At 38.8% G+C, this 72,089-nt stretch overlaps 2 protein-coding genes across 2 annotated transcripts; both read left to right on the forward strand.

Annotated features, from left to right (window-relative positions):
* The first annotated feature begins 11,934 nt into the window (after positions 1-11,934).
* RAPGEF3 (Rap guanine nucleotide exchange factor 3) lies at positions 11,935-42,627 on the forward strand. Its single transcript, XM_053455917.1, has 27 exons — positions 11,935-12,954; positions 27,388-27,441; positions 29,452-29,558; positions 29,970-30,091; positions 30,464-30,638; positions 30,784-30,868; positions 31,257-31,317; positions 31,611-31,687; positions 31,857-32,003; positions 32,176-32,291; positions 32,763-32,851; positions 33,078-33,156; positions 33,831-33,981; positions 34,329-34,411; positions 34,863-34,902; positions 36,107-36,188; positions 36,575-36,721; positions 37,146-37,243; positions 38,066-38,191; positions 38,722-38,903; positions 39,458-39,548; positions 40,392-40,442; positions 40,730-40,817; positions 41,154-41,218; positions 41,329-41,383; positions 41,691-41,762; positions 42,462-42,627. The coding sequence occupies exons 1-27, from the start codon at positions 12,850-12,852 to the stop codon at positions 42,581-42,583; spliced, it is 2,670 nt and encodes an 889-aa protein (XP_053311892.1). The 5' UTR covers positions 11,935-12,849; the 3' UTR covers positions 42,584-42,627.
* A 3,448-nt stretch (positions 42,628-46,075) lies between these two features.
* On the forward strand, positions 46,076-53,859 carry LOC128475254 (baculoviral IAP repeat-containing protein 5.1-like). Its single transcript, XM_053457727.1, has 5 exons — positions 46,076-46,114; positions 51,838-51,966; positions 52,095-52,204; positions 52,729-52,846; positions 53,737-53,859. The coding sequence occupies exons 1-5, from the start codon at positions 46,106-46,108 to the stop codon at positions 53,857-53,859; spliced, it is 489 nt and encodes a 162-aa protein (XP_053313702.1). The 5' UTR covers positions 46,076-46,105.
* The last annotated feature ends 18,230 nt before the right edge of the window (positions 53,860-72,089 follow it).

Here is a 72,089-nt window from a genome sequence, read left to right on the forward strand (position 1 = left end):
TTTAGTTCTAGCTGATATCTCCTAATATTTCGTATATCCTAAGAATTACACTTTTGCTTTCATGGCACAGCTAGCCTCTGCAACCGGCTGAGAGCTGTTTAGGTAAATGAGTAAGGTGTTTAAAAGAAGAATATTATATTCTGCTTCGGGGGTTCCATTTATAAACCCCTTTTTCTGTTCTTTAATACAGCTCATTATAATGTTAAGCGCCGTAGAACACATCAATACACTTATACCAAGCAACCATTCTGAGTTTCTACAAAAAACATCAGCGGAGTAAATGGGGGACAGTTATTCGGAGACCAAATGGGGACGGTTCTTCCTAATGGGTATGATAGCAATTATATAATACTTGTGTCATTAAAAGGACAATGTCCAAGGCAGCTTCCTGCATTCTAACCCCTTAAGGATTGATGGTGGTGAAGCTCTACCCCTTCCACGAGGGCTTTTTAGAGTCAGTGGTTAGAGGCTGGTCTACATCTTTTGAGATGCAGCGAATGTCCCTCCTGACCCACCTGCTTTGCTGATTCCATTGTTGGTTGTGTTAATATCAATTTCAAGTGCGTTTGTTTCTGGGTTTTTTTTTTGTCTTTTTAGTGTTGTCACAGCAGTGGTTGCTTTACCAGCCTGGTCCAGGCAATTCAGTAAAAGAAGATTGAAGAATCTGGATAGGCCTGACAGGCTATCTGGTGAAGCAGGGTATAGCAGGTGAAGCAGGGTATAGCAGGTGAAGCAGGGTATATTAACGTGCCAATATGACATTGACTGTCATGTCGTTAACTGCATTTCTTGGTTATGTTGGTGCTGGAGAGTTGTTAACTTTACTAAGACTGTGAACAGTGTACCTCCATTAAGTTGTCCATGTTATTTATTGCGGTTAGGTAGTTGGGTTTTTTCCCTACAGAAGGTTTAGGTTGTTATCATATTACGACAATGGGGACTATGTCAGTCATGCGTATCAGTCTTGGGTATGCTCTGAAGTAGAGCCCTGCGTGGGACTGCTTTCTTAATCCCACCCGCTCCCGCTGAATTTCTGACCATTACCAGCCGCTCCCGCAACGTGTGTTCCACCCCCGCCCACTCCTGCAACATATGTGTCCAATCCCGCCCGCTCCCTCAAACATCATTCACAAATATTAATTCACTCATTCCTATACTCATTCATTCCTTCATTCACAGATACTAATCATTGACAGATACTCATTCATTCCCTCAATCACGCATACTCGTTCATACACCCTCCCCCACCCCTTACCTGAACTGCAGATTTCCAGCGCACTCCCGCAAGGCTGCCTTCGCGTTTCTCGCACACAGGGTCTCTTATCTTGTCCTGCCGGAACGGAGCAGAGTCATGTGACGTGACGTAAATTCACGGGACTCCGCTGGGTTCCTGGGCGGAAAAAGAGAAGAGACGCTGTTTGCGAGCAAAGCGAAGGCAGCCTTGTGGGAGTGCGCGGGATTACTGGGACACGCAGGTACATTGTCTGACCACCCGCTACCGCCCGCAACACCCGAAAAACCACACGTTTTTTAAATGTAGTCCTTTACTCTGTAGTATGTACCCCATAAACAAATAGCCCATGTAAATGAAGAAACAATGTGCAAAAGGCCTATATCCTTCATGTTTCCCTTCTGTGTCTCAACTGTTTGTTTTACAGATGTGTGTTCAAATTACTGGCTAACATAATACATGAAATCAGCATTTCAGAGAGGCATTTCATTACATACTTAATCTTGAACAATATTAGTAAAGTATTTGTTGGTATGCATTTTAACAGTGTTTATACAAAGATAATCCTTAGTTAGAGTCTTGGCAAATGCCTGTGGGCTCCTTCATTTTGTCTATAAATCCTATAGCTATTGTACGCTTATTGGACAGGGCTCTACAGGGAACAAAGCAGTTAAAGAAATTTAGATGGGTAAAAAAATAAATTAAAGGCTAGAGGAAAAAGTTCTCCCTCCTGAAGTAGTCCCTTTATTCTACTGCAAGATAATCCAGTATTGTCGCATTTCACATTTGCTTCAAACAAGCATTTACTCTGTACAGAAAAAGCCCAGCAGTGCGTGACCGATTAAAGACTGCAGTGAACTGCCAATCCCTTGCAGTATTATCATCTTACACCGCTTAACTGAAATAAACCATATTCCTTTTTTTTTGTATACTGTTAAACCTAATATGGCTGCAGCATCCTTTAGTCAGATATAAAAAGCTTGAAATTATTTGAATTAAAGGCACTAAAACAAAATGGATAGCTACACCCAACCACATTATGGCTAGACCACTTGTGTGAGGAAGTTTCCATGCCTTTTTGCCCATATCTCATCTATAATGCACAGTATATGGGACCTGATGGGCATTCTAAATGTGAATTTTTGCAAAAACGTCTCTCCTTCCCTTATATGTTTTGCGCTATATATTTAATGCTGGTACACAAAAACAACATCTACAATTGTTACCTGGCCAGCGGTTCAGAGGCTTCCACGAGCTGTATGCATTTCACCACTTAACAGTCCTGCTCTGTGATGGTATGTTGTCTCCTGCTTCATGGCTGGGCTGTTGTTATCCCTAGATGCTTCCACTTATGGTGTACTGGGGCAGATCTAGCAGGGCAGAAATTTCACAAATATACTTGTGGCATCCAATGACAGTGCCATGTTTAAAGTACGACCCACTGTACTGCCAATGTTTGCCTAGGTAGATGGCTGCCTATGTGGTTGACTTTATAAACCTGTTAACAATGGGTGTGGCTGAAACAGCTAAACTCAATAATTAGCAGAGGTGTCTACATACTTTGCTCGTGTAGTATAGCTTTGGGCAGTTCACAGTTACGCGTATCAGTGTTCTTTTTGGCTCTTTATAAATGCTTGAGATGAACCAGTCTCATTGCTTCTGCATCATATTAACACGTTTTCCGTATTCTGAGTGTGAGTACTAGATACTAAAATATTATGTCCTTTAAGAGTAACATGCATGCTTTAAACAAAATTACCCTGACCCACTTACCTTACCAAAAGATAATGCTCTTGTGATCTTATAGAGATTGTTAGATATTATATAGATAGTATATTTATAATATGCATTTTCAAAAGATAATACAGCATTCATATACCATAAAAGCTATGCAGCTTCTTTTGTAACCTATTTAGCGCTACTAACTATTTTATGTTAACCAAGAAATGTATCTATACATTTAACTCCAACTTTGCACAAACTCTTTATCTCAGTCACTTAATTCTCTTTCAGTACTTTTTTTTTAGTCTTCCCCACATATTCTTTTTCTATTTTATCCAGAATATATTTCTCCTCCTTACTGTCTCCACCTTCATCTCAATCATGAATTCATGTTTATTTCAGAGACATTGTTTAAGTGAATAAAATAAACATCTTCCCCCTTAATCTTAAAAACTGTTTTCTGACTATTAGCTACGGAATAATATGTACCTTTTACAATGTTTACAATTTCTGTTCTTTGTGGTCTGTCTTCTTGTTGTAATCAATGTTTTGTCACATTAATGTACAAAAGTTTTTTTTTTCTTCACAAAGTACCCACCTTTTAGAGGTTGGTTTCTGTGATGGGTAGAGAAGCAAGGGAGCTGCAAATCACATGCACAAGGCCTCCATCGCGGCGCTACGCCCGGTACTGGGGGGTGAGAAAGAGCAGGGAGGCCAGGCCTCCCAGCTTAGCTGCAGGGTTGTGCTAAAGCGGGCACCGCAGGTGCACGGCACACAATCGCGCTGTAACTAGCCACTAGAGGCACTTGCGTAATGAGGCCCCAACAGGCCCCAACACTAGCTCCACCAACCTCCTCCTCTCGGCATACTGCAAGATTGATGCTTCCTCAGGCCCAACATACTGAGTCGGAGAGCAGGGATATGGCATGATTTTCCAGCACTCAGACATAGTATGTGAGGACCTTGAGAGAGCAAAAGAGCTGGCACCAGCCTACCCCCTACTGAGCCAACGAAGATAGGTTGTGTGTTACTGTAAATACGTATGTTAGTATGTGTGTAAGTAAGGGTGTTAGTGTAACTATGTTGTATTGTATGTATCTTGGTACATATGTGTGCACTGAGTAGAAAGGCAGTGGCAGCTTGCACAGAGAGTGTGAGCTGCATAGAAGACAGGACTCAGCAAGGTAAGAGATTGAAGAGGGTAGTGTGTGTATGTGTATGTGTACTGTTCTTCTGCACAGTGTGTAAATATTTTTATATTATTAACACTATACATAAAAACAAACACACTGATTTACTCTCTCTATATTTATATATAGTGTTAGTTAATGTGTATATATATTTATATACAGTTTGTATAGTGTGTTAGTGTATGTTGTTGGATAATGTGTGCATGTATATAATAGTGTGGTGTTAGCATGTTTGAGTGTATGTGTTACTGTATGATACTAGTGTGAGTGTATGTATCATTATGTTGTGTTACAATGTGTGTGTGTTGGTGTATTGTGTTAGCATGCCTGTGTATGAGTGCATACATAGTGTATTACATACATAGGGTGTTTGTGAGCATGTGCGTGGCTGTTCCTGTATGGTATTAGAGTATGTTAGTGCATGGTGTTAGCATGAGTGCATGTTTGTTAGTATTTGGTGTTAGCATGTGTGTGGGTGTCAGCATATATTATTATCTTGAATGTGTGTCAGCGTATAGGAGTATCAGAGGTAAGCCTGGGCTTTTTGGCACCTAGGAGAGAGAGGAAGAGAAAGAATGTGTGCGTAAGGTAATAGAGCGAGAAGGTCTTAGAGGGAGACTGCATGTTAATTACATGGGGCCCTGAAGAAATATTGGACCCAGATGCCACTAATCTCAGGCTTGGCTCTGCTTATGAGAGCATTGTAAGGCAGAGTGATGGTGGGACATTGGGATGGGCATGTGGAGGGCTACTGGGAGCGACATTAAACTGCTACTGGGCTCCAAGATTTCTGATAGTAGCCCTGCTCCTGCCAACCCTTTAGAGAATAGACCTTAATGCTTTCCTTATTATTGCCCTCATATTTATGTAGTATATGGACCAATTTACATAAGCAGGGTTTCCTACAGTACCCTTAAAAAACAAAGTGATATGCAGACACAATAACATATTTTTGTTAGTTTGCCTCAACTAAACTGAAACTGCATTAATTGGGGTCTGAGGACAAAACGTTTAAATTGTAATATATTCCGAATACTGGGCATTTGACTTTGTTGTACTCTGGAAATCCAGGACTACTAGTCCAGCGACATTCCACATTATCTTAATTACATATCTGTACCATGGTATCCAATTAAAACTCCAGGCATTAATATTTATTATCGTTGCTAAATAAATGAGAATGCTCAGTTGTTTGCTAGGGTTGAATCTGAGGGTTGGATCACGAGAAGGTCAGCCTCTAGTCTAATTCAAAAAAAGCAGATTGTTTAAGCCAAGTAATAAATAACTTTCATTATGTCATATGGCTTAGCAAGAATTTCCTTTTAGGTAAATTTGTCAGTTATTCCTATTTCTGGTCAATACGAGAGTTCAGCAGGGAAATTGCAGTTTGCAGTATCAAAAATGTAATATTAAACTGATTTGTGAACAAAATGCTACATTATCTATTATATGGTTTTCTTAAACTAGGCATTTATGAATAACTCAACTTGTCCGTGTTTTCCCAGGTGAAGTGTTTACTGCTTATTAGATTGTGCCGTAAATCTATTGAAATTATGAAAATTGCACAACACTGAAAGAACTTTTCATGTCTGCCCCCACAACCACATTTCTCCTCTCCTCCCCCCCTGTAGAAACCCTCAATAGAGGTATAGTCAACAGCACACAGTAGCAGAGCCATCAACTATATATAAGCGGCAGGAAGTAGTTGTATGTAAGAACTCAAACCTGTCAGTCCAAGTTTGTTGAGTCCTATCTCATTTTACTTTCCAAAGAGCTGAATCAGTGGGACTGCACAGCATTTTAACCCAAATGAGACTCTCAAGGAATTTGAAGCCTTCTCTGGACACCATTAATGAGGCACCTGTATGGCAGCAGGGGCTGCTCACCCCTAAGGTTTGTCAGAATCTGTAAATATACACAGCAGAAAATATACAGAAGGAGGAGCACACAACCTAAAAACCATAAAAGGCATACACATTTAGATTAACTGCTTTGTATATCTTACCATGTACTGTACAGTCCAATAGCCAGGGTAGTTTTCTGCCTATCCAACACGCTTCCACCACATCTGCTGGGACACTGTTCCATTTATCTACCACTCTCTCAGTAAAGTACAACTTCTTTACATTATATCTAAGCCTCTGATCCTCTGGTTTAAGGCTATGTCTTGTTTTTCTAACATTTTTACTCCTTTCAAATATGCTTTCCTCATGTACTTTGTTAAATCCCTTTAAGTATTTACACGTTTCTATTACAGCTCCCCGAGTGCATTCTTTTACATTTATCATCGTTAAACTGCAGCTGCCACACTCTCGACCATTCTTCCAATTTGCCATTTGGTTTCTTCCACTCATAAGGTCTACCCTGTTGCAGACCTTTTATGATCTGCAAAAATATATACCCTACCATGAAGACATTCTTAATTTCACTAATAAAAATATTAAGAAGTACAGGTTCTTCCTCTGAATACACACTATTAACTACAACCTTCTGCCTCCTGTCACTCAACCATTGCCTTATCCAGTCAACTATTTCGACATCCAAACCCAAAGACCGCAATGGTTTTTCTTATGGGGACGGTGCGCAATGCCTTACTGAAATTTATATAAACTTAGTTTGACAGATTCCTATCAGGAACACCATTTACATCTAGATATTTAACAATTATATCCTTTAGCATAGTTAGAATTGAAATGTCTATATAGTTTGCTTTGTTTGCGATGTTAGTTGACTTTTTATGCTGTCCTGGGCCTGAAATAAAGAGGTCACATTTAGTTCAAGGCACAGCATATGTCATCTACTGGTTTTGTTTACTCAAATATCTCATTGGTCGGTTTCAGGAAATATAACAACAACTTCTACAGTAGTGACTCTTAAGTAGTTCTCTAACTGTGAAATGTGACCTATGGCTCAATGCTTTTTTTGTATGCCATTATTTTTCTTTTTAAGCCTAAGTTATCCTGCGTCAGGTGGTGGTAAGGAGAAAAAAAAATATCGGCAGAATGAAGCTCTGCATTAAAGGATATGCTCCAGTTAACACCAGATAAATAATTCAAGGCACTAATGGGCAGTGTACTCAGTGCTGCCTTGCTGCTCAAAATCTTTTTTCTATATATGTTTCTGGGCATGTGCCAGCCTTTAATCACATAGATTTAAAAAACCTTGTGGTGACAGAGGGCCCAGTGGACTAACTAAGGTTCGTTCTACAAGCGAAAGAAGGGAGAGAGGTAGTTTGTGTATATATGTGTGAATATCTGGTGTTAGAATGAATGAAGGTAAGCGCCAAAGAAATACTTCACCCAGGGGCCACTCCTGGAGCAGGGGGATTTGTGATTCACAAACCAAGATTTGGCAAAGACTGTGCAATGTTAATATGGTCATTAAACCGTATTAATATATAGATGAAGGAACGGAGATGAAAGGCCACAGTGTCTGTTGTTAGCTTAAAATGATAGGTGAATGTCCCTGACAGACCATGTGTAGAAGAATGCAGTCTGTTCTGTGTGAATATGCATTTTTCCAAAATAAAAAAACCCTGACACACAAAAATGCAGCCCTGCTAGTAAAGTTGCCATCCTACTCCATGATCTGTCTATTCTTGCCACTGATTGGCTACTTGAAGCAGCCAATCAGTGGCAGGAAAATACTTCAATTGAAATCAATGACAGCACTTTCCACACATACACACATGGATGATTTGCTGAGCAAGTGCAGGAGCTGACTACCACATGCTTGAAAATCTGTTCGACAAACATATTCAGCACAACATTTAGCTGGGGGTGGGGAAAGGGGAGCATTCCATGGATTTAGAAAAGGGAAAACACAGCTATCATAGGCATTAAAGTGCATAAAATGTATGAAGTGTTAAGCTGGTTAACTAATAAAATCTTGATGATTAGATGGGCTCCCTGAGAGTATGAACACAGACGTAATATTCCCTGGGGGGCAGACGCAGTGCTTTCCACTCATGAGAGACCTAGCCAACAGTGACTCAACCACCTGCACTTAGTTACTGTACATGTGCTAGTGCATCCAACGCTGATGCTAGACCTCAGGGATCCACTCCAATGCTGATCATCTTGACCTGAAACAATGAAAAAAGCAGGGAGGTAAGAAAATAAACCCTTCATCCAAAGATGTTTGAATATAGCAAAGCCCTCCCTTAAAAGCCCTCACATTACTATGTCTCTGATGTCTCCTGCCCCAACCGATCAGGGACTCTGTGTGTTAAGGAACCCCCATGTAGTCAAGCAGTGCCAATAACTGGGCTGTTAGACACCCTACACAGACAAACTCTTACTACTCTGATACAGTAACTCAGCCAGTAAATTCATTAAGATGTAGTGGGACATCACCTTTCGTGTTCATGCTAATTTGTAGTCTTTGTTTAAAAAAATTGTTTGTTTGATTTTTATTTTAATATGGTGCAAACATTCTGCATTTCCTTGACACATAAGTTGGAGAACCACTATATCTTACCACATAATATCTCTCTTCCAATCACCCTTATTTCTTTTTACAACATGCCAATTTCCAAACTATCAGTTTTCTAGTAATTACTGGCATTTATCTTTTTTTTTGCAACCTAAAAACATATAACATTATAATCCAAAATTGGATGTGCCTTGGGCACATCCACTACAAAATTCCACCTAGCCACTCCATAAACATGTTTTTATTCAGTCACCTGCAGTTAATTTGTATTGAAGTGAATTAAACTAACTGAACTTAAGTTAAACTTCAACCTCTGCTTTGGCTAAATATCATTCTTTCCAAACTTTGTCAAATGTTTGTATTGAATTGTTAAGACAACCATTAGGTATTCCATCTTTCTAATTTCTTTAATAATATTGATTATTTTTTTCTTTTTGAAGGACTAACAATATACATATTTAGTCTAAGGATCACCAGTTTTGTGGCTAATACGATATATATACCAATCATTTAATGCATCTCTGTGGGACATGTTCAATCCAAGTGTGCTGTAGTACCACCCCTGAATCTAAGAGTAAATATAAGTGAGTTATTTTGGATATTAATGCACACACCTTGTTCCAGTGAAGTCAAATATTAGTACATGATCAGAGTATACGAGAAATGGTGCAGAGATCCTCTCAAACATAAATTTATGTAATATAACTAGGGTATAAAAAATATACAGAAAGGGGAGCGCAGAACCTAAAAAGCATAACAGACATACACATTCAGATTATTGGGTTGTTGCTAGAATAACAATGGCCAATAAATACACAAAACAAAGCAAGAATTCAGCCCATACCCAGCAAACAACATTACCTAAGGATTCCGTCAAAATCTAATTTTTCATGGCTATATTACTTACCAAGGAGCTGAATCAGTGGGACTGCGCTGCATTTTAACCCAGATGAGACTCTCAAGCAATTTGAAGCCTTCTCTGGAGACCATTAATGAGGCACCTATGTGGAAGGAGGGGCTGATCAACCCTAAGGTTTGGTCAGAATCTGCAAATATACAGCAAAAAATACATAGAAAGAGGAGCACACAACCTAAAAAGCAGAAAAGGGATACATATTTAGATTAACTGGAGTAAAATACCACCAGAATACATTTTTATTGGCAATTTCTAGATTGTGCTAGGTTATATATGGCTTCTTTCCAATCTTCCTCTGAATATGTTCTCCCAAATTATTTCCCCAATGCAACCATGTATGATAATTTCTTATTTTGTTGTGTGAAAGAAATTGTAGCAGCGTGATATTGCTTTGAACACCTGAGGGACTTGCAAACATTTCTCCTTTACTACTGTCAAGTATATGGCCCCGGCAGTCTGGTCTCCCTAACCTTAACCCAATGCTCTGTATACCTTATGGTGCACTGATACAGAGGTTGCAGATTTAGTAGGATCCATGTACCATCGTATACACCAGGGCTGTTCTTTTGCTGTCTGCACGCCAAGGGCACACTGCAACCACTTTTTTTTATCCCCCCTCATCTATGTACAAAGATAGGCAAAGTGTCCATACAAAGACACCAGTGTCTGTGGCAAAGTTTATGAAGCTCCATAGAACATCAATAAATTGTCCACCACAGACCCCAGTAAATGTCCGCCATGAGCAATGTTGGTGCCTAACCCTGTCCACATATCATTGTATGTGCTACATCACTCCTGACACTCATGATGCACAGTGTATGAGCCCAAGGAATTAGAAGCCCAGTGTCTAGTTGTAACTCCGCTATGCAGTTTTCTACCTGAAAATGGGCAAATGGGTCAAATGTCTTTATCTGCCAAAATGTAGATGTTTCTATGTATGGATCAAAATTCACCTTTTGTAAGAGTTGGCTATGGATAAACTCTGATGGATAAACATCACAGCTGGTTGAAAACTTGTGAAGTTGTGCAAAGTAAAACACCTATTATGTTGACAAGTGGCACCACGCCCTCTTATCAGTTTCCATAAATTTGCAGCAGGGAGAAGTCAGACAACAAGATTAGGCACGCTAAGAGAAGCAGAAAGCAGCAAAGACTCTTAATATTCGGATCCCGGTAGAAGAATTGGAGAAATTGCTTACTGAGAGAGAAAAAGTTGATAGCAGAGTTATAATGACACACTGGGATTCTAAGTCAGAACACAATAGTGTAAGGATCCAAACACCAGGAGATGCTTCATTAGATTGATAACTGGAGCTACATTTTAGCCGTTGCAACAGAACATGATTCAATGGCTACTCTAATATAAGGGTAGCTTTTCTTCACTGTTACTCGAAGAGTCATGTCATTCTAAATTCTGAAAACATGAACATCTGAGATGAACAGTTTTACATATTGAATGAACAGTATAATAATCTCCTCTACATTATTGTTGGACATCTTGTGCTCCTACAAAACAGGGACACGAAGGAAAGAAAGAAGGACACTTCCATCAGCGTTACTAAAAAAACAAGCAAATTAGCAATTGGGTAATATCCAACAATTTTACTATTTATATTTACTTTACGTAGTATCATATCCTAAAAGTGAAAGTAGAATCGAAAAAAAAAACAAAACATAAATGAACCAAGTGAAATTACATATGTCTCTTTCCGTTTCAGTACCAATAGCATGAGATTTTTGTGTTAATTTACTGGGATAATAAAATGATATCATTAGTTCAGGGTAGTGGAGTCTGTACCTGTTCAACACCTGGAAGTTATTTATAACACCAAAGCATGACTGAGCGTGATGGCAAAGTTTGTGCAAGTCCTATCCAATTTTTCATGGCCATATTGCTTGGTGTATATGTGATGGAGGTGTCAGGATTACAGAATTACAACCACTGTTCGATTTTAAAGGGCTCTATATCTGTGTCTAGGATTAGCGGACAAATTAGGGCAGATTTACAGATTTTATCCAACTAATTTTCACAGTAATACTGAGACATGCAAATCTAGGATTGAGAGCGCAAAATAAGTTATAACCAACTAGCCCATTTTATCTGAGTCTGACTGCCTCATTATTCAGTACCTGAGGTATGACTGCACTTTGTTTAATATACTAATGACAGGTTCACCTTACAGGTCCAGCTGATCCTTTCTAGCTGGAGGAACCTTCCAGTGTTGGCCCTTCACATTGAATAAAGAAGTGAGAGTTCAAACCACAATTCTTGTGCACTTAGTGAATAAACCCCCTCTATCTCCCCTCTATGTATGTATGGGAATCTGGATTTGTTATAGTGAATTGTGTATTCTCTCTCTGTCTCTTTGTTCTCTTTGTAATTTCCAGTACATCCCTCCCCTGTGTTACTCCTTTGGGAGTGTACATTTCTCCACAAGGACTCCAGGTCACCTGCCAAGTGTTTGTGTAGCTGGAGCAGAAAGGCAGTGTCTCTGCATGCCTGTGCGTCCTCCCCAGCTTCTCATGTATTAGGCAGCTCTTATCCACCTCCTTCCCACAGTGTACTCGGCGCTACTAAGGCAAGAACCTTCTGTCTACTGTTACCTGTAAAACTTTACCTGGATGCTTTGTAAAAAAAACACCTGCTGGTTCCTGACAGCCCATCAAGGTGAGGCTTAAGCTCACACCAGCACCTGTCTTAAGGGGACCCATCAGCCTTTTGTCTACTGACCCGACTGTCTGCATTGTTGTGGTATGTAAACGTTTCAATCAGCGGTGTGCCATAGAAGATCATTGAAAAGTGAAAAAAGGATTAAAATGAGAGTGGACGGGATGTTTTGGGATGCAAAGAGCAAGAACATTCCGTTTGTTGTGGGACTTAATGGTAAATCTTCCAGGACCAGTCTGATCAATGCAGAGTTAACAAAGAAAAACTTGTCAAGCTGATTGTGACATTTGACTACTATTTGCTGCTCCCTCCCAGGAGACAGAGCTGTGCTTAGCGATAAGCAGGACATTGTGCAGAGCAGAAGGAAAGAGAGAGAAAGTGCAGCGTTCTGGATCGGAGCTCAAGAGGGTAGACTGGCAGCACCTCCTTTTTGCTGGTGACTCTCAGCTCCAGACCACAACAGAATGAGAATGCCAGGGACCCTGCAAATCACAACTTCATCTCATCAAACCAGTAGGACGTCTCATCAGAGACAGCACAGCTGCTGAACACTTCGATCACAAGCAAATACTCCCAGGTTCACCGACATGACTGCAATTCGTGGTGTTTTTTGTTATTTTAATGAATTTGAATAGACTAGTTAAGAATCAGAGCAGTTAGATTCCAGGAGACAAGGAAACTGAGCTGGATGAGGCACATGAACAAGATGCACTTCTTCAGGACCTACTCTTATGAGATCCAGGTGGAACAAAGATCTGAGGACCTCCCCAGCAGCATCCAAGGGATCAGATGGGTATTTATACTTTCTTAATTGCTTTTGGATTTTTGGTTATACTTAGGATGAATCAAGTTTTATTGTAGTGATTTATATGTTTTTTTTTATTATTATTCAGCTACTTATTCCTCCTTGAATCAACAGGGTTAAAGTGCTTTCATCCGTTTGATATATTTTTGCACTTCCATCTTAAAAAAGAAATAGAAAAGCGAGCTGGACTGTTTTAATTATGCTTATTTATTTTCCCCATAGAAAAAGAAACACTGTATATGATATTGTTACCATACTTATGGTCAAAGTAACTTTTCAATGTAATTCTATTTGTTCCTGTTTAGCATAATATTTTGAAAATAGGAATTAGACTGTTCCCTCTGGTTATGGTGACCTTTTTTTGAAGGTGCATGTCCACCTGCACATAAAATGTTAAGTTCAGTAGAGGCAGTGGAACTGCAGCCAATGTTCTAATTTAAGAAAGAAAAAAACAAACAATCATTTTCTTGTGTTAGGTAACAGGAGCATAGGTATGACTAATAATCCTTGCGGTATCACTTTCACAAACGTCTGCCTTCCAATATGAGACTGTTTTCTGGCTGGGCTAACATAGTTAGTCTACTTAGAAAGAGATAAATGTTTTCAACCTACACATGGTACCCAAAAGGTTAAATTGTAGGCTAAGAATGTGGACTTGTCGCATTTACCTGTGGGGTGTAGTCCTGAACCCGAGCTTCCCGGAGTCAACTTACATCACATTTACATTCTTCTCACCATTATATTCATAGCATGCAATGTTGATGATTTACCTTTTGGCTTAAAAAGAGTTAACAAAATGACCAATAGCCACTAGACGGCTGGCACCTTCTAGCCCAAGGTCGTATACAGGAAAGCACCCCCTTTACCGACCTAGTACAACACACAATCACACATACATACTAACACACACTCACGCTAATGACAAAGCTTGCAAGGAGTGTAAGTTGTGTTACATGGCCTTCTGTGGGCAAATGGTCCAGCTCTATTTGGAGAATTAGACTTAGGAACTAGGTTGACACCATCAGTCAAATTTTCCAGGACAAACATCATTTTCACATATTGCTGATCAGTACATGTAAAATGCTGCCCTGCAGTATGTGGGAAGTGTAACTAAGTAATTGGTTCCCGTCGTGGGCTCACACATCCCACATACTGCAACTTAAATGTGCTGGTCGGTAATATGGCAAAATGCTGCGTGGACTGGAAAAAGTGGCTGATATGGTCACCCTAGTTCAAACACGTGAAAGCGATAAGGGACAGCTGGAAGAATGGACTTAGAAGAAATGTAGTGAATTGGGGGTAAAAGTGGATCTGGCACTTTTCCCAAATGCTTAAATTTTACATTTTAATCTACGCCATATTTACCATGGGCACTGATCTAGGCCTAACCTAGGGCAGAACTCCAAGCCGTCCTCACTGCACAGTGCTGAGATATGATGTCACATCCTAGGACATGAGCTTATGTTTTTCTAATATGTGTACATAAGGATGTGTCATATAATTTTAGATGCGGATGCTGCAACGTACAAGGAACAAGGAATAAATACAGGGGATAATACCGAGTGGCAATAAATATTGTGCAGAATATATACCTTAGTGAACAACAAACTGACTCATTACTGCTAGTTTGATTTTTTTGCATTAGAAAGAATGAGAAGCATTGGAAATCGTGTTTCTGTGTGTTGCGAAAGACTTCCTGGGAACACTGTCTTTGTATCCATCCAGTTATTAGCTTTTCTAAGAATCTCTGCTCAGGTTATTTATAGATGTTTTGGCAGATAAATGGATGGGGAGATGGCTACATTGTGTAAGTACCTGTGTATAGGAAGGGATATTGGCTTCCATTCTAGTACATTTTGGCACTTATCAACTTTAAAGGCAAACAACACGTACGGATCATTAAAGGAGTAAAGATACTTTAGAGCAAAGACCCCCCCCACCACCATAACTGGCCGAAAGCCACACAGGGCATATGCCCAGTTGGCTATTGTACCAGTTCATTGTTTTCAAAGGGGCAGAAAGCTCCTTGGTCGAGTGTAAAAGTCAAATATAAATTTCTTCTCTGACAATTTTGTTTAGCACAGAAAACAAAATATATAGACATTTTGCAGGAAAGATACACATAAGCGAAATAACTCAGAGTCATTATAATGCACAGAAAATATTATTTTCACTATAATGACAGTTTATACGTTTAATCGATCTCAGCATCTGAATGGCAAATACCCTGAGATACAGACAGTAAATGTTCTGATGTAATGGCAAGCCAGCACTGATTTTCTTTCACGGTAGCCTACGTTAAGTACTATTAACTGGTATCAGACGACTGTTTATTATCCATTAATAATTGTTAAGAGCCTAATGGTGTCAGGAGAGGATGGAGTTAAGAGCGTCACAATGGAAGGTGCTTGCTGAGTGGAAATATTTGTTGAAGGTACTGCTGACGTTCATAAAGAAAATAAACCGTGGCCTTTAGAGCCTAGACAGGTAAAGACTGATTGGAAAATACAACACACTTGTCTTCCTGGAAAGTGTACCTAGTCATCCATGAAAAGTCTACATCTCAGCTTTCATCTCCTGCATCATTTCAGGGGCAAAAGGAGGCTCACATGCCCACTCAATCTCTTCCTCTGCTGGGGCTTCTGAAGTTTCTTATCAGTTTCTCAGCTTGCGCCGTGAAGGCTACTTCTGGCAGAACAGAGTTCTATTTCTCTATCTGCTTAACGTCAGAAACTGAAATGTGGAAGGGAGCAGTTCCTGTCATGAAGGTGCTTTTCTAGAGAGTTAATTCAACCATTCTGCTTTATTAATGAAATCACTTTTACTATCTAAAGTACTTTCTGTGCTCGTTTATGCCGTACGCCAATTCACAATTCAGTATTGTGCACCCTTTTATTAAACAAGAAGTTGCACTGAAGTGTTTATTCGATGCTCGTCTTGTAAGAGACTCCAATCTGAACCAGTTTAAGCGAATCACTCCCAGTTTTTGCAGGATTCTTTGCCAGTGACCTAGAAACTTGCCTCCGATGATGTGGTGTAGTTTTGAGTTGGGATGACACAGTAGTCCTTGTGTATCTCATTGTGACTGAGAGGTAGGCATATCATTCCTGGCTACAGAGCAGCCGACAAGCACAGTAGTAGAATTTCTCAGTTCAATGCCTTAGTAGCCAGCGTAAAGGGAAAGATATTACGTCCTTGAGCATAAAGTAGAGCGCTGTATACAGTAATGTAGGTTATCATTCACAAAAAAATGCATGTATCTAATTTTGTTTCAATAAACTTCCTTTCTCTGCAGACTTAGTGGCTGCCATTGTCAGTGATATTTTGGATGACTTTCCCTGCCAAACACACGGAGCTGATCCTTTTTGGGAATGCTAATGAAGTCCTCAAACAATTAAATCCTTTCCTCCATAGGCTTTCATTAGTCAGTGTGTCAGGCTGGGTAATTAAGACTGAGCCATTCTATTGTTTATCACAAGCAATATAATAAGGAGTCAGGGTGTTTGTCTTTTATATTAGGACAAGATAACAGAGGCAAGCCCATAGATGAGAGGGAATACTGCTGAATCCCTCCATGCATTTGCAAGAGGGATAAAATAGTAATTTAAAGGGGATACAGCTATTTAAGTGCATGTGATGACTGCAGTGTCCCTTTAAGACAGTTGATACATTTCAAGAGTACTTTACAGAGTACTTGAAGAGCTATAGACCTTACTAATTAATATACATCAATAACTGAGTGATGGACATACTTAGATTAATTAATGTATACAAAGTAACTCTGTTGGGTCTTGTCTGTATTGCAACTGATGCCACTGAATCAGTCCATTGCACCAAACTAAATTTAAAACCTTTTAAAATTAAATTATCTTAAAACAACTCCCCCCCTTATATAATCCAATATAATTCATCTGAACACCTAGTTTAGTGAATAAACCCCTAAATTTTCCTTAAAATATATATATATATATATATATATATATAAAAAAAACACTTTAGGTAGATATAAATGTCTTTTTGTATTACTATTGACGTTATCTGGCTATACCTTACCTAGTTGTGCAGACCTGACGACTGTATCAACACTTGGCGGTTGATAATCTAATTTTGTTTCCCATTGCATATAAATATATATTTTAAAAAAAGAGTGTTTTCTGATTTGCTGGTTTTGCATTGTGACCACACTAAATTCTGTAGCTATTTTTACATGCCATAGGAAACGTGTATTCATGATGGCGTGTGTGTATTTTTAGCTGGGGTGTCATAAAACCACAGGAACAGTACTCAAGCTGTCACCTAAACCACCTATTATAATTCAATTGCAGTGCCATTCATTTGGCACTGAACCAAAACTATCAATATCCAGCCATTATGGAAGCATGGAAAGTGCTCTGCTTTCATAGTAAGTGAATAATCACTATGCTAAATGCGCTGTTGTTTTTCTGTTAACTGCCGATTTTCTGTTATTGCAGTAAATACAGAAGAAGCAGCTTTGCGACTTAAATTTCAACACTTTTTCTTCTTTTCATAGTAGTGCATATTCCCAGGGGGAATACATTGATGCTTTGTGATGGAGATTCAAGCTTACTAAAAATTTAATTTCTGTTACACTCCCAGAACGCAACAAATGGGTAACAGTGCCGACCCTAGGCATTGTGTCTCTAAATGTCTGGGCCTCTCACCTACCTTAGCCTACCTGTACGTGGATGTTGGTCTGTCTCTTCACTGTCACCATTCTTGACACACAAGAATTTGGTGGGGCTGGCCCTGTTGGCCAGGGCTAGACGGGCGATCAAATGGCAGCTCAACCACCTGATGACATAGGTGTGACCGATGGATAGATATGCACAGCTGCATGCTACATTTTAATGCTCACGTATATTTCATTGAATAGTAATATACTTAAGGGAAGCTTGGCTTTTTGGCCCAAGGTGGGAAACCTTGCATCGCAATAGGGTATTGAACTGCGAAAATTAAGGTTTGCGAAAAAAGCAAGAGAGCTGCTTTAATGTTAGAATAGAGTTGCACAAGGTAGGCAGTACTGGTTGTTTATTCAGCCTTATTTCTAGTATGGAATAATAATAAGCCTTTAATGTAAATGGTAAACTAGCTATAGATAGACATAATTAACTTTTAGAATCAGTCATCTGCCATATTTAGGAATTAAATACACCCTATTATTAATATTTTGGAATGACAGTTGCCCACATCTAATAGAGTTATTTGACACGCTTACAATTGTATAACCAACACCTTGTTAGAAATGCAGTTTCATTTGCTTCAATTGAGGTCTACCCTTTGTATCTTAAACAGCATAATCTAAGGCTGGGGAAATATGTGTGGAAGTTCATTGCCCTTCATTTGTTGCTGCCAGAGGAGCCCCCTGCCGGCGACCAATAGAGTCGCTTGTAGGGACCTTTAACTCCTGATGCAGAAACTTGGCCTGGGGAGACCATTGGTCTCACCTCACAGCTCCAGGAGTTAACGTTCCGTACAAGCAACTCTATTGATTGTTGACAGAGGCCTCCTCGGGAATCAACCAATAAAGGGCAGCTGCCCTTATCATCATAGAGGAGCTCCCTGCCTGCGACCAATAGAGTCACTTGTATGGACCTTGAACTCCTGATGCCAAAACTTGGCCTGGGGGGGGCTCCATGAGTTAAAGGTCGTGTTCATTTTCATGATCCTCTGAATACGAATTCACAGGTCTAGCTAAAACCCCTCTTGAATACAAGTGACTTAATTTAGGATATCTTCACCTCCCAAGGAGTGATTAATATATACTGGTTGCTGCTATCTGCAATTCACTTCAATAAAATATTTATGATGAGCTATTAAAGGGTTTAGTTCTTGAAATATCTCAGGATCAGCTCATTTATAAAGCTTCTAGTTATGCTGACCAGGCTACAGTTTCCTATTGCTTACGTCAATGCAGTCAGATCAGATTTGAACGATATTTCCCAGTAGGATGAAAGAGATAAATACACTCAAAAAATCTGAGACATTCTAGAAGCTTCAGAGATTCAGAGGTCAATAATAATCTAAACCACGGGTGTCAGGCTGAAATGGGCTGGAAGTAGGTTTGAATTTAGACACCTGTTAGGGTCCGCACATGTCCATGCAGTTGGTACTCCATAAAAGATTTCAGTTCGCAATTTTCGGTCAACTGACTGACAGCTCGAGGCAGCCAGTCAGTGGCAAGAAAGTCCTCCCATTGAAATCAGTGGCTGTGCTTTCCACACATGTGCATGGGGTCTCGTAAGACCCCTGCTTGCATGCTTGCTATGCCAGCACAGGAGCTAACTCACGTGTCAGGAGATGTATTGAGCCAAATATATCTCCTGCACTCCAAACAGAAGGGGGATAGACAAAGGCACCACGCAACTGTCATATACTTTAAAGTCTATATGATGGCTTTGTTAAGCAAAATAAATCTTGGCCAATCTAGCATTTTCATCGCTCTGCTGAAAGTTAAGTCAAAAGGAAGCAACACAGAATCTTTGAAGAAACTTTTTCAGTTTCTATAACAGCCTACTAGGGCCTGCTTCTGTGTCACATGACAATTAAGTATTCCCAGTAACAATTCTGAACAACGCAAAATTTAACAGGATGAAATAATTATTTCTGAAAGGGGCTTGGGCTTTTAATAGTACTAGGAGAGATGTTTCTAAAACTACATTTAGTTACAAAAGTGCTATTTTTTTGGCAGAGTAGCTTTATTTACTTAGAACAATTATCATGTGACTGTTTGGATAAATTACACAACACTTTTTCAGCATAATTGTGTCAGGGAATAGATACACTGTAGCAAGACATAATTTGGGGATTTTTCTGAACTTTTTCTTATAAGATTAAGCGTAAAATTACATGAATATGGAATCCTAATTTGATTCTTTACCTATGATCCTACATAAAAAATGTGCCATATTACTTTTATTCATAATAGCATTTTTACCCCCGTGCCTGCAAACCTGTTGGGTTTGACCAGAGTCTCCAGGTGATGCTCTGCTTCCATGGGACTCCGGGTCAGTTTCTTCAATCTTTGGTTAAGACAGCAGCACTTGGCCACGCCCACTCCCCAGTCCACTAAAATATAACTGTGCTAACCTTTCCCGTAAAAGCAGCTAGCCTTGCGCCCCTGAATAAAGCCACGCCCTCAGAAGAAAGCGCTCTGGGTAGCCAGGTATGGTGGTCCCTCAATACTGTCCTCAGTGACCCTCAGCGGTTCAAGTTAACTGTATCTACTCATATGAAGCAGCTCATATGAAGTGCTAATGTAGAACAATATGTATACATCTTGAGACTCGCATTTCTTAGTGACTACCTAAATGACATACTAACTGAAATGATCACATCCTTGGAAGAGGTGCTTTTTTATAGTTATAAGTAAATATATAGTATAAAACATAATTCTGGTACAATGTTTAAAAAATGGTCTTATCCCCATGGTGCCCAGTGTAATGGTACGGTGAGTAGGAACATTCCATTGGTTTCATAGTGACCAATTTTCAAACCTTCCACCAAAATACATTTTTATACACAACTACCATAGTTTAATAACTGCAGAACACAAACATTAGGTTAGTTTTTTGTGAATTAATTATATATATAAGCATTATGTTATATCTTTGTTGCATGTCTTGTGACTGGGGATCTGTGGGTATGTCTCTTTGGATGGGGTGAAAGGAAGGGCAAGTTAATTCTAACGCTGAATCTTGTTTAGCTTACGCCAAAGGTCATATCTTACACATGGTCCTTAGACTTACTCTGATGGAAACAAAGCTTGTAATAGTCTGCTTTCAATCCCTGGTGCTCTCCCACACGCAATACTCTATATTCTATTATTTTCATTGTACAGGTGACTATATCTCTGTGGCTTAATAAAAGTCATAGAATGGGGTCCTTCTCAGGTTTGGGCTACAAAAACTCCCAGTGTACACATGATCACATTAATGCTCTGTGGACAAAAGCTTAATTGATCCAGAAATGATAAAAAAAAATGGGAAAAGCTTTTCTAAGATTCTCATAGAGGCAAAGACAAGGCGGCGTGCCCAACAGCACACAGTGAGTAACCATAGCAACACCAAACCCATGCCAAATACACTCAAGAACCAACGCAGGGAGGCTGGAGAAATGCCAAGCTCCTGCCGGATGTCTCCTGTAATTCAGGATTTCTGGATCAGTACAAGGCAGGAAACCCTATTCAAGGAGGAGTACACATCTATTGTATGGAGAAAGGAAGTTCTCATAGAACAGTGCAGGACAATACTTCTAAGTTTTGATTGCAGTAACACTGATAGCCAGACTTGTGGAGCATATGTGCAACCAAGCTTACCCCAGACACGGGGGAGTCATTAAACAAATCCAAGGGGCAACAGTCTATTTTTACCTCCCAAATCCTAATATTGACTTAAGACGCCCGAAACAATAAACAAATAGGTATTGTAGTACAGGTAACACTTTCGGGGGGGGGGGGCATACAAAAAAGGGGGCACTTATAACCTCTTTAAACACATTATCTGCATTTTGTAGTTTACAAGTGGGACAATTCCTGTGCTTGTTGCATGCTACAGCTAACAAATGGTTATGTATCTAGTATAAACAAAAAAAAACACCTTTGGGCAAGAACGCAATCACTTTTGTTGTTATAACGCAACCCCTCCCCCTCACACACAGCCCTAGGTGAGTTAAAGAGGAACTAATACTGTTCATTAGTTAAAACCATCTGTGGCTTGTGTATTTTGTTTAGCAATCTGTGTAGTTGTAGAGTTGAAAAACACTTAAAAAAATTACCTTGGGGAGGCTGGGACGGAGGACAGCCTGTGGCAGGGCCGCCATTATCTAAATAGTTTTGTATCTTCAATTTATCCCCCTCCAACTTTTACAATTGCTTGCTCGAACCAATCAACATGAATCAGCAATGAAGCAGTATGGGTAGAGACAACATGATGGGGAAGAATAGATCCTAAGGGCAAGATACATTTCCCATGATACACATCGGATGGATTTTTAATATGTATATTTGGATTTAATCTATAAACCTAAGATTAATTAGTGAATATAATTTGAATTGTACGTTTTACATAGGTGGCAGATCCACATTAATCAAAAGCAAAGGGCACAAAGGAAGATGTGATCTTATCAGAAGTCATACAGTTATGATATATTTAATGTGGGAATTAAATACAAGCAGTGTCTCAGGGCTTGATATTCATCCTGTGATTTAGCTGCCTCCTGAAAATTTGTCTTAATGGAGCCACTGGGAGTGCCGGTTCATTTGTCTGGATTCTACAATTCTAGTGACCTCAAGACCTGAAGAAGAAAACCAAAACATAGTTATATAAATCTTAAAATGTATCCATGCATCTAAAGACACCATAACAAATTAAACTAAAGCTAAAGTTTTGTTACTTAAAGGGGCGCTTCTTTAAATTAACATTTTTGGTAACAAAATACATAAAGGGATTCTCGGTACTTTCTTTCTTCACCCAGCTATTTAGATTGCAGGAGATGGTCAGCACAATGTGAAAAATCACTGATCCTTGCTCTGTGATTAAGACGTCAGGTCCCCCCCTACTGTAAACCCTTTAAAAAATGTACAAAAAATAAAACACACATCATTTTGCTATGAACACTTAATTTGCATGCGACCCAAAAGCAGACCTACTGAAAAGATGGTCTATGTTGTTTTTATGTGATATAAATTGGGATAGAAAAATGTTTAAAAGTTTCTTTACACCTGATCCGTGTTATGTCCGAATCAAAGAAATACATTGAGGGCATGTAACCTGAACGCTCAACTAATGGCGATCACGTATAATTTTGTCATAATTCTAACCCAAAGTAAATACACATGATGTGTTTTGTTTCCACTTATTAGTAATGTCATGCTTGACAATTTTAGATGACACATATTTGTAGTTCCTGGGGCTCGTTTTTTTACTTATATTCCCTCTTGGAACTCTTTATATAAACAACTTACATTCCTGGTATCCTTTCAGGATAAAACAATCTCACACTTGTGGTCAGCTGGGGGTGAAAAATATTGATGCTCCCATCAGGAACATTGTGAAATTGGCTGGGGGCTATGCTTTACTGCACTCCTTGTAAACACAGTTGAGCAGTTTGAGTGCTATTACTTATTCAGGTGAACAAACCTTAAAGTGTCTTTAATGGTAATAGCGAGGGGAGGTGGATGATAAATTGCTCAACCCTGTCAGATGGATATAATTTCATCTTTCAGTGCAAAAGGAAGTCAATTCAATTGTTTAAATAAGAAATAAAAGTTAATAAAGGTCGTAACCTGGCCTTCTACACTGTACCTAGAAGGAATTGGCATGTACATTTCTAGCACATGCTCAGTAGCACACAATGAAGTCATGAAGCTGCAGCCAATCATTTGTGTGCAAACAGATGCGATCGGCTGCTGTCGATGGGGGCTAAGCTCCCATTATCAAGAAAGGGAATTCTACTGAGCAAATGCAAGAAACATACTGAGGTATGCTCCCTGTTTAGCGTACAGGGAGCTGGGGGAGGAGTTAAATTAGATGGCGATCTAATTCTTTAACTCCGATAACTAAAGAATGTTAGAACTGATTTGAATCGAGTGAAATGCAAGCAAAGCAGACTCTGCTATGCACGTAACATGAAAATACGGCTGGAGTGCTCCTTTAAGATATTTAACAACACAGTAGCTTTAATTCCTTATATTCGCATTGATTTACCTCTGAAACGCAAGTATATGAAATGCACAAATTGTATGACATTAGGACTTGAGCATGTGTTGTATGAACATGGCAAGGAGGCTGCTGAAGGTGACACACAGATCTACTGCTCTTACATCAGTGAAACAAGGTGTGTTCAGAGTACATGTTTGCTTTGGCTTTTACTGATAATACTTCCATGTGCATGTTTATATCAGCTAATTTTTTTATTCATCACATCTGGAACAACAGGTACAACATAGATACAGAAGCCAGTATGGTTTAAATAGATTGTTACAACAGTGACAAGGAAGATGTAATTTTAGTTTATCAATGCATTTCGCAATGTAAGAGCCTCAAACATGCCAGTGTAGATAATCTAAATGGAGGCACCCAAATCCAGGACCTTAACAGTCACTGTAGATGTGTACGTGGTAATGTGGAGTTTTTACGTGAAGGTGGTACCTTTTATTGGGTCAGCCTAGAAAATGTAGTAGAATAAGAATAGACTCTTGTCTTGGACCAATACAGTTTTAGCGATTTTCCTTATTTGTAATATGTAACTTGTAACCAAGACAGGTCCGATCTCTGACACAGAAGAGTAGCGAACCTGATATATCAGAAAAGAACTAACTTCGTCTAAATAGATTATAGAGGAGTTAGAGTAAAAAGCCCCAAGTTAGTGGTTAAAATCTGTTGGATGGTAAGATGGAGGGACTTAAATCTCAGGGTATGAAAAAGGGATTAGAGGGTTCAAAATCTGACAAGAGGAGAGGGCTTAATAATAACATAAGAGAAAGAGAATGGATTGAAACTAGGAGAAGAATGTAACAGTATTTGAAGTAGCCAATGTTTAATGTCTTTGAAACATAGGGTTTATTCACTAGAATTGTCAGGCGGGTCTGTAGTAAGTTGTGGTTTCAACTCCCTCCCTTCACTATTCATTATGAAGGGACAGCACTGGTGTGTTCAGAAGAGTATAGTGTGGTGTTTGAACAGGGAAAGTCACCTAAAATATGACCTGGCTGACTATGGAAGCCTCCAGGTTTGCAGATAAAGGGGGTTTATTGGAACAAATTGTGCTAAAGTTTTTTTTATTAACCCTGACCTCTATTAGTGTAGTATTTTATGGTCAAGGAGAAAAATACTTTCCACTTTCCACTGGACTTAGGACCATTATGAACAGACAACGGCTTAGCACTTCAAGTTGTGAGGTGTTTTAATGGCCACAGACAGATCCTTTGTCTGTTTATCCGTTATTAAGGGTCCTGGTGCAGCTTGGCTTGTGCACCTGCTGATTTTTTGGTGCTGCTGACCACTTCTACTATTGGGACCATTATGGACATCTTATTGTCCTTGCTATAGAACTTTAAATGTAATGAAAATGAATGAAATCGGTTCTTAAATGGTGTGCTTGTGCTCTAATGACAAAAGAGTACACTTTGTTCAGCAGGGCAGCCTGATAAAACCTCTTAGTTCTGCTTACAAGGCCTCATCAGACCTGGGCCAGTACTTTTTTAAATTAAGTATTATTATTTGTTTCAGTGTAGATTCGCTTTAAGTATTTAAACATAGCTATCCACTGACTGGGGAATGCGTATTGCTTTGGCAGACATTTTTTTCGTGTTTGTTCTGCAAACAAGCTTATTCAGGTGGAAGGCGGCGTGCAGGGGACAGCTGGAGTGCATGCTCCACAAGTGACCTTGTGATAGAGAAAATGTCGTTTATGTAAGTGTCTCTAATTAGCCTTTTGTTTATTGGGAGATTGTGGCCTACGGATGTCTATCACAGGACACATAATCACATTTTATATGTTGAATAACACAATGAATGTTGGTAGTTCTGTAAAATAATTAATCTATGAAAATTTCCATAAATATATTTAGAGTCCATGGCTGCTGAAACCCTCTTCTGTACCTTTGGCCTTCAGATCCCCATGTAGTCTGTACAGCTGTGGCTTTCCAGATGTCATTGGGCTACAACTTTAATGATCTGCTGCCAAGTCATTTAGGTCCAAATGCTGACTTAGTGGGAAATCTGCCGTTTCTACAAGTGACTGTAGTTTTATAGTACGCCATATTGTGGAACCATTCAGTTTCAGCTACTACAGCAGGAAAGAAAAATGTCAGTCCCAAACGCACAAAGCTCCTGCAACCCCCCTGTAGACCACCAGCACATCATGTCTATAACGGTGCAAAGTTGCTAACACTTATAGGACTCTTAAATATTTTAGCAGAATTTCTCAACCACATAGTTTTCTTGATTCCGCACAATCACCCAATGGTGTTTAACGGGAATAATTAAGAACAAGAGCATTAACCGGTTCTGATAAGAGCTGGGCACCAAGACATCACCTCCTTCACCATATTTGATACTCTAATGCTGAAACTGCAGATATTGGCTTGTTGATGTCAAGATGCACACAACTCTATTTGTGGAAAAAAATGTAAAATACATCGACTCTTTACTAGTGACGACCTAAGTAGGCATATATTTTTCTGCAACACCAATAGTTGCCCCTTCTCAGTTTCTGGTGTTAACTACTTAAAGGGAACTCCTCAAATAGTTCTTAAGAAGGCAGTTAATTAAGTTCCTACAGATACATTTATGCCACCAAGGCAGCAAAAGGATCATTCCCCGTCCCTGTGGGTAATATGGAAAATCCTTTGTGCATACAGCTATGAAATATTGCACCCCCTAGTGGTGATAATATGGTTAACTTAACACTATATAAAAAAAAGTAGATTGCAGTGCTGCATAAACATTGTAGCCTTTTACCGCTTATAAAAGGAGGAGACATCTGATTGCTTTAATTGTATATAAACATATGAATGGATGTGTATATATATATATATATATATATATATAAATAGACTCTTCCTCCTTCCTTGGGTGTTACATTTTAAAGATACCTGTTCATGGATTCATGTATTCATTTTGCATTTCCAGGATGCTGGTGAATCTGCTTCCATGGGAGATTTGGTAGATTGACTTATTTACTCAATATCTACAGCTGTGATGAAATGAATTCCCTGCTATTCAAATGATCGCAGGTCATGCAACGAGCGTGCAATACAGAAAAGTAAAATGCACGCTATAAATGTGGACTTTCTGATATTTTCCCTACACTACAACTATGGCTTTTAAGACTTAGGTGTACTTAGCTATTTCCAGTTTACAGTATAAGAAGAGCTGACAGTCTTTTAACAGTTCCAAAGAATTATTTTCAGCATAAGAGCTAAAAAGAAGGGCTAATGCTTAGTGTTAATGTTTTCACTAGAAATTACTAGGTATTGTTTAAATCTTACTGGGTATTAACGAGACAGAGAGAATTGTTGTAATTTAAAGATTATGTCTTTGATGGCGTTGAGAAGGATACGTCTCTTTCCTAAATTCTGCATTTGAATGTTCTTTAAACCTTTGTGAAAATACCAGGGCAATAACTTCCATGGATCAAAAGGAGACGCTTGAGATGCTCTTGCAGCCCCTTCGACCTCCAAAAGCGTATGTGATGTCATGGCGGATGGCAGGACCTCTAACCCTGCCCCACATATTAAGAACCCATACTTATAGCACTGGAAAATAGCAGTATAAATGTACTTATGAGTCCTATCACATCCAATCCACACCCCAGAGTATTTGGACCCCTTTTTTCCCTATTGTGTCTGACTAGAAGCATCTCTTTTATATAATGCATTTCTTTCTTTCTGTGTTCTAGAGCCCGCTTCCTGATATTGAATCTCAGGAAGAATACAGCCAAACTGTGAAACAGGTAAGAGAAGGGTTTGTGCTCTTCTGTAGAGAGGTGTCCTCTGTGTTATTTCATCTATGAAAGAAATGATAAGGATGTGCTGTTCTCAAATGTGAAATTCTGAAGTTGGAAATAGTAAAACTGAAACTCATACTTCTGAAGGCATTGAGCAATACTCACGTAGCAGTCACAATACTTTGCCGTTTCCACCAGTGTTTACATTAGCTATATACACAGTTTTTCACTATTTGCTTTTTGGGGTAATTACATATGTTTGCTATAGAATAAGGGAACATAATATAGGAAGTTTTAAGCCTAAAACAAATAACCCTATGCCTTACATTTTCAATGAGGCTATCCCTATACATATAATAAATACCTCACCTCTTCTCTAGTACCTGGGCAAACCAAAACCTCAAACATCCCTCAAAAAACTTCAGAAGTTCAAAAAATGAACACTCATGCCGGAATGTGCAATTTTTCATGCAAACACTTTAGAAGCACGTCAACACTAGAGTGAATAGACACTAAAGAGTTTTTTCACATATGATACCCATGCAGAATGACCACGTTGGCTTTGTCATGGACCAACCATAAATACTGATTTAAACCAAAACACTATATTATATTTTAAGCATACTTCACTTTTAGATTTAAGGGTAGAAGCCTCCACCCATGGCTTGACCCCTGAAAACAGGAACATCTGTTATATATACTATTATATAGAATTTCAGTATACAGCAGTCCCATACTTTCTTTGTAGATAGTATTCAAATCTATGGCATGTAAGTCAGTTTGGCTCTAAGCTAGTTTGATCATTTGTTGTTATCGTTGTAGGATCTCCAAGATTGCGCAGAAGGGGGAAGGGTTGTCAAAACCCTATAATCATAAAAAGGAATGGGGAAATGATTCCATAATTCCCCACATCCTGCTATAATCTGTTGTAGGTTGTGACATGATATAACACATTAACAAATCATTATAAGCCCAGAGTCCACAGGTACAGACTGGGTGATACCTAATTAACCATCAATGAAACAGACAATTTTACCCCTTTGTGGTAAAAGTCTTATTAGGATCATTCCATTGCTTGATATAGTAACTGCACAACTTGAACAACCATGTGCTAGAATAGGGAGCTCTGAATGCCAAACTTTAAAGAAGGGTGGCATGAACAGGCCTTGATTGGGGTGGAGGCATTGATTACCAGGTGGATTTGAGGGGGCAGGTTTTTTTGGGAGGTGGGCATAAGGACAAGGGCTATGTAAGGAGGTGCTGAGGGTTAAAGCCTTTCTTTTTCAACTATATTGTCAACATGTGGCGAGTTCCTCAACCACTCAACCTTGTATTAATATACAGTTTCAATGGGGAACTAAGGTTGTTCCTGCATGGGGGTGCTTTTTTGGAGTCAGTTGTTTTAAGTTGCATGGTTTGTATCTTCTTCACTCCGGGTACCCGGAGCCTTCCCTTGCGGGACACAGACAGGACTGCTCACTGACGGGGGTGGTCCTGTGACGTCGTTGGGTGGTCCCACTGATGTCAGCAGGAAACACCCCCATTTAAAGGGCAAATGGGCGAAGAGTAGGGCGTGTTAAGACCCCAATCCCTCGACCAAGGGGATTCGGGTCTTGACCCGGAGAAGTGGAGAAGCGATGCTTCACCAGGAGATTTCCGTGTCAAACCCAGAGAGTTTCCAGGTATGACTATGTTGGTGGATGTTGAGGGCATTTTCTCATGGGCAGCATCCCAAGGGAAAGCAGGGCGGTAGTACTGATCCCACTTGCTGGTGCAGTTTACAGGTCAGTACAAGCTTAGGGAAGGCTACACGGTTTTACTTGATAAAATTATATTGTGTGTTGCTTACAAATAAAATACTGTGGCCTTTTCTCATTCCAAATACTGTCTGTCGTTATTGGGGTAGAACAGTGTTGGAGGTTTGGAAAACCAATATGATTATCATAACCCTTAATATTTATTACTTTCCTCTTCACTGCAAAGTCTACAAGAAAAGTACTTTTTATTCTTTTATAGGTTGTTTCGCTAAAAGTTTGGAGAGCAGCAAAGGTTTTGCGTTCTTGTCTGCTTAGCATGTCACCAACCTTGATGCGTGATCGAAAACACCACTTCCGCAGTCACAGGTATAACAATTACTAGACATCTCTGTACACAAATACTTTTCTCTGATCAGATCAAATGATCAGATGAGTTAGTATCTCTTTCAACTGCACATTTTCTAGAATGCTTTTATTATTAAAGAAATCCAGGTTGTAGAAAACTATTTCTTCTTTTGCACATATTTTGATATACAGGGACAGATGCACTATATTGAGTTGTTTTTATTCCATTTTTCTGTCTATAGGAGAATTAATATTCAATCACTTGTGATAGATTTAATCCAGCACCTTATCTTCAATTGCTAGTTTTATGATAACTCTATCAAACAGTACTTCTAGTAGTAGAAATGCTCCTGTTATCACTGCATGGACTTCAAAACGGTGAAGCAGATGTGTGTTTATCCTCAGAAGCATTCATACTTGTCTCCCATGCAGGCAGTGCTGTTCAGGAAAAGAACTAGTGGACTGGCTAATTGGCATAAGCTCTGGCCCTCAGTCACGAAGTCAGGCTGTGGGAATATGGCAGGTGTTGGTAGATGAAGGTGCCTTGGTGCATGGTAAGCCAACTGGACGTAAAGCACAAGCCAATGTTTACATAATACGCTATATTTAATTGAACATACATGGCCATGGCATATATGGCCTATGAAGAACACTATTGTGTCATAACTATGGAACAGCACAACACAACATATGGATCGTTTTTTTATATTCCAGACTTAGAGTCCCTTTAATCAATGCTTTTAGATGCAATACAGCAAGGGTAATAGCTATATGTTCTAATGTTCATGTTGAGACCCATTGTGACTAATTGAACATGTGAAAAAGCAGGGAACCCTAAGACTGTACATTACTGAATAACAGCCCCAAATCTGCTGACCTGGTATCATTAATTCTGGAAAATCACCCTTGCTTTATTTTTGTTGCAGTGAAGCAAGAACCAAATTTTCAAGACAAGGATTCACAGTTTTATCGCTTCAAGGTAGAGCATTTTCTGGATTTAGCTCTAAGTGAGAGAGATACGGATGATGAATTGCAAGAGTCACTGGTGTTCCTGGCACAGCTCGGACCAGCAGCCCTACTAACTATGATCCTTCGTAAGCCGTAAGTATATCATGGCCGAGGTGGATGATGAACTCCCTAATACAGATAACTAGATGTACTGTTTCTGTAGTACAGATTCTAGAACCTCTAAAAATTGGCAACCAATACAATTCTGATCTGGTATATTTTGTCTATATAATTTCAGTCCATGTCAACGCACTGAAGAGGAGTTGGAGGTGATATTTGAAGAATTACTACACATTAAAGCAGTGGCCCATCTTTCCAATTCAGTAAGTATCTCACATTAATCATACAAAATCTTCCTTGAAGTTCTTGACTTCTTTTAAAAATATTAGCCTACAAGGGGTCAATGATGAATATATATTTCTAAAAGTGTGTTAGCATGGTGGATCAGTGTCACCCGAGACTGTCTTCCCTGTCTTTGACTACAGTAGTAGTTCTAGCCTCTAGGCAAAGATGCATCTATGTATTGAAGAGACCAGGGAGATAAATATTGTACATGGAAAACATACCAATAAATCAGTTAATTAAATCCATACAGCTGTATGCAGTCTGTTAACTGCATAGATTGACAATGTTGTTCTTCTGGTTACTATTCATTTATAACAATCAGAACTTTCTTATCAAACTATACACATGCTTAATTGTATTTTTTAGGTGAAGAAGGAGCTGGCATCTGTGTTGCTGTTTGAACCTCATGCAAAAGCAGGAACAGTGTGTGAGTAGATAGACCAAATACACTAATCAGATCTGTAAGGACAGATTATAGGAGGTTATGAAGAATACATGGAAAATACAGTAACCCACAATGACTGTATCTGCTTTATTGGGGATATAGGAGACACCTTGCTTTTATATTTTGTATGTAAGCGAGTTTAATTACAGTGGGCTATTTTAGATCTATTGTGCAACAAAACTGTGGAAGAATAGAACATTTAATAGGTCGCAAAGTCAAGTGCTCAAAATGCCCCTTTCAATAACATGTCAATATGATTCTTCTCTCTTTTCCAGTGTTTAGTCAAGGCGATAAAGGAACGTCCTGGTACATCATCTGGAAAGGCTCAGTTAATGTAGTAACACATGGAAAGGTAACATTGTATAGAACATTTGTATACAAAAAGAACACAATGCTCCAGCACAAATCAGACATAACCAAGTTCAAAAGACTTGTAGAAACAGAAGGGAAGTCTCAGTCTGAACACATTCAAATATGGTCTACTAGGCAAGTTATTACTGTTCTCATTTTTCTGATTTTAGGGCCTGGTGGCAACACTCCATGAAGGAGACGATTTCGGACAGTTGGCTCTTGTGAACGATGCCCCTAGAGCTGCGACGATCATCCTGCGTGAGGATAACTGTCACTTCCTGCGTGTAGACAAGCATGACTTCAATCGAATCCTTCGGGTAAGAACATTCTCAGCAATATATATCTGGTTATTTTTTGCTTACATATGTACATTGCATGCAATGCATGCAGGGCCCCCTTGCAGCACATTATAAATATTTTATCTGTACATTTATCTTATTGATATGAAGGCCTATGCTAATGTACATTAAAAGGTGGTGTCTTCTACAGGATGTAGAGGCAAACACAGTGCGTCTCAAGGAACATGGCAAGGTGGTATTGGTTCTGGAAAAAATCCCTCAGGTTTCTGGGAACAATCATCAAGCAACATTACACGGCAACCACAAGTAAGAGCTTATAACATCGCTGTGCACCCAATGTGTAGTATAACCGAGAAGTTATAGTTTATCAGAAACTTTATGACTGTGTTCTATATTATTCTACAAGATTAAACATGAAACAAAAACAAAATATTTGTTACAGAGTGGGATTGGATGGGATTAACGATAGTCCATATCCATGTGTCTTTTTTTGCAGTGTTTTTAAGAGTAGTACTGTTGGCAAATGCTTGCTCTCCTATCATCTTTTGCATCAGGAGATGATGAACATGGTAACTCCGTCAACCTGAAGCAGCATTTCTCAGCTATAAGGCAACCTCATAAAAATACTTAGTATGACCCTACAATAACTGTTTTTTTTATATTGGCAAGGTGTGCCAAGTGATATAGGAACTATAGTAATGGGATAAGTATTAAATGACATATTGAGCCCCGTGACGTCACCACAATAAAGACATTTTGTAATTTTTTGCTTAATAGATACACAGTAGTCTCTGGGACAGCCGATAAGATTCTAGAACACCTGCTGGAAACAATGAGATTGAACTCAAACCTCAATAACCCTGAAGGTATGGAGGAATTATACAAGATACAGACTATTAAAGTGGTATAAGTGGCCTAGTAGTAGTAATTTAAAAAAAATGCATTTGGAGTACTTGGAGTAATGTTGGCATTCATTTCCATCACATAGGGGTCGTGTATCCCAAATTACAGTCTATAAGCGACAGGAATTTTATTCTAAGAATAGTGACCTACCTTATGTAGTGATGTCTTAAATCAACTTTTTGTTTACAGATTCCTTTGCGCTGGAATTCCTCCTGACACACAGCATTTTCATGCCAACGACTCAGCTCTGCCAAGCTTTACTTCATCAATATCCTTACATTGCAAGTCTGCGTCTCTAAAATGGATTGTGCTAAAACCATGGATATTATCAGAAAATAGATATTTATATATATTAAAAATGATAAGGAATTACCAACAAATTCTTTGGTTAATGTTATGAGATGATGTCGGGATCCCCCAAGATTGTATAATGTACTTTTGTATTATGAGGAGTAGTGACAAGTTACTCTGTATTGTCTTATTTCGCCTTTTAGGTGAGTCAGGCAGAAAGGACGGCCATAAATGGTTCCAAAAAATTTGATTTATTAAAGCAAATGTCACTTTTCCCAAATCCTGCATTTTACAGTTCTGTACAATAAATAAACCTATGCAATATTGTTTACAGATTAAAATAAGTATTTCATAGAAAAATACAATTTGATGGCAGATAAGAACCATTCGGTCCGTCTAGTCTGCCCATTGTTCCTGATGTAGATATTCAGACGCTTGGTCTTGTCTTAGATTCAAGATAGATTCATGCCTGTCTCGTGTTTGTTTAAACAACAGCAATCATTACTGGGCTGGTGGGGCTTACTAGTAGAAACCCCTTTATTAAAGGTGAAGAGAAATGTGATAGAGAATGCCAGTTATGATATATTTAGTCATGTATTAAGGAGAATTATGTGAAACCTTATCATCGGTGGAACCTTAACAGCTACTTAGGTTTCACGCGGAGCCATCCGACGGAAATGAGCCTGAAAAGGCAACTTACTCCCTTCACAAGAGACAGAACATCCTACAATTGGTTAGCTTATGGGTGTCTCTGTATGGGAGACTACTACAAGCTGAGCCAAGTGCTAAGAATCTACTGGAGGTGAGCGGAACAGCCGAAAACAACTCATAATACTGATTTTGTTCTTTAAATGAGTTTCTTAAAAAATGAAAATTCCCATTTTCCCAAGGGATATACTTCCTGTCTTCAGTAAAAAAATCTTCACAAAGGGCCAGTCTGGGCCTGTTATCACCCCATATTAAAATTGTACAGTGATGCAGAATATGTTACCACTTAATAGATAAAGGTTAATAATAACAACTGCTAATTGTCTACATACACTTAGAACGTAATATACTTGTTTTTATTATAATTATTGCGGATTCCAGTAGTGGATGCACTGTTGCTTACCGTGTAAGCAGATTGTGATACTCTTCCTTTTTACACAGAAACTTTCTGAATATGTTAGCAGAGATCCACGTCTTTTGGGCTTTTTAAAGGAAAACCTGCAGGAGCGACGGAGAACCAGAATGTAAGTGTCCATAACAATATTTTAAAAAACCTGTTCTCGTATGTTTTTTTGTTACTTGGTGCTTATAAACTATTTGGTGCTTGTACTTTTACAAATATCTTGTGCTCGTAGGATGACCTTGTCTTAAAAACTGTAAACGCTATTTTATACTACCCTTAGGATTTCTAAGACCCTTAGTCTAGATCAGATCAATGCATCACTATATATATATATACGGTATATATATATTTATATATATATCCTATTTAATCCTTTAATCTTCTTCTAGTCCAAAAGAAAAGTGATCTTAAAAACAGTCTGTGTTGTCTCTGTTGTGATTACTAAACTATCAGTGTAAAATTATTATTTTATCTTAATTACTTTTATCTATGTAAAATAATACGAGCAATCAGATTGGAGGCAGATGTATATAGTGCTAATAAATGTTAATATCTATGTCTTTTCACCACAGAATGGATAATACTGGTGGCTGTACACCTCCCCAGATAAAGGTATGTTGTATAAGCCTCGAATTAATTATCAACGTGTTTTTCCTGGTAGGAACAGAAGTCATAGGGGTACATCTGAAAAGCAGATATAAATATAATAGTTTTAGACATTGTCCTACATAATTTAAACAATTTCCGACACAAATCACACATAGTATCCCAGTCCCATAAAATAGATGACCATACTTTTTGTAAACGGTGTCTCACCCAAAGAAAGATTCGCTCTTAAACAGATAATAGAACTATTTGTTTAATAGGTAAGAACTTGTAATGTATTTTGCTGACTAGCTTGGCTATGAGTAAAGATAAATGGCTATGAAAGAAAACCCTGGAGCAAAATAATAACCAAAAGATGTGGAGAATGCACGCTATTTTCATCATGCGTGCTGGATAAAAAGGAGCAAGTAAGCAATAATGGGCTGGATTTGATGCCGGTAATACTGAATTGGCTCGGATATAGGCCGCACCCGAATGTAGGCCGCACCCTAAAAGTTAGGTGCTTTTTTAAAGAAAAACATTTCTTAGTAAAAAAACAAACACTTAGTGGAACAGATATGCTGAGATATGCACTCTGCCCACGAGATGTGCCCCCCCCCCGAGATATGCTGCCACTCTATCCCCCCCGGAGATATGCTGCCACTCTGCCCCCAAGAGCCCCCCCCCTTAACTTACCGGTGCAGACTCCCGGGGTCTTGCAGGGCCGGCGGGGGACAGCTATTCAACTTCCGGCACTTGCTGGCACTTCCGCCGTGTATCAGAGAGTAGGATGCAGGTCCCCTGCACCGCTGCGGGGGATCTGTATCCTAACCCTGCTGCCTGCCCAGCGCCCGGAACTGCATGTCCTGGGCGTCGGGCGCCAGACCCCGAACATAAGCTGCACCCCCACTTTAAAGACTTAAAGTGGGGGAAAAAAGTGCGGCCTATATTCGAGCCAATACGGTATTTAATTAATTAAATAGTAATCATCATATAGACATTTGTGAGATATTTTGGACCAAATTTGTTAATTGAAGTAAAATATATTTCTGTACTGGTCACATTTTTTCACTCTACGGGAGAATTGCTGTTATTTGTGATAGATTTATTTGCAGAGTTCAAGTCAAGTGTCTCTAGATGGATGATTTGATTGTCCTTAGCTCCCTAGAGCTTTGAATGTATTTTGATTGTTTTACATATTATTTTACATATTATTTTTTTCTGTTATTAGAATCACAACTATTCAAACATGTTTTCCGGCATAGAGGAGGATCAACCTGGCAACTCGTACACCATTCAAGCACAAGACAAAGGTATAACCACTAGAGACGATCTGGTTTTTCTGCAGCTCTGTGATTGTGGTACTAGGTTTGAAAACTGGTCTTATCGCCATAGCAACCAGTGGAACGTTCCCGCTGATTTCAGCCCAACACTGGCGAATTTCTCTGGAAAGGTTGAGCTGGCCCTGCATAATGCATAGTTCAATCAGTAAGGAGGTTTTATACAGGTACTTCAAACTATACACGAGCAGAAGCTCACTGGAGGTGAGCCCTTTGTGTAATGTGAAGGTCACTACATTTTATTTTATTTGGGATTTTGTGCCCAAAATAAAGTACCTTAGCTTGACACTGCTTAAACTCTTTATGCTGAGTTTCTGATGGGTTTTACAAAGAATAATTGCTTTGCTTTTTTTTTCTAGTACCTTATGATATATATAGACCAGACCACTCTTGTGTTACCACCATGCTTCCAGTAAATGCCTCTGTCCAAGAAGTGATATCGTCTTTCATAACAAAGAATGGATGCCACAGAGATCAAATCTTAGTCAAAGTAAACTCAAGTGGAGGTGAGAAGTTTGGACTGTGAAAATGCTTCCCCATAGTCAGAATCAATAGTATATGTGATATGTGAAGAGTCATTCTAGTGCAAAATGGTAAAATGTATCACTGTAGCAACCCGTGGAATATTGTGAATGATTGCTCCATACTGCTTTATATGAAAATTGCTCTTCGTATAAAAACCTTATTGTAGTTTGTTGTCTTTATACAAATTCTATATAGTATTTGTGTCAGGAGATAATGTAGTTATGTTCCAAACAACAAGCATAATGTGTTTCTATAGCTGGAGACACTGACAACAACATCTTCTTACTTCTGGAAATAATTGTTTCTTCTTAGCTTTACACAAACCAAGCTTCTCTTTAATGTGCTTGTTTATAAACAGCACAAAACTACTGAAACAAACCCCGTTTCTGTTTATTTTGTCTGCAGAACAAGTATGTCTAAAAAATGAGGACATTGGTGTCTTCACGTCTTTGGGGGTCAATGAAAGACTTTTCATCTGCAGTGCGCAAGAATTGACCACTTTGGTAAGCATGTAATAATTTCATAGAACGAAACATGTAAGGGCAGGAGTTATATTTGATGCCCTTAAACACCAATACCAATAAAAGCGGAACTAGCTACTAACTACCTAAGTCCATCAAGTTCAACCCTTCTACCTAACCTTCCTATTCTTGATCCAAAAGAAGGCAAAAAAAAACCCTAATTAAGCTACTCCGAATTCTGCCATCAGGGGAAAAAAATTCCTTCTTGACTCCAAGAGGCAATCGGATTTCTCCTTGGATCAAGAAGCTCTAAAATATTAATGTTATTCTATTTATATCCCTGTATGTCATGCCTTTCTAAGAAAATATCGAGGCCCCTTTTGAAGGTATCTAATGTATTGGATAACACCGCCTACCTTGGAAGTAAATTCCATACTTTTATTGTCCTCACTGTAAAGAATCCCTTCCTTTGCCTTCTATGAAAGCTATACTTTGCTCTACTTGTGTGAGGTGATAAATACTCTTCGAGTAGATTGTGTCTGCTACTTATAAATAAGGGCTTATGCACAAAATGCATTTTTGGCCTTCATGGCAGCTGTGTTTGTATTAAAGTGATGATCTGATCTACCAAGTATTTAATGGTATATTGTATTACCACCCCAGCGTAAGGATTACAGGACTGGAATGGCTTCCTGAAAACATAAAAAAGCAACAATTTCAATTAATCATAAGGGGTAGTAAAGTAAGCTGTGGGCTTGGGAGGTGATGGTAGTAGAGTAAACAGGGGGCTAGGGAGGTGAGCCATGAAGTACGATTGCATTTGCACCCAAACTGAATGAAAACACCCACTGTTTTTCTTTTAAGAATCCACTCCCTGAGCAAATGGGGCCAAACGCAAGCAGTTATGACATACTGGATGTTATCGGCTCAAAAGACCTTGCACACCAAATGACTGAAAATGATTGGAACTTGTTCAGGAGCATTCACCAGGTATTAGTGATTCCTGAAAATGTCATACACAGACAGCGGTTCTGTTTCTCATGGCAGCAACTCAATAATTAGAATGTTCTAGCTACCAAGCTAAAAGTCTAGCCAGTGTTCTAAATTGTTGGTTTTATATGTCATAGCCTACAGGATAACCTTTACACAAGATGAGACCCCTATTTTTTAAGCAGAGTCCCTATTCTAACAGTATAAAATCAACAGTATAAAAACAGTATAACAATCTTAAAGGGACACTCCAGCCATCATTTTAATGTGTATGATGTCTGAGAGGCCCCTTTAAATTTGTGTGGCATCCCCATCATATGCATTGGCCCCTTTGCCTGCCGCCTGATTTCGTTTCCATGTAGTAACATCAGTGGGGAATTAAGAGAAGATAATAATTTTTTTTTTTTTAAGTAAATGTTTCTTGAGTGCTTTCATTATGGGCATAACCCCAACTACATCCACAAACACCGTGCCATTCTTTGTCCATTTGCAACATTATTAAAAATGAATGTTCACTGTTTACTTCTTAGGTGGAACTTCTGTATCATATATTTGGGAAGCAGAGGTTTCGTAACTCAACTACAGCCAACCTGGAAAGATTCATGAAGCGCTTTAATGAAGTGCAATTTTGGGTGGTTACTGAGGTGTGTCTATGCCAGGATGATGAACGCAGGGCCCATCTGCTGAGAAAGTTTATCAAGCTGGCAGCCCAGTAAGTTACTATTGCATCACATGTCTTCTGCAAGGTTCCTGTCACTAACAAAACCCCAAAAACATATAAACACAAGCTACACAAAAATGAAAAAAAAGAAAAGTGTAATACTTGGAAGACACACTGATCATATTACACACATCGACTTCTTTAATTTTACCTTTTATGTATTGGTTATTGTGTGTGTGTGTGTGTGTGTGTGTGTATATATATATATATATATATATATATATATATATATATATATATACACACACACACACAAAGATAACTTGTTCCCCAAAAAGACAAGCCGACGTAGTCCCTATGCAGAGGTATCCCCGTTTCCCAGCTATATTAGCACAGTCCCAGTGGCACAAGTTTAGCCTGGTTACTGCTACAACCCCTGTGTCTTCAATAGATAGGATGTTGCCTCCTTATAACTTCAACAGAAATACATTGACACACCGGCCCAGGGGCTCCTTAATATTGATTGGATCCTGTGCTTTGGATCTGCTGTTCCAAATGAAGTTCTAACTCTTTCTCACTGTAAATTCATAAAAATGTACTTTCAGCCTCAAAGAACTGAAGAATTTGAATTGTTTCTTTGCGGTGATGTTTGGACTCAGTAATACAGCTGTGAGCCGCTTGTCCAGGACCTGGCAGGTGAGTAGTCAGATGAATGTGCCAACACTTTAAAAGGTTGACAATGCTCTAGGCAGCATGTGGCTAGTGTATGGCTCACTAACCTTCAAGTCTGCAACTGGATAGGCAAAGTGTCCGTAGAAGCACATCAGTGTCTGTGGCACGGTTTGTGAAGGTCCATAGAACATCATTAAATTGTCCACCAAACCCCAGTAAATGTCCACCATGAGCAATGCTGGTGCCTACCCCTGAGTTGAGCAGCATCAATGTCTTTCTCTGCAACCCAACTATTTATCCATATATGCTCCTTGTTTTTTTAATGAAAGCAAAAGGACTGTGTATTATCCATAAAGTCCCTGTTATATAATACATCCTGGAAATTTTAAAGAAAAAAGAATTCTCTATACTACATAGCAAAACAAAAGATGGCATTTAGTGGATGTGACACACAGGGCTGGTGAGATACGAAATGAAAATAGATTCTACAAATAAAAGCAGTTAAACACACCAACTATGGAATATGGGTTAATATTTTTTGGACACTAGTTAAAATGTCTTTCCACTATCATGTTACTCAGGCAGAGTGGCAAGCCTGGGGGCAGATGTGCGTAACTGGGGGGCAGGTTGGAAAATAAAAGGAAATAATAATAATAAAAAAAATAGCTTTTATTAAATATGAAAAAATAGTTTACATGAATTAATATTTACTAGTAAAACTTTTTTCCTATTGGGTCATCTTATATTCAGGCTTTTTCTTTTTTTCCTAAATTAATATTCAGATTTTGGGGGGTCGTCTTATAATCAGGTTTGTGTTATAATTGAGCAAATACAGTACATATAACAACAATAATAATGTCTTTCCAGAGACTGCCAAGCAAAACTAGGAAGCTGTATTCCATATTTGAGAGACTCATGGTATGTAACGTACGTACGACGTTAGTTGTCCGCAGTGCATGATGATTGCTGTAACCCCAGTGCACTTTTTATTTTTGTTCGTTCTTCGAGAAAAAGGACATATTGGTTTCAATGCTGATGTTTGTGTTCTGTTCCTTCTTCCCTGAAACATCTCTTCTGGGCCCTTTATGACTAGATTGCAGCCATACATATTTTCATAGTGCTCAGTAACTCAACAGGACCCACAAAATGCTACAGAGACCCCATCATTCAGTATATTAACAGTTTTCATGTGTTTTGCTTCACAGGATCCTTCATGGAATCACAGATCCTACAGACTAGCTGTAGCAAAGCTTAGTCCTCCCCTCATTCCATTCCTTCCCCTCATTCTTAAAGGTAGGAACTGTTACTATATTTGTGGGTGACACACACACACACAATGGGGTTTATTTACTAAAACAGTAGGTCGCAGTTGAAGTTAAAGCTTCAATCTCCATGACTTCTTCTTCATTATCAAGGGATGACCCCTGTGACCATCTCCTTCTGGGAAGGCTAAGCTGGCTCTGCGTGATGTTCATGTTGGGAGATTTGCTGGAAGTTGTCTTATTGATTATACATTTACAGGGCCAGCTCAGCCCTTGCTGCTGGACATGCAAAAATGTATATGGAGACTTGTACCATGGAATGAGCCATGCTTCGAAACATTCCTAATTCTTGGCTATTCTTTTCCAGACTTGACCTTCCTGCATGAGGGTAATAGAAGCACGCTGGATAACCTTGTGAACTTTGAAAAAATGGTATGTTAATACTGCACTGGTCAATCAATAATGCCAAAGAATTTTAGAATTCACTTAATTTATATTCAGATTTCGGTGGTTTTAATCACCTATTCTTTTTAAACCATCAGCGCATGATTGCAAGGATTATACAAACATTTCATGGCTGCCGCAGCCAGGCTTACAGTGAGTAATGGTCTTTTTAAATATGTTTATCCATATGAAACCACATCTTGCTATTGTTTGATTAGACTGCTTTGTAACGCTTAATGTTTCTTATTTTTCAATATGCCTTCTGTTACCTGTATATGTGGCATTCATACTGTGTGCACATTTTAATGATAAAGGATAGTTAACAAATAGTTAATATGTGTTTTGTTTGGACTACAGAAGATGTGTAAGTGCTGTTAGCAGTGTGCTTTCTGTGGTCGCCTCCTAGTGACTAAATTGGATATTGCAGTTAAACTTTAATATACTTTTTTTTTACCCTCAGTTCCAATGTCACCTTTACGCTCACGTCCTCTTCACATTCTGGATGAACCCAGTGCTGCAAGGATATCAGCTTGTAAGTGAACATTTCTACATGTCTGCTTGAACCTATAAATTAATGGGGAGCATGGATCTACTGTCTCTGGCACAGATGACCTCTTAAATGAACACCCAGACCAATGCTCCCCCAAACTAAACTATATTAGAGAACATGGGGGGTTTCTCTTTAATGTGGTATGTTTGGGGTTCTGATGATACAAGCAAGGCCACAGGAAGGCTGCACTCTAGTATTACTCTAGTATTGTGATTTAATGAAAAGTCGTACTGATTACTGATCACTGTGGGACACCTCTGAGAAAGTCAGAGATGTTCAGAAAACACAGAGTTTGGTTATTCAGCCGCTGAGACAATTGCTCTTAAGGTGTTCTTAATTCAGTACGTGGAACTCTGGATTTAGTAAATAAACCCACCAGAGGTCAAATAAAATAGTAGGATCTCAGATGTTTTATGGTGAACTCTTATTTTAATGGACATACTCAACAGTCATAAGGCAGATTTTACTCAGCAACATTTTACTTCCTAGTAAATGTACCGCATGCCATGCTTGAGACAATTTGTTCATAAACGAGTTTAGGGGAAAAGATAATTAAAATAATTTTGTATGCATCATGGAGCCTATACCTATTAACCCATAATTAAAACAAGTAGAGGAGCTGAATAGTCAATATATTTTACCAAGTATTTGCCAAACATATTCTGTTTTCCTGTCCTGCAGCCTCAGAACACTCTTTGTCTCCAAGGAGTCCAGTTACAACATGGGCTTATATCCAGCACATGAAAGTGATTGATAACCAGAAGAGACTTATGGAGTTATCTCGCAGCCTGGAGCCATCGTGATATAATATTCTTGAAGTTTCTAATTCACAGAGATGTTAAAGGAATTTTCTAATAATACTTTATTTGTACGTAAAAATAATCCCTGTATCAGGGACTCGCAAGTCACCGACAGTCCAATATTTGGATTTAGTGCTCTTTCACCGCGGATATGCTACTTTTCTGCTGCATCCTGGTTGCACATTTTATACTGCAGATAACATTTCAACATCTACATGACAAGGAGAGCATGCATTATCCTCAAAGGACTGGAGCAAAGCTCCCTAAAGAACACTGTCTATATTTTACCAGCTTTATCATACTGTATAAATATTGTACCATGTACTCATTTTAATATGTCTTAATATTGCAGATTTGCACAGGTGATGGATGGACAAGCTTCTATATGGTTTTATGGTTTTAGGACTTAAAATTGGAACTGAAGTTAAAAGATGTAAAGCAATACATGTTGGTCTTCCCCTTTAAGATTTGACATTTTACTGATTTTTTTTTTGATTTTTTTTCGTATAATTCCAAGCCGTACCTAACTCTCTATCTGATAATTCAGTTGAGGAGAGGAGACAAGTGCAAGGCGATGAAATATCTTTCCAACTTGACCCTGGAACTACAGGACTTGCTTTGAAGAGTAACTAGCCTTGGTAGAGACTGGACTTCAACTGTTTGAATATCGCTAATGACATCACACAAAAAATGTTATGAGAGTTTAGGTTGACTTTGTCCATAGTTAGTGTCTTGTATGTGGATTACATGAAGTCTCCAGCAGCAATGAATTTTAACTGAAGCGACTGAAAGCATCCACAGCACAGGACGGTCATGTTCCTATATGTGCATTATCATTAGCTATGCTGACTACTCTGATTTAATAAAAAGGTAGAAGCCTCTTAAGCATATGTGTGATGTGCAATATGCCTTTGTGTGTTTATTTCAGTGTACCACAAGGACAGAAGCAGCTTCCATGATATATGTAAAAAAAATTTTTATCTAAGGGGTATTTGGTTATGTGTGGACAGTTTGTTAGCCATTTACAACTTTAATACAGTTTCGTGGGATAAAAAAAAAAACCGTTTCCGTGATACCTCTCCATATTTGTCTGCGGGTCCCTTCCTGTCCCCTTAAACACAATTCCTGTGCATGATACTATCTGGAGTTTTCCAATTCAAGGTTGAACTATAGAAGGAATATCATACCGAGCAGCCAGTGGACCTATTGTGAAATCAGGGATTTTTCTCCAATCTCAGATTGAAGATGCAGATTCTCAGTCACACGTTGGCTTGAGATTTTAGATTGTACACTTTTCTGATCGTATCTAAGACTCCCAACTGGTGATTTTGCCACTCGTATGTTATGGTTTATATCCTTGCTTGAATGTAGATGCTTCAGATAAATTAAAGTTTCCATAAGGACATGTACTACAGCCACTTGGTTAGCACATGTGACAACTTGCTACATATAGTCTAAGGAACAGCCCCCATGCCATTGACTTCTTATATTATATTGTGGCGAGGGCCCATTGTAAAAGTGTTGCCCCAAGGCCCCACCTGTTCTTGATCTGCCCCTGGGTATCATTCTTGTTTGTTAAATCATAGAAACAGAACTTAAACAGATAAGAACCATTTGGCCCATGTAACCCATCATTGTTTTGCTGCTGCAAAAAGCTCAAACCTTGGTCTGCTCTTAGACTCAAGATACAGACCTTCCAATCCCATGCATGCAGGTTGTTCCACCTAAATTGACCAGTTCTCAGTGTTCTTTTACAGCTAAGCCTCTGGCCCTTAAGGACATAACAGAAGTTGAATCTTCTCCCTACATTTAACAGCTCCCTTACTGTTTTGTATTGAAACCAAAAAAAAAAAATCATCCCCCATTTACAATTGATTTAAAATATTTAATAGAGAAAAACAAAACAAAAAACATACAAAAGCATACAGGACAAAACATTCCTCTTTGCAGCAGATATGCCTTGTTTAGGATTTATACCACCATCTTTGGTTGCACGCAACTTAAAATATGTAAATTTATAAAGATCAGTCTGTCGCTGGCAGTGCTCGTAAAAAATAAATTCATACAAAATAAGCATTTTGTTCCTTGTCAAAATACAGTCTTATAAAAAGGATGTCAAAATGAATCCTAAATATTTAAATCACTTAATGCACGGATTCATAGCACAGTAATAAACGCATAGAAAAATCTCTAACCGACAGACACTAGTTGACCCCAATGAGTGGACGCTCTTCTCTTTTCTGCCATACACTCCTGGCATTCTGTGCTCCGTTAAGCTTCCTCGCTGCCTCTTGATGGGAGAGATGTAATTCTTTGCTCTCCCTCTGTGCTTGATCATCACCATAGATCTCATTTTCTTTAACAGCCCCCATGATCCCAACCTTTGTACATGGCATATACCCTGCCATCTCTTTTATGCAAGTTACCTTCAGATCGATTTCTCTTTTAAGATCCTCTTCCCGTCTAACTGGTGCTGCTATGATATCTACCCCCGAGTCTAAGCTTGTTACATTGTTATGTTCTTTCTTTGCAACCAGTGTTCCATCAGAGATGGGCCCATTCCCAAGAGGTGCAAACAAGTCATTTGGCTGTAGTGGTCTAGAGGGATTCCATAACTGAGCACACCTCTGCCTGCTTAACTCTTGTTCTTCATATGCACGCGATTTCCTTTCTAGTGTTCCAGGAACAGAAGAGGATTCCTTTTGCCCACCATCGCCGCTTAGAATGGATAACCCACCAGTGGTCCAAGTAAACGGTTGATCACTGGAATTTTCGCACAGGATTGTACTGCGACTCATGTCGCGGGGTAAGCTTGTTGTTTTGAAATGCCCATGAGTTGGATATGTTGCCTGCACCGGAGACTCCATTGGCACCAACATTATATCTGATTCCATCCCGCTTTTCATGGATGAACTACGTCGTTTGGCTTTCGTGCTAAGCAAAGCGCCCAAACTCCCAAATACAGATGCTCCAGATGACAATATAAAGTTGAGTGCCGAGTTTTGTTCTGAAGTTATACATTTTTTCACTGCAGATGTATTAATGGGCTCTTCAGTTTGTAAACAGTCATCTTCGCTCAAAGACAATATAATGCTATCGACTGACAAGCAAGAAGTCAGTAGGGTGTCTCTTTGGCATTTGTGGTCTTCAATCATAGGCACAGAGACCATAGTCCGAGAGGTTTTCGGGTCATTACATATTAAGGGGTTGGGATCCACTGCATTGCACATAAAACTTGTCATCGAAGTTGCTTGATCTCTTTGCAGCCTTCGCAGTCCCATGGTGGATTTCCAGTTTGGAAATCTGATGCATTTCTGCCTGTGAAGCAGTTAAATAGTTAGATTGTTCAGTGTGGAAAAAAAACCCAATAAGCGTTAATGATTAAACACAGAAACAAAGTGTGAGGGAATAAGACTATTTTTACTATACACACACACATATACACATATACACATACATATATATATATATATATATATATACATATACATATATATATATATATATATATCTCATCCAGTCACAATGGTCAATGTATAGGCTATTGGGAGGCTTCACCCCTAGTTACCAACTGAACACCTAATGCCAGTAAAGCAAACATATGTATGTATGTATGTACACAATGCAACCATAAATCCAAATCATAAAAAAAAAAAAAAACACAAGGTGTTGTAACTGCAGTCAAGCATTCTCTGGGTTTACCTGCAGTAGCACATCATCAGGGCAGATACAGCCAGGACCAGAAGAAGGATGCCGACTAAAATAGCCAGCAGGAAAGCAGTGTGATGCCCGGGATCCATGATGCCAGCTACAAACAAAGCAGACGCCATAAGATTACTGTTCGGGTACATTTTCAGAATCCATGCGTGTATTGTGTATCAGGCTTGCACTTGTGATGCAGCCAACACAGTGCTACAATAAAAAGAAATATATTCTCTACACCCTATAGAGGACAGTTTTATCTGCACATTTGCCATCACAAAAAAAAAAAAAAAAAAAAAAAAAAAAAATATCAAGGGTTTATTCACTAAGGAGGGGACATTTGCAGGAGAGCTGTGGTTTTAAGTCCTATACATCCTGCTGCAGGAAGCTCTTGGCCAGCCCTGTATAATGTGTATTTCAACCAGTGAGATGTCTTATGCCTCAAACAGTGAATTATGCATTGCACAGGGCCAGCTCAGCCCTGTTTGCTGGGCAAGTGTTGACCCTTCATAATGAATTGCAAATAAAACCACAGCTTTCCTTCAAACGTACCCTTCAATGAATAGAAACATAGAAATTTGACAGCAGACCAGACGGCTGATCTCATCTACCCACTTCTGATGTAAAGACTCAAACCCAAGTCAGTCCCTGATGTGGCCTTAGAGTCAGGATAGATGTATGCCTACCTTATGTATGTTTAAATCCCCTTACTGTACGAACATCTACCAAATCTGCTAGTTGTCTTTACCATGTATCTACAACCCACTCAGTACAGTAGAAAAAAAAAAATCCACCTGGTCAGTTTTTTATTGCAGCAGTAAGCGAACACAAATAAAACGTCATACAAACACTCTCCTTAATTGCAGAAATACAAGACAAGCCTGGCCGGCGACTCCTTTAACTGCGAGAGCCTGCCCTGATCTTAATGCATTCCTTCAGCACCTTCAATTTCACACTCCTGCTATCAAGAATCAGATAAAGTTTATGACCAAACTGTAACTTACCTGCATTCAAGCAGAGAGAAAAAAAAAATAAACATTCTTATATATAATCAGGTACAGGGACCAATCCACGGTTTACAGGGCTTACCTGTGACCAGGTAGTTCTAATCATAAATCTTAACCTCTTACGCACTTGAACAATGTTGGGTTTTTATAATATAGTCCACTTTAGCTTCAAGATTGCCTTAAATCGTAAAGTTTTTGCAAACAAGGCTACGGATATCCAACAATGAAGCGATTTCAAATTTGATACCACAAGCAGTTTGTTTTATGTGTCTGATTAGTTACATTTAATGAACTTCACCTTACGATGCTATAGTCAGCATATTCAAGCCTGTCCCTAATTATATACACAGCAACCTTAATTGGATGAGTTAAAACCAGCGTGGTAGCTGATTGACTCTTAAGAGTCAAGCAAGGAAGCCTGAAGCAGACAAGTACATACAAGTCATTGATAATTCTCATCACAAAATAAAGTATATATATATATATATATATATATATATATATATATATACATATATTCATTCAATATATTGCAGGGCTGCAACGTATCTGGTAAGCGGGATGTAAAATGTATGCATGTATTCTTTTTCACATACAAGAATAATGGCTAATTTGGTACCCCCAGTGCCAATCAACGTTACAAGAAAGGCTCCTTTAACTGGAATACTTATATAAAAAAATCCATCATGAAGGGAAACAAAGATTTAAGAGAAGCCGCAATATACACTTCCTAGAAATGACCCTTTAAAGGGAGACCGATATGTAGAAATAAGTCATTCTGTGACTAGTTTATCTGTTTTCTGGTAGAATTGAATAAATATACATTACTATTGGTGTATGTATTGGCTAGAATGTGTTTTCTTTCTAATATCAATGTTTGTAAAGGACTTTTACCCCTTTAGGCGGACCACCTAAACCTCTTATAGATTTCCTGAGGACAATTAAGGATTCACATGATAGTTACTGTGTAACAGCTGGACTGTACTTTTTTTTTACTTCTAGAGTTAATACAACATATCATTTTTCCATTTAAACGTTTAGTGCTTTATTTCAGCCAGGCTAACCTGGCAAAGGCTCTGGTGTAGGACACACTTTGCTTTCCCAATATCCGTGTACATTCTGTGCTGAACAAGAAACCTGGTCAACCTACTCTGTAGTAGTAGTGAGAACATTAACATACTAAGCAATCTGGATTTATGATGATGGGATGAACCAAATATCATTTCATTTGAACATATGTGATTATGTAAAAAGGATAATAAACCATGGCCAATTGGGAATGGGGTTCTGATTTGTACACCATTGTTCTATGGCAAGTTGGCCAGTACTGAGATACTGGGACCATGCTTGTTCATTATGTTTTCACAACTCTTGTGGTCAACATATTACATATCACAATGCCATTAATGAGTCAATGAAATAAATGTCATGCTGATACAAAAAATCTAGAGACAATGCCCAAACTATAAATTGGAATGTGGATTCATTATTTATTGAGCTGTAAAAGAACCTCAAACCCTTTAGCCAAAATGTATACACAGCTTGCATTGAGATCACTGGTTTCCAACTCCTAGCAAATTATCAGTAAAAAGTGTTTTTTGGTGGAACCCCTGGTGCTGCATTCTCTTGTTCATAATGTGACATAGACCTCTTCATCCCAGCTTCTTCTCATGCTGGGCAGTGCTTAGTGATACCTTGATGTGCCACACCATAGCACCTTACTCTTACTCCTTAGACACAGATCTCAGCAAATCTACCTTGAATGACTCAGGAACATAGTAGAGGTTGGAGACCCCAGTGTTCTCCTCTTCTTATGCCTCAGCACTCTGCATATCCTTACTGCCCTACTTCTTCAACTCCTACCCTATTCTAAAAACGTGAACATCTGTCCAAGTTCGGTCCCCCATCTCACTGCTGGGATTACTTGATCTAAGCATTAAAATGTTAAATCTGTTATTTTTCACACATTTACCACCACCAAGTCTCAGTGCAGCATGGGCCTCCTTAAGGTCATGTACCTCTTAATATACTGTTATATTGTAATATATTCTATTCCCATTTATTATTAATTATTGGTACCATTTATAAATACTCTATATCAAGAGAAGAAGAGAGAGTTTACAGGGGGGTTGAATAATTTATCTGCCCGGTATCAAGAGTTAGCAGGCTTCATGCTCAAGAAGGTCCAAGTTGACCCTACACAATGCATAGATAACGTGTGAGTTCTTATATCTTTAGTGAAAAGACCCCGTGGTAACATATATACTTTATCTGATATTTTATTTGATATATACATTATGAAATGTATAAAAGAGTCAGCTCTAGTGCTAGAAATAGCATCTTCATTTGTAGATAAATCAAGTTTATGCTTTGGGTGTATGAGCCACTAAGTGGACAAACACGACATTAAGGACACACATTAAGAGAAGCGTACAGGACAAAACATACATACCATGTACAGCTGTGTCTTCTATGTATGGGGATCCTTTAGGTTGGACACATTAATAATTATATTCACAAAGAAAAAAGTAAAACATTTTTTTAAACAAATACAAAAAGGGGAAAAAGGAATTACAGAAAGAGCGTTCCCAGCTGCCCATTCTCAGGATTCTGGTAGGATATACGGTAGTTCTATTTTTTCAAAGTGGAAGTTAACCCTTCACTGGCCACTCCAAAACCTATAACATCAACAAGGCGATGAAATTACAGATCTGGCATCAGTAAAGGGGTTACAGCTCACTTTGCTAAACTGTGTGTGTGTGTGTGTGTGTGTGTGTGTGTGTGTGTGTGTGTGTGTGTGTGTGTGTGTGGGGGGGGGGGGTAAAGAGTCATTAGGCCTGGGGGCTTCTTGATCTTCCAGATGGTCCTTCTAAGAGTCAAGTTACCTTTAGTACTGCCTCATAGCACAGAAAAGGGTAAGTGAGTTGTTCAGATGACACAGGACAAAAATTCAGTGCTAAACACAATTTCTATATCTTGTGTTACATATAAAAAGTTTGAGAGGTGGTCTTATCAACATGGAACATTACATAGTTACATAGTTTGTCCATAAAGCTCAACGTTTCCAAGTACACGTAACTGCCGAAGTAGGAAAAAATCCCAAATGAGAATTCTTCCAAATATTATTCCAAAGGATAAAAAAATCAGTTTTTTACCTCAATAGCCCTATCCCAGGATTAACATAACCCATGCCAAAGTTAAATTGTTAACCCTGAATGTTTGTTTTTCTTAAATGTGTATGGTAATATCTGCTTGCATAGGCTTCTGTTCTCCAAAGTAAACAAGGTAAGTGTTCCCGATGCTGAAAAGTCTTCCGAGATGTACTCGGAAGATGCTTATCCATAGTGGATTTCGCCAATAAGCAGCAGCTCAATGTAACATTGCATATGTGAATGCATCATTTTACATTTTTTTTATGTTAAAATGCATTTGCCATTTTACTGCTCTGTCTCATATTTTATATAAAATACTCAGATAAAATATGGTTGAGATGTTGCTTTCAATCCCCTGCGTAATAAATCATAAAGGATTGGGACCAAGGACAGAAGAAGAAACATGACAGAAGAACAAGAAGAGGCAAGAGAAGAAGTCGAGCTGCGGGAAATGAGACATCAAGTGGTTGTCAAAGAAGGTAGGGAGGCATTGAGAGAGAGAGGGGATTTCTGGGAGAATTGGGACCTCTGTAAGCTGGTCCACTCCCCTGATGAGTGGTATCTGGGGTGGACCTCCCCCACCCAGACATTAAGGCACAGCATCTGAGACATACAATATTAACCCCTTAATGACAAAGCCCGTACATGTACGGGCTCAAAATGCATTGTTTTCAATGGGTTTTGGGACCGCCCATTGTCCTTAAGGGGTTAATAGTGGGTCTTCTGCACCCACCAAAACCCTTTATTCTTCCAATAAATAAGACATCCTCTGACATACTAGTTGGAGAAATCGCCTTTGCCTTCCCTCTTCATGCAGGTTTACCTAACCCTAGCCACAATTAAAAAATAATTCAATGCTGCCTGAGATTATAATGTGGTCACTATAATGTATAGTGGAATTCCTTGGCCCAAGTCTACTTATTATGCAGTAACTTAATAAAAATGAACACAAAAAAATAAACATTTGTCAACCATTTCTTCCTTTTAGATTCTCACATGACTTCACCTTCTCCTATCTATGATTTGTTCAGTACTGCATGCTCTTTCTTTAGGGACAAGTGTCCTCTGGATCTCCAGTCAAGGACACATCGATGTATACTTAAAAACATTTTAAAAATAAAAGGCTTAGTGTTACTCTCTGGTAAACAAAGGTAAACAAAGCATTGCAGTGTAGAAGTGATCTAGGTATACACTAATGTAAAGGAAGGGTTAATCTTAGGAAGGATGGAAGATTCAGCTGTCGGTAATGAGTAGTGGAAACTCTTAAATAGCACCCTAAGTGGAACATGTCTTAGTATAACAGCATAAGGGTTTTTGATTTGTTCTGTTTTAGTAAAGATATTACATTTTATTTATTATTATAAAGAAATTTTGAGGATTTTTGTTTATAATGCAGCCTAACAACATATACACGCAGGCAATCCAGCGTTTACAGGACTTTAGGAAAATGTATGATTACGAGAGCCGCCTTCGTACGTTTGCAGACTGGCCTTTTACTGAAAACTGCAAGTGTACTCCTGAGAATGTAAGTATAGAAGTTTACTAAAGAGAAAAGGAAACTGCGCATGAAAGAGCTTGGAGCGCGGTGTGGATATAGTTCTGTTTTAATGTATACAGTGGCACAGGCACACCAAGCATTTATTGATTTTCTAGATGGCCAAGGCTGGGTTTGTACACTGCCCGACAGAAAATGAACCAGACATAGCTTGCTGTTTCTTCTGCTTAAAGGAGTTGGAGGGCTGGGAGCCGGATGATGACCCAAAGTACGTAAATAAATGAAAAAGCTGCTTTTAAATGTATCGCGTATGAGACTGCTTGTGTACGTATATGTGCTCTCTGGCCATACGCAATGTAACCTCTACAGCACATGTTTGCCTTGTGTATTAACACGTGTTGTGCCTACTGTACATCTTTATTATACTGTAATGTGTACAAATACTGTGTATTTTTGTATTTTTAGGCAATTAACCCTTAAGAGGAAAAAAAAATTAAATCTGTTAAGGTTTATTTGCTTGAATGGCTAGAGACCTAAATGTTTTGCTTGGGTGGAAGAAGCCACCTTATGGTGCGGCTTCCGTGAAGATGGGCATACTGTCTGTATATAGTCCTATCACAACTGGCTATGTGCACAACACCTACAATAAGTTGACATAAACCTGGACAAGCACCCCCACCCACCCAATCCTCCATTTGTTAAACTTAAAGCTGCTACTTTACACCTGTTTCTACAAGGGCAATCTTATGCTGATGGGACATATATATATCTCCTTTTATATTTTTTTTGTAGGATAGAACATTCTAAACGTTCTGCTGATTGTGGCTTCCTGGCTCTCTCAAAAAGCATCACAAATCTATCAATGGAAGCCTTTATTCGTTTGGAGGTTGAGAGGATCAAGTGTTTCTATGTAAGCTTTTTCTTTTTTTTTTTTTTAAAATCATTCTTACCTACTTTACACTTTATTACCTTAATTTGCACGAAATGGGATCTTATCCTTAGTGATCAAATGAGGAGGAAGCCGGTGTCTGTTTCCTTGTGCTTTGCATGGCCTATGGATAGAGGACCTTGTCTGTCGCTCCATCTGTGGGCCCTTCATAATACAATGACACAAGTGTTTTCTATCTCATGATTCAACTCGGGGAGACCATCTCCTCTTGTATCAGCAGGCTTTGTGTATGAGGACAGGCATGGTTTCAAACTGGTATGTTGCAACTTTCTTTCTGTAGGAGGTATTTTACTAAATGCCCCTTAAACGATGACTTCCACAAGCCTTTTCATGGACCCTGTTGTCCAGGTACAGACTCTACCTACTCCTGGTGGCAAGTACTAACAAGTAGGCTTCTAATAGCCAAACTGCAATTTTTTGCCATCAGCGTGAGGGAAGTGAGCATTTAAAAAAATCCATATTTAACTGTGGAAGCACATAATGTAGCTCTGTAGGCTACTGAAATGCCAATATCAGCCGGACATGTAAATAAGAGGTCACCAGACTGGAGCTGTGGGTTCACTTGCTTAGTATTACTATGAAAGTTAAATGTAAAACAAAATCTTTCTATAAGAGAACTGTTCTTTTTGTAATTAGTAGTAACCGTAATATCTGAATATCAGGGTTGTTGTTTTTTAATCCCCTCCACCACTTTTGAAAGTGGTATGTTTGGTTTGGTGCCATTTACATTATTTAAATATTTTAAAGGGGGTAGGGTTTTTTTATTTATTTATTCATTCATTTATTTATTGGGGAATAGGGAAATCTAATCCTCTGAGAACTAAATGTGATGCCCTTCTCTACCTCCTTAGCGCAAGTTCTATACCATTGTCATGCACAATATGGAAGAAGAAATGACTGCTACTACTAAAAGCCTTCTAGAACACTTCTCCAAGCAGCATGGCTGTTCCATAGATCTGGAGCCAGAGATTTGAATGTTTGGTGTCAAAGAGTCAGGGTGTCGAGTAGATGCTTTTTATTTGGTTGCATCCAATTGACGAAATGGGGCTGTGTTGTGTGTTTCGCATGCACAGGGTACTGTTTCATGTGGGCAATATAAGACGCTTGTACTTAATGCATAACTTAAAACTTTTTTTTTTTTTTTAAAGGTAATATGCTAAATAAAATTTTATATATATTTCTGTAAGTAGTCTTTCCTTGGATTGGTGTTACCCTGGACACGAAATCACTGCACACTATTACACAAGTGTTCTTATTTATTATACACTGACAGTTGGAATAAAGTAGAACACTATATTTGGAACACTGACTTGGTATCATAAGAGATCTGAACTTTTATGATGTGCGTGCAGAAAGCCTAGATAACAAAAAAAGCTGCCTGCATATCCTCACATATCCCTTAATCTTCCAATAAAGCGTGTTAAAGTGAAGTATCAATGTTTTAGGCAATACATCATTCTGACCACTAGATGTCACACGCTAAACAATTGTGGGATCATTCGTGTATTTATCATAAGCTACTAATGTTTTTTTTTTTCCCAACATGTTACTGTATTTAGTAAAAATAAAGTCAAAAGGTGAAAAATCTCCATCTTCATGCAGGTGATTAGCTTGGGCTTGGTACTTGTTGCTGGTGAGCTGCCAGACTACGGGTGACTCGATACTTTCACTTTTTTGTGCAGAAGTTGAGCCTTTTGTTTATTAAAAAACGTGCTCCTAACAGAGAACTACCCACCTGTGGCTTCTTTATGATGCCAAGTCTCAATTGTGCTTAGGGATAGTCTTCAATACCTGACAATGTGGGTCTATTTACTAAAGGCAGAAATAGGATTTAAACTGTTGGCTTTATATAATAAATAGTAAAGTGATTTGAAATATTTTGTAAAAATTTTTTCAATGTTTGTCAAATTTATTAAAATAAACATACGGTTACTGACCATTAAGTATAAGGAGTGGAGTGCTGATCAGAACTGTTTGTCGTAGAGCCTTGCCCATAATATCCATCCATGATCATTGATGCCTATAGGGCAGGGGTGTCCAAGTTTTATTCTGCAGTTGGCCACGTCATCAGAATTGTATACGTGCAGGGGCCGCGCTCATTTTTCACTGTGAGAAAATATGGCCTTTAATAAAATATGCATATTAAAATAAAGTAAATGACACAAAACCTTTACTTTTGCTCTTACTGATTTCTGGGCCTAAAAAGTTTTGTGACTACAAATTCAGGATAATTAAAAATAAATTAGTTCTATTTATTCTAGGGATGCACCAAAATTCTGGACCAAAACCGAAAATTCAGGGTTCACTTAGCTGAAACCGAAAATGACCCCCCACCTTTAAAAATAATTAAGAAAACCCCACACTTTTATTAAAAGTTAGAACCACATCGCAATTGGACAAAAAATTCAACAACATGACTTGGCATGATAGGAGTGTGATTGCTGCTAGCAATCACACTCCTATCATACCCAGGTAACCAGTAAATGCTGGAACCTAGGCATGATGGGACTGTGATTGCTGTTAGCAATCACACTCCTATCATGCCAAGTCAGCCAGTACATGCTGGCACAGGGTGGCTGTAAGTGATGTGCAGACCCCATACTGCTGGCAGCATCAATACACAAGGGGGCAGCTAGCCAGGATTCAGCATGTACTGACTGACTTGGCATGATAGGAGTGTGATTGCTAACAGCAATCACAGTCCCATCATGCCTAGGTTCCAGCACTTACACATCCATGCTATCACACACACACACTGATTAATTCATATACTCATTCATTCACAGATTCATTCCCTCAATCTTGCAAACTCATTCAAACACCCTCCCCCACCCCCTTACCTGCAAGGCAGCTTCCTCGATGCCGCTCACACACTTCAGCAGGGGGCGTGGCCTCCCTCTGCGTTCTCCTGTACTGCACAGAGGAAACAGGACTGGAGCAGAGTAATGTGATATCACGTGCATTCACGTGACTCTGCTGGGTTCCGCTTCCTCTGTGCAGTACAAAAGACCCTCCCACAGGTAAGCAGCCCGGCTCTTGTGATCCTGGCTGCCGATTTCACGCGGGCCGCACCTCGAGGTCTCGCGGGACATATTTCGTCTGCGGGCCACAGGTTGGACGCCCCTGTTATAGGGAATACGACAAGCTCTGCTAAGACCTTGAGGTACCTAAGCCTGCCAAAGTGGATAGCAATAAATAAAGTTAGCAATGGGATTGGAAGAGTGCTGGAACCGTCCTCCATATAGCTTCCCTACCATAACGTTTAATCGCTAGCATGAAATTTGTGGAATGCATGAAAATACCCAGCAGCACCTGTGATGCTTGTGAAAGTGCCCAACTTTGTCACTAGAGGTCCCTATCTGTAAACTGCATTTGCTCTATGTATACAAATACATTAGATGCCTAAGGGGGCCTGGATACTTTTTTAAAGAAGCAGAACATAGAGAGCTATGTGTAGGAATTAATATTTATTTAGTGCTTGTTGATCCAAGGAGAAATCTGATTTGGAGTCAAGAAGGAATTATTTTCCCATTGAAAGCACAAATCGAAATTGTTGACATAAGGTTTTTTTTTTTTTTTTGCCTTCTTTTGAATCAACAGCAGTAGACAAGGAATATGAAAAGGGTTGAGCTTGATGGACGCAAGTCTTTTCTCAACCTAAACTACTATAAACATGAGGGTGGGAAATGTAACACATAATGCCAGCTTATGAAATATTTGTCTTTTTTTTATTAATCCTGAAAATATTAAGAAGATAAAATATTAAATAAAGACTTCATACAGATAATAAAATATGCAAAAACCACCGTTAATCATGGGGTGCATAGGTTGTGGGTAGTCATGTCGCTACTTTAGAACTATAATTCTGATGATACTCAGATGGCTATGGGGGGCTACCTGTTGAGGACCATCAGATGTAAGTTACTTGACAAGCGTGTCGTCATTTACTTGTACTTTGTGTAGTTTTTGAAAATGTTGCTGAGGCATCTTGCATTTTTAGCAACCCCCATAAGACATGACTTCAGGAATAATGTTGCCTTTTCAATAAAAAATATCTCTGAATGTATCCAGTCATCCCATAGGCACAGAATGGGCCACGGAGGTTCCGTTATGGACTTGTGACTTGGACGTGTGATGCCCCAGATTGAAAGCATTCATAAGCTTCCATAATGGCTGACTGTGACTGATGGGATTTGAAGTGCATGCCAGATTTTTTAAATTTTGGGGGAGAAAAAAAAAGAGTTCTTTTTGAGAAATTCTACCAAAGTAATCCCTCAATAGAACATGAAATAAACGGAACTAGATGCTAAGCCAAGGCAGTAAAGGGTCACTAAATATGAGACAAATTAAAACGAACTTCTGGCATTTATGCTAAAACTTTCCCCTGCCCCGAACCTAGCCTCCAGTCACCTGTGCCTCTTCTCTGACAGATGGCAGAGAGCCCCCTCCTCAAACTGTTGCTGTCAGGCCATCTGTTCTGCGCATCCCGTTAGGCCTGCCGGGCTGTGTCAGTGAGAAAAGAGGAGGGGGTATGTATTAGGTGCACAAACTGATATTAAAAGTAGAAATAAACCGGGATTTTACCTTTTTTTGAAAAAAAAAAATCAACATTTTTGCTAGAAAATGATTTTCAAGGCAGAAAATGTAAAATCGATATATTTATGTTTCTTTTATACAAAACCATCTTTCCCTGCTTTCCAAAAATTCTGTATTGAGGTACCCTGAGATCCGTGAGGGCTATTCACTAATGGCCTTTAATAGTAATGGGCCAGATTATGCCACGACTCCCAGAGATAAACACATTGGTTCTTTTTGAATAAATGTAGGGGTTTTATTTTTTAAGGGGCCCTAAGCGAAACATTAAGGGGCCCCATTTAAGTACAATGGATTTGCCAAGACTTTAGAAAATTATTATAATCAAAGTATATAAAAGTAAAGGCTTTGTTACAGAATATAGGGATTGTCCAGTAGATTTTTACTCTCTATATCTTGTAGTAATGTTTAATTAATCAGGGCATGGGCATCTCGTGCAAAGTTAATTTTAAAAAAGAAGATAGATGTTATAGGAAGATGTAATATGACAGTTTGACTTTACTGAGGGAGTGGTGGATAAATGGAACAGCTACCTGGCAGAGGCGGTAGAGGTTAATACAGTGGATGAGTTTAAACATGCATGGGACAGACATAAAGGTTACCCTGAATCTAAGACAAGACCAAAGACTGATTATGGTTTGAGTCTTTAGAGCAGAAAAATTAGGCAGACTGGATGGGCCAAATAGTTCTTATCTGCCATCAAATGCGTGTGTTGCCTTCAGTGACCCCTGAAAAAGAAGCATGGCCGATATTTAACTATCGTCAGGTTACTTTCTTTGACTTGTATATTTGATTTTGGAGAATTGTTAGAACAGCAGAAGGTTACGCTACATGTTAACTGTTTACTGAGTTTACTGAATCTCATATTTTTTCAGGACCATGGAAAGCAATACGAGCAGGGACTTCCACCACGTCGGTATTAAAGATACAAGAAGATGTGGGGATACAGAACTATAATATTGTTATAATAATGTTAATAAACAGAAATATTAACAGGCTAAACATGCCATTCTTATGCTGATATGAACACTTGTTATCAAATACATTAGATGCCTTCAAAAGGGGTCTGAATATTTTTTTTTAGAAAGGCATGACATACAGAGCTATAAATAGAATTAATATTTTAGAGCTTCTCGATCCAAGGAGAAATCCGATTGCCTTTTGGAGTCAAGAAGGAATTTCCCCCCCGATGGTAGAATTCAAAGTAGCTTAATTGGGGATTTTTTTTGCCTTCTTTTGGATCTAGACTAGGAAGGTTAGGTAGAAGGGTTGAACTTGATGGACTTTTTTCAACCTTATGTACTATATACAGAGACATATTCAGGCCATTCCGCACATCTCAGGCACTAATAGCGTCAGTAACAGTGTATTCATTAACACGGGACTCTGCCGCATCTCTGGCATTGTAGAGGAGATTTCTTGAAAGTTATCTCTCGGTTTGACTATGAGCTATACGGGGAGCAATTCACTGGAGCTTCCCATAATGCATAGTGATATCAGGGAAGTGAAACTTTCAATCTCATCTGAAAACGGCCAGGTTGGTGAATACATCCCAAGTGTCCACAGATACGTTCATAAAATCATGTGGGACTGGAGTGCTAAATGGGAAGTAAGAGCCAAGACAGAGCTAGATTGGTCAGTGAGTGCGTTTCACCCCATTCGACCCCCTGGCTCATACACTACATGAACTGGGGTACACAACTTAGCTAGTTCTTCTATATTTTGCCCATTTACATAATTGAACCTTTTAAGTTTTTATTGACAGCAGTGCTTGACCGGAGAAGGCTTAAGGCCACCAAATGATGTATGTGTGATCGCTGGCTGGATATGCATAGCCATGTGTCACACTTTTATACTCATATTGTGCATATCCTGCCAAGAACAGCACAATGCAGAACCTTATCTGCCAACCAGTGGCCCAACGGGTATCTACCCAGTGGCTGTTAGGGCTGCATTGCTACCAATACTACCCAGTGTGCCAGATGGCTTGTCCGGACCTGATTCACCAGAATGATGGCAAATTTACTTTACAACCAATAGGACCAATTTGGCTGCAAAGTGATTTTTATTCAATTGACTTGCTTGCGTATCAATTTTTACAGCAGGAAACGATGGGCCAAATGACTCTTATCTGCCATTATATTCTATGCTTCTATGTTTCTTAAGCACTCGGCAGTCTTAGTATTAGTATTTTTTTAGAATAAAACAAGGAAAAGTTCATTTGAATAATTACAAAATCTACTACCTTCCTCTACCCTTCCAAACTCAATTACTATTTACTTAGCATTAATCTAGATAGGCGTTGATCTAGATGAGATTCAGGACAACTTTATCCCATGTATGTTTCAGTTCCCTTACTGTTTTAGCTTCTACCACTTCTGAGAGGAGGCTGTTCCGCTACCGACTCTCAGGGAAGTAAAATATCTCTGCAAATATTAGACTACTGTATGTATTTATGGCTTACAGGTTACATTATTAGACTTAGTATGAAACTTTTCTTTGATCTGATTGGAGACTCGGTGGTTTACCTTGATTTGATTAGGCATACATTTGATTCAACTTTATTAGGGAATTGGCAGATGCTAGGCTGACACATGCCCGCTAAACGTTAAGTGCGTTTGAGCTGTAAGCCATTGTTCCAAACATGGAAAAAGTACATAAATATCAAGTTTTACATTTATTGATCAATTAAGTAAAAAATCAGATACTATATTTTTTGTCTATAACTTTTTCAAGTTATACAGTATTTGAAGAGTGCAGCTTTTACATTGCAAATGTAAATTACTAATAATGGTTGATAAAATGGAATGTAAGCCTAGACAGGTATATATTGGGAATTTAGGATTATGTGTGTATGTGTGTTCAATGAGACCGTGTACATTAGGATGAGACGTAGGAGAGGAGGGGTCAGGTGGGACCAAGCTGACTCTCTGCCATCTGTCTAGTGCTGTGAAGCCCATTGAGGAGCTCCAGACCTATGGTAGGGTTGATGTGAGGGGATATGCTTAGACCTCACAGGACATGTCCTAGTGCAGACCCCACCTGAGCACCATAAACCACCCCATGAGGAAAACAAGGAATGGGGGCACTGTTTTCCATTTTTAGTACAGATTTAGGATCTGAGCCATTACAGCACCTGGGAACCCAACAGCCTTAAATATGTACACAATATTGTACGACATTGTTTTAGATGTTATCTAATGGATATATCCTTTTTTTATTTTGCTGTTTCAAGAACCTCATAACAGAATGGTGCTATTGTGATATCATATCTTTTAGACTACAATGTTCTTTGCGTTGTATTTACCCCTTTTTTTTCAGTCCACCATGCCTTAATGTTTATTTTTTATTTACTAAATGTAAATTTACCCATTGTACAATGTTGGAGAATGATGTTGCTTCATAAAATCCCCAAGCTCTCTCCTAGAAATATGTCTTATATGGGCAACTCTCCACTAAAAATGATAGCATTATAATGATAAATAATTATAAATGTAACGCTGACATCCAGGAAAAATATTCTATATGCCACTTTTAGTAAATGTTCCCTTTTTAAAAGAAGACACCTGACCACTTTATTGCACTCCTTAGAGAACACATACCCCAAAATGTAGACCCAAGTCACTCAGGCAAGCAATGCATTTATGAATGGCTTGACCAATTTGGCAAATAACCTGTGGCTTCTGCTGATTGGGCAAGGAAGGCATCAATGACTGATGGAAATGCTTACGCCATGTACCACAGTATACTGTATTTGCATTATTAAGATAAAATTGATATTTACTAAATACTGAGGTTATTATAATATAGGAATATGTGGTGGCAAGTAAATGCTATGTTAGAAAAATGACCCAATTTTTTTCTATGTAGAAGTCGGGTTTTTATGTTATTTATATTATGTTATATTGTCTCTTCTCAGTGTCTAACCTGAGGTAAGCGTGAGTAGTGTACTCAGTGCTTAATGAATGTCTGCATCACTACAGAGGAAGTGTAAGCTCGCAGCACTTTTCATGTATTTACATGAGTAACACACTGTGTGAATCTTCCAGACTGTTTGTTTTGTATGAAGCTGGTGGGAACGATTTCTTCTTCTCCTGCAGTTCTGTGTAATGGCTTTTTAATTGGTGCCCGGAGGCGATGGTGATGTGCCTCTCTGAGTGGGAGGAGGTGTAACTCGGGAGTGATGCTTTCATTAAGAGCAGGATTGGATGAGTTCACTCTCCCAACACATACATACATACACACACACACACCTACATACACACATACAATCACACATACATACACACACGGACACACTCCTCCCAGCACTTAGAAAGTTGAGTTTTAACCCAAGACTGTCAGTTCCTTGAACAAAATGTACATCACATCACTTGACGGTAACAATTAAGAAATATTATGATTCCTCTTTGTTACTACATATATATCCTCTCAACATAATCTCTCAACATTCTTCTCCCTTCCCCGATTGGAGAATTGCATGCTTAAACATTGTACAGTGCTATGGAATATGACAGCGCTATATAAAACAAAAAGTAATAATAATAATATATATGCTAGGTTTCCATCTCTAATGGAGGTCTTGTATGTACAAACATGCAGAACATGAGGCAGAGGTTAAGGGAGGGCTGCTGCAGGATATGTATAAATTAATCTCACTTCTTTCACTTGTCTCCCTTGTTCCACCAAACTGGAGCAATAACGTAACAAAAGATTAAGAAATAACTTAATGGGGAGTAATAATAATTATCTGAATCATGTGACAAGGAAGTTAAACGCTTTAAATGATATACATAAAATGACATACTTTTACTGGGGTCTTTTAGTGTTTTTTTTACAGCAAAAGTATTAAATTATTCTGTACGATCCAGAAGATTACTGCACTGATTTGCATTAATATACAAGCTCCCCCCGGCAGAGGAGAGATACTTTCCCTGTAGGCCCAGCAATCATGAGAAGTTGAATCACAATTAGTTAATGAGCTGTTGAGGGATATGTGCCGGTGTGATGCATAAATGCTTCTTAACATACCTGCATAGATAAATAAATAGGAATGGCCAGATGGGACTATTCTGTTAAATCAAAATTATTGGGACTCAACAAAACCTAGAATATTTGTAGATACAATTATGTGAAATTCAAATATAATAGTACAAAAGGAAAGTTACTATTCTGGTTCAGATTCTTTAAATGAAATGCATACCATACTAAAGTATGAAGAATAGGCCCGATTAGGCAATGGTGGGGCTGCCCTGGCACTTTAACGCCAGAGGCCTGCTGACGTCAGTGCGCAATGGCGCTACGTTTTTATGTTTATGTAGCTTGCGGCAAGCCGTATCTAGCCGCCGCCACCACCATTCTCTGTAGCACCCGATCTACCGTTGGAGCAGCAGATTAGGTGCGTGTGTGGAGCTTTGGTAAAAAAAAAAAAAAAAAACACACACAGTCTAGCAAATTGTTTTACATTCTTCTGAATGTATGTAACTGAAAATCATATTGCAATCTTTCAGCTCAACCCATTAAAGGATAAAAATACATACAGGATAGAAAGGTAGAATTTTACAGCACATAAAAACCATTTGGCCCATCTAGTCAGCCCATTTTCATGGTGTAAAGGCCTTAATCAGTCCTTGGTCTTGTCTTAGATTCAGGATAGCTTTAAATCCGTACCGTCAATGTTTAAATTTCCTCACTGTATTAACCCCTTCCACATCTACTGGGAGGCTATTTATCTACCGCCATCCTAGTAAAGTAAAACTTCATTACATAAACCTCCAACCCTCCAATTTTAGATTATCTAACAGTTTTCATTTAAAGTAAACATCCGTCCTATATTCTTGTACTGTACAAAACTGGTTACAATTAAATTCATGATTATAATTAGCTTAACCCTAACTAATACAGGAGTTGTCCTTCCAAATACTACTATATAACGATATTTAAAATGATCATAAAATTGTGTATGCATGGAACGATCAATGTGCTATATGTTAATGCGCTACACGTAGCCTGGCATGTTGTGTGTTAAAAAAAGATAAACCTTCCATGCTAAATCATCCCCTACCCCCACTGTTGCACCTCAGGTGTGGTATTAACCTTGTTATGTAGGTGGCATTGAGAGGAGGGGTAGGATTGGGAGTGTGTGTCTGCGTTGGTTAGACCCTCCTTTGCTCAGCGTGGAACAATAGCTGACTTTCACAGAGGCTGGACAGGGACAGATGGCGCGGTGACTGTTGAAAGCCCAGGCTGTCACTTCTATTTTCACAGACTGGAACTGTAAATTTCCCAGGCCTTTTATAAAATGCATCCCTTCTCTCTGCTCCTAATTGTTACTTATACAGATCGCTGCCAATATGCACAACATATCCAGTTCTGCAAATGCAGTCCCAGGAGATTTTTATCCCAAATGTATTTATTTTTTTGTCCTAATTTTTTTGTATAATTAAATAAGAATAAAATAATAAGTGCGCATATTCATATGGTATAAACTAGTAAAATAATAATAATAAGTTAAATTTAAATACTGAAGCTGCATGTGACATCTAAAATGTCTGTTTATTTATCTTAATTCAATTAGTAAATATAATATTCCTACATGGATATAGTTCAAGTAATGCTGCCGAAACAAAAAATCTGGCACATACTGCTTTGCAAGCCACTGTGAGACGCTAAAAAGGTTAACTATTGGAGGCACATGGGGTAACTCACTAATTTTGCAGTGGGTACTAGTACGAACCCATAGAGCTCAAGTTCTGGTTTTCTTTGTCCAGTCTTCGGCTCCTGCAAATACTTCTTACAGAATCTGTAAGTGGCTGCTCTTAAAGAATTCAGTCCCCTAAGTTGTGGGAACCTGACTCTAAAATTTGCAAATAATTTTGTAGCTACAGTGAGCCGACCTACTTTGGGGTGGAAGTGGAGAAGAAGAGCGTTGCTGTTCCCCATAGAAAAGGGGGTGCAGGAGACAGAGATAGATGAGCCCGCAAAAGAGAGACACGAGCTGAGCCACAGCTAAGAGGAATGCCAGCAGTGGTCGTCACAAGTGATTAGAATTATGCTGTGAGCACCAGGAGTATGTGATTACTAGTCCAGTTTCTGATCAAGTGTGTGCTACTCCCCTAATGTGACGCCAAGCCAGGCATCTGGGTTCAAGCCCAAACCAGTTCACCCCTAGCCTAACAAGATGTTTGCCTCTGTGGAGCAGCTTTTGTCCCTGCTCATTGACACGCTGCTCGTGTTGACAAGTCAATGAGTTCATAAGCCAGCCAAATCAATAACATAGAAGCTTGTAAGGAAGTGAAGGAAAGAACTATACCAAAACGGCACAGATCTTCTTCTTCCCCCACCCCATAACACATCAGGTTGAAGAGGGGCCACAGCAAACTGCTTTTTACAGCATGCAGAGTGCATTGGACCTTGTGCACTCTAATATTCCGGCAGTCTAGATAAGCTTGATGGCCAGAACTGACCTGGTAAATTCTAGACAGCAAAGGCCTTTGTGATCCCCGTAAATACATTAATGGCCTCTTACTATAATATCTACATGCCTACTGCACTTACTGTATTATTTACTGTATATTGGTCCATCCAAGAATGCTCTGTCTTTCCCACATTTATAGTTTCTTACAGACAGATGTTGGGATCTGCTGCCTCTAGACAGTGTAGGGTCTGCAACGCCTCCAGCATTAATTAATGTCTCAAGGACCTCATCTATTTATCTAGTTAGGATTTTCCCTTTTGTCCCATGCATTCCTGAAGACTTAGCACTCCAGATGGCACTTGATATGTCAGTACATTTATTTAACACTGAGTTACTTAATCATGCCCTTAGAGATAAGTGACATATCTCAAGGGGAACAGTATATGTCAATAAGATGATCACTTTCTTTAAAAAGTGCAGTTTTGATTGTTTTCCTATTAATATACATACATAGTTACATAGTAAATAAGGCTGAAAAAGACCTAAGTCCATCAAGTTCAACCCTTCTACCTAACCTTCCTATTCTTGATCCAAAAGAAAGCAAAAAAAAAAAAAAACCCTAATTAGGCTACCAAGAATTCTGCCATCAGGGGAAGAAAAACAATCCTTCTTCCTTGGATCAAGAAGCTCTAAAATATTAATTCTATTTATAGTTCTGTATGTCATGCCTTTCTAAAAAAATATCCAGACCCCTTTTGAAGGCATCTAGTGTATTTGATAACACCACCTCCCTTGGCAGTGAATTCCATACCTTTATTGTCCTCACTGTAAAGAATCCCTTCCTTTGTTGTCTATGAAACCTGCGCTCTTCCAGGTGACCTCTTGTTCTTTGTACATTTCTGTTATTGAACAGGTCACTGAAGAGCTCTTTATATTGGCCCTGCATATATTTGTATAATGTTATCATATCCCCTCTGAGATGCCGTTTTTCCAGTGTATATAATTTTAACTTTTTTAGTCTCTCTTCATAACTAGTATCTATCAATCCTTTAGTAATTTTGTAGCCCTCCTTTGCACTTTTTCCTAATGCCATAATGTCCTTTTTCAGGACCGGTGCCCAGAATTGTACCGCACATTCAAGGTGAGGTCTTACCAATGACCTGTAATATCCTCCTCCCTTGAATCAATACCTCTTTTTATGCATGCCAAAACCTTATTGGCCCTCGCAGCTGCTTGCTGGCATTGCGCACTGTTGTCAAGTCTGTTGTCAACCGTAATTCCTAAGTCCTTCTCATTGGTAGTTTCCCCCCAAGGATATTCCATTTAAAGACATGTTCCATTTAAAAATATGGGAGTTTTATAAAGTATGTAGTGTGGCTAACTATCTCTCACTGGGTATGATTCTAGCACAGGCCAACATATTAGAGAGATCATGTCTCTGAAGAGCAAGTGTATAAAAAGGCTACAATACTTTATATCAGGGCACAGTATGCTATACATTGTGTTACTACCAGGACTCCATATGTTATACACTTATAATGTTATACACGATATCACTACAAGAGCTGATAATGTCATAGACTGTATTAGACTGTATCAGGACTCACATTATTATACACTGTGTCACTACCAGGAATTTGTATGTAATGCTTAATATCAGGGCTCAGAATGTTATAAACTGGTATTACAGGGCTCAGAATGTTATACACTGTGTTACTATCAGGGCTCAGAATGTTATACACTGTGTTACTATCAGGGCTCAGAATGTTATACACTGTGTTACTATCAGAGAACAGAATGTTATACACTGTGTTACTATCAGGGCTCACAATGTTATACACTGTGTTACTATCAGGGCAGAGAATGTTATACACTGTGTTACTATCAGGGCACAGAATGTTATATATGGTGTTACTATCAGGGCTCAGAATGTTATACACTGTGTTACTATCAGGGCTCAGAATGTTATGCACTGTGTTACTATCAGGGCTCAGAGTGTTATACACTGTGTTACTATCAGGGCTCAGAATGTCATATACTGTGTTACTATCAGGGCTCAGAATATTATACACTGTGTTACTATCAGGGCTCAGAATGTCATATACTGTGTTACTATCAGGGCTCAGAATGTTATACACTGTGTTACTATCTGGGCTCAGAATGTTATACACAATGTTACTATCTGGGCTCAGAGTGTTATACACTGTGTTACTATCAGGGCTCAGAATGTCATATACTGTGTTACTATCAGGGCTCAGAATGTTATACACTGTGTTACTATCTGGGCTCAGAATGTTATACACAATGTTATATCTGGGCTCAGAATGTTATACACTGTGTTACTATCAGGGAACAGAATGTTATACACTGTGTTACTATCAGGGTTCAGAATGTTATACACTGTGTTACTATCAGGGTTCAGAATGTTATTCACTGTGTTTCTATCAGGGCTCAGAATGTTATACACTGTGTTACTATCAGGGCTCACAATGTTATACACTGTGTTACTATCAGGGCAGAGAATGTTATACACTGTGTTACCATCAGGGCTCAGAATGTTATACACTGTGTTACTATCAGGGTTCAGAATGTTATTCACTGTGTTTCTATCAGGGCTCAGAATGTTATACACTGTGTTACTATCAGGGCTCACAATGTTATACACTGTGTTACTATCAGGGCAGAGAATGTTATACACTGTGTTACCATCAGGGCTCAGAATGTTATACACTGTGTTACTATCAGGGCTCAGAATGTTATACACTGTGTTACTATCAGGGCTCAGAATGTTATACACTGTGTTACTATCAGGGAACAGAATGTTATACACTGTGTTACTATCAGGGTTCAGAATGTTATACACTGTGTTACTATCAGGGTTCAGAATGTTATTCACTGTGTTTCTATCAGGGCTCAGAATGTTATACACTGTGTTACTATTAGGGCTCAGAATGTTATACACTGTGTTACTATCAGGGCTCAGAATGTTATGCACTGTGTTACTATCAGGGCTCAGAATGTTATACACTGTGTTACTATCAGGGCTCACAATGTTATACACTGTGTTACTATCAGGGCAGAGAATGTTATACACTGTGTTACCATCAGGGCTCAGAATGTTATACACTGTGTTACTATCTGGGCTCAGAATGTTATACACTGTGTTACCATCAGGGCTCAGAATGTTATACACTGTGTTACTATCTGGGCTCAGAATGTTATACACTGTATTACTATCAGGGCAGAGAATGTTATACACTGTGTTACTATCAGGGAACAGAATGTTATACACTGTGTTACTATCAGGGCTCAGAATGTTATACACTGTGTTACTATCAGGGCTCAGAATGTTATACACTGTGTTACTATCAGGGCAGAGAATGTTATACACTGTGTTACTATCTGGGCTCAGAATGTTATACACTGTGTTACTATCAGGGCTCAGAATGTTATACACTGTGTTACTATCAGGGCAGAGAATGTGATACACTGTGTTACTATCTGGGCTCAGAATGTTATACACTGTGTTACTATCAGGGCTCAGAATGTTATGCACTGTGTTACTATCAGGACAGAGAATGTTATACACTGTGTTACTATCAGGGCTCAGAATATTATACACTGTGTTACTATCAGGGCTCAGAATGTTTTACACTGTGTTTCTATCAGGGCTCAGAATGTTATACACTGTGTTACTATCAGGGCTCAGAATGTTATACACTGTGTTACTATCAGGGCTCAGAATGTTATACACTGTGTTACTATCTGGGCTCAGAATGTTATACATGGTGTTACTATCAGGGCTCAGAATGTTATACACTGTGTTACTATCAGGGCAGAGAATGTTATACACTGTGTTACTATCAGGGCACAGAATGTTATACATGGTGTTACTATCAGGGCTCAGAATGTTATACACTGTGTTACTATCATGGCAGAGAATGTTATACACTGTGTTACTATCAGGGCTCAGAATGTTATACACTGTGTTTCTATCAGGGCTCAGAATATTATACACTGTGTTACTATCAGGGCTCAGAATGTTATACACTGTGTTACTATCAGGGCTCAGAATGTTATACACTGTGTTACTATCAGGGCAGAGAATGTTATACACTGTGTTCCTATCAGGGTTCAGAATGTTATACACTGTGTTACTATCAGGGCAGAGAATGTTATACACTGTGTTACTATCTGGGCTCAGAATGTTATACACTGTGTTACTATCAGGGCTCAGAATGTTATACACTGTGTTACTATCAGGGCAGGGAATGTTATACACTGTGTTACTATCAGGGCAGAGAATGTTATACACTGTGTTACTATCTGGGCTCAGAATGTTATACACTGTGTTACTATCAGGGCAGAGAATGTTATACACTGTGTTACTATCAGGGCAGAGAATGTTATACACTGTGTTACTATCAGGGAACAGAATGTTATACACTGTGTTACTATCAGGCTAAAGTCTTATGCCAGAATACATTACTCGGTATGTTGCATCCTGAATTATTATCAGTACTCAGTATATCATCCACACACATACAGAATATTCTTTCTTTTTCATTGTACTCCATATTTAGTTTAAACCTTTCTTTGTATTACCAGTATTATGGGCAGAACCTGGTGGGTAATCATTGTGTTATTTGTGCCGAGTACCCCATGGGACCTTAATCCTGCCCGGATCATATCCCTTTGATTTTGTCTTTGTCTCACTTGGAAATAATTCGATGGAGACTCCTGGGAAATCGGGAACTCCTTGTTAGGGTCATTCGAAACATGTGAGATTTGAATACTTATAATTTGTAGGTCAACTCTGTTTTTGTGAGAAACAGAAAAATAAGTGAGAACTCAGCAATCAAACCACTTTTTCCTACAGATTTATATTTTAAGCTTTATATTAATTAATAAAACTGGCAATTATCATTAGGCTAAGGCCAGTTAAAATCATGCATTTTTCAAGATATTTACAAGCCCATGTTGCGTACTGATTAAATAAAGGCACACTGGGTACGAGTGGTACTGGCTGTCCAGAGAAGGTGATCATACAGGGACACCCAAACCTAACAAGAGACAACGAGGATCCTTCGCTGCTTACTAGCCGCACAAAGAGAACACAATCTTGAAATGTTGGATAGGGGTGTTGGAGACACACTTTGCCTTAGACACTAGAAACCCTAGTGTTGGCCCTGGTGTTTAGTTGTGCTGATTGTTATTCACTGTGTTCTTATAAAGTAAGAAGTAAATATCAGAAATGTATGGAAATATCAGTGCAAGAAGTACTTCAAACAAAAAAAAGAGGAACCTAAAGGATATTTACACAGTAAACATATTCGCATGCAGACACATAGGGCGTATGTGTTTTGGAGGGTTGCAGGAGGTGGGAGGTTGGTGGTGCGAGAGGAGGCGCAGTAGGTGCCAGCTCTCCACTGGATTTTAAAGAAGAATAATGCATTTTTTTTGATAATTTAATTCATAAACACATTTTCTGTGTTTCGTATGCACACTTTGCTGACTTTTAAGTGACACACTTATCCAACAAATATTCCGAGTTTCTAGAATAAAAAGGAATATCAAAGGAGGAAAGATGAACATGGGGATCTGGGCCCCATATAGGAACTGTGCTTTATAAAGAGGGATACTTGGGTGGTATATTTTGATTTTTAACAGACCTTTGAGAGTGTCACTAAAGATTGTGTTCTAAAGCTTATTCTTTCTCCATGATATCACTGGTAATCAGTACCCTGAAGTTATCCTCCACATCTCCAATGAGCTTTTTCTGAACCTCTCGCGTCAAAGCCATCTGCTGCCTTTTGCACATAAGTAATGCCTCTTCCAATGTTTAGGTGCAGCTTCTACATCCAGATCCCCTTCCATTTCAGTTCTTAACACTCAGTCTGTGATAGTGATGGACAGCTTTGCCACAGATGTGTCTGTATAAAACAAAACGGTGGCCATTTGTCAGGAGCAAGCAGTACAGACAAGGATCGTATACAGAAAAGGACAAGGATGTTAGGAAAAAAGCTTTTTAATTGAATTTACATTCTTCCATTTTTTCTACACCCACTTTGCAGCTATTAAGGCAGTTGCACGATCTGGAAAAAAGAGATTGTGATCTCGTTCCTTTTGTTGGAGGCAAAGGTCAAGACCTCTTAAGAAAGCGAGGAGAATACAGCTGATTGAGAACACAACCCAGGCAGAAAATGAAGTGTTAAAGGTCAAAGAGTGTTTTCAAATGCAGGGAGTTCTGGGTTTAACATGGAGTTTTGGCTGCCATGTGAAGTTCATGGGTAACTTTCACAAACAGAAGATAAACAGTCGGCAAGTGTGGATGGTACAGTTAACGTTTTCATGTATTCAACCAAAAATTATGTTACTATTTCTAATAGAGAAGTTCTTTCTTCCTACCTCTGGATCAGTAAATGCAAAATCTTTTAAATCTTTTTTTTATTATTTTAAACCTTAAAAACCTTTGAAAAAATCATATCCTTTAAGCTTGCTATCCATTTTATAAATTATTTTTTTATTTTAATTTGGTCAGGTGGATTAGTTTTGGCATACAAGAAACACTATCACTTCTGCGAGGAGGATGTTCCACTTATCCACCACTCTCTCAGCAATGTATAATTTCCTTATATTACATCTAAGTCTCCGGCCCTTTTAGTTTTTAGATTAACTCCCCATCCTGTACTTTTTTAATACTGACCTGCATATCTCAGAAATAAAGGTTTGTAGAAAAACAAAAGTGATTTGTTCTGAGGGTGGCATATAATATAAGGGAAGGCTTTCTTTAATACCGCACAAGTCTAATTACTTAAAAACCTTGCAAATGTAAAATATAAGAAAAACATTAAAAAAAAAAAAACAATAAAATATTTTTGGCTGTGAGAGAGAGAAAGAACATTTCCACCCTTTTTTCGGTGGAAAGAGCTGTCGGTTTGAGCAATTCGGTCCAGCTGCGTAATAGATCAGCAGGATGTGTATAATATGGTGCTTTTCACCACAAACAAAACCCCAGTGTAACTTTTAATCAGTATTTTTGCTGCCTGATTACAACTTTACAAGGGATTGAAGGCTTTTGAGAAGAGTTTATACAGGATTATTACTGTAGAAATTCTGATTAAAATCTCCCCCAAACCCTCCTCTGACAAGATTAAATCCAAGCATAATCCAGCAAAGCCTGCGAGCCATCAT

Source organism: Spea bombifrons, chromosome 2 (genome assembly GCF_027358695.1).
Source record: "Spea bombifrons isolate aSpeBom1 chromosome 2, aSpeBom1.2.pri, whole genome shotgun sequence".
Taxonomy (NCBI): domain Eukaryota; kingdom Metazoa; phylum Chordata; class Amphibia; order Anura; family Pelobatidae; genus Spea; species Spea bombifrons.

What these genes read in the sequence shown, in the direction of transcription:
- LOC128475254 (XM_053457727.1), top strand. An exon ending in GCAAGTGTACTCCTGAGAAT is followed by an intron (nt 51,967 to 52,094) that starts GTAAGTATAGAA and finishes TTGATTTTCTAG; the next exon opens with ATGGCCAAGGCTGGGTTTGT. An exon ending in AGAGGATCAAGTGTTTCTAT is followed by an intron (nt 52,847 to 53,736) that starts GTAAGCTTTTTC and finishes CTACCTCCTTAG; the next exon opens with CGCAAGTTCTATACCATTGT.
- RAPGEF3 (XM_053455917.1), top strand. Translation starts at nt 12,850, where the DNA reads ATGAGGCACATGAACAAGATGCACTTCTTCAGGACCTACTCTTATGAG. An exon ending in ACTTCAATCGAATCCTTCGG is followed by an intron (nt 32,004 to 32,175) that starts GTAAGAACATTC and finishes TGTCTTCTACAG; the next exon opens with GATGTAGAGGCAAACACAGT. An exon ending in GAGCGACGGAGAACCAGAAT is followed by an intron (nt 34,412 to 34,862) that starts GTAAGTGTCCAT and finishes TTTTCACCACAG; the next exon opens with AATGGATAATACTGGTGGCT.